This window comes from Macrotis lagotis, chromosome 6 (genome assembly GCF_037893015.1).
Source record: "Macrotis lagotis isolate mMagLag1 chromosome 6, bilby.v1.9.chrom.fasta, whole genome shotgun sequence".
NCBI classification, from domain to species: domain Eukaryota; kingdom Metazoa; phylum Chordata; class Mammalia; order Peramelemorphia; family Peramelidae; genus Macrotis; species Macrotis lagotis.
Genome location: NC_133663.1, coordinates 101,041,556 through 101,113,644, shown reverse-complemented (window position 1 = coordinate 101,113,644; position 72,089 = coordinate 101,041,556).

Sequence of the window (72,089 nt, the reverse complement as noted above, 5' to 3'; positions counted from 1 at the left end):
AGCATATTGCTTTATGAATGGTGCTGACTGGATTTCAGCTTTGGCAGTTTGGCATGGTAGTGTTCGACTTTGAACCTGGCTTTGACTACAGGTTTTTTCTAACATGTGAACTTTTTTATATGTTTCTTTACAAGTTACCTAAATTTATTTGCCCTGCTTCCTTTCTCATTTTAAAAGAAGAGCAAACAACTGTATGAAAAGGGAAAACTTCATATGTCTCTTTTGTAGAGAAGGGAAAGGAAGAGGAGGACTAAAGGGGAGGAGAGATAATTTATTATTTTCAATATAATTGTTTCTTTTCTCTACTCTTACCCTCACCCCCAATTAAGGGGAAAAAAGAAAAAGAAGCTAAACTTTTTGAAAGATATTTTAGCAAGTTTTACTGAGAATAATGTTTCAATATATCCAAATATTTAACCTTATAAAAGTAAGGTTTCTGTGTGTGGAATACCAAATCTTAGTGAAAAATATAAAACTGAGCTACATGATTCAATCTTCATGAACCAAAGCTATTTTAATACAATTCAATGAATAATTCTTTGAAGTGCCTACTTTGGGCCTACTATTGTGAAAGAAGTTAGAAAAAGATATCACAGACAGTTAGTCAGCAAGAAAGGTCTGTTGCACCTGGGTGAGAGTGGAGCACAGTGCAGCAAAAATGTCACTATCAAAGCCCTGATCCCAGTAAACCAAGAGCAGACCTTAGGAGGCACAAATCAGCAGAATTTTCATAGTAACTCCTCACTTGTATGTCATGACATCATCTCCCTGATGTCATGGTCTTCTTAAAGAATGAAGGCCAAGGGGATGAAAGGAAAATGGTGGTGTGCTGGAAACTCATTCCCCAACATACCCCAAAAGTCATAAAATTATGACTAGCCAAATTCTAGAGGGGCAGAACACACAGAAAGACCACGTGATACAATTTCACAGTCCAAGACAAACTTAGAAAATCTCTAACACAGGTCTGTTCCATTGGGACCAGGGCTTGGAAAAAGCTGCAGTGTGACTACAGCTTTAGCACAGCACAGCTGGGCTGGGCACCTGGATCAGTGGAAGAGGGGGAAATTTAACTATTAGGAACAGCTAGAAGGAGTGGTGAGAGAACTCTACTGCACCAGAGTGAGTACAGAGCAAAGCTTCAGCCTCAGTGAGAACCTGCTGTGGGAGTCAGCAGAGTCACCCAGCACATCCAGAGCTCTCAGCCCATACATGGTAAGGGTGTCAAGGAAGACTGCAGAGATCTCTATGCTCTACTTGGGGAAGGATGCAGCTGTTTGCCCACACTCAGGTTCAGGTTGCAATTTGGGCTCCCAATCACCGAAGCTGAACAGAGACCATCCTCACAGGTCCAGGGCAGAGGGGAAGGCCTGAACACAGGCAAGAAAGCCTCCCATAAGACCTTGGAAGAATTAAGATCCCTGTGGGTTGTCCCCCAAAACCCCTAAAGCCTTGTAAGTGTGGGAAATCAGTCATAGGCTGAGGAAATGAGCAAACAACAGGGAAAATAAAAGAATCAGGCCATAGGAAATTACTTTGGTCCCATAGAGGACCAAAATGCATACTCAGATGGTGACATAATTGAAGCTTTTGTATCCAAAATCTCCAAGAGAAATAGGAAATGGGCTCAGTGTGTGGATGAGTTCAAAAAAGACTTTGAAAATCAATTAAGAGAAGTAGAAGAAAAATTGGGAGGAGAAATGAGAGCAATGCAGATAAATCATTAAAACCAAATCAGCAACTTGATAAAATAAATACAAAAAAAAATACTGAAGAAAAGAATATGTTAAAAAGCACTTTAGGCCAAGTGGAAAAAGCAACACCAAAGGCAAATGAGGAGAAGAATGCCTTAAAAAGCAGAATCAGCCTGCTGGAAAAGGAAATAAATAAAGTTTTTAGAATAAAATAACTCCTTCAAATGCAGAATGGAAGTAAAAGGAAACTAATCACTTTGTGAGAACTCAGGAAGAAATAAAACTATACAAAAAAATTAAAAGAAAATGTGAAATATTTCATTGGAGAAACAACTGACCTTGAAAACAGATCCAGAACAGACAACTTAAAAATTAATGAGCTACCTGAAATTCATGACCAGAAAAAGAGCCTGGGCTCCATTTTTCAAGAAATAATACAACAAAATTGCCCTGAAATTCTAGAAGCAGAGAGTAAAATAGAAATATAGGACATTTGCCAAACACTTCCTGAAAGAGATCCCCAAAGAAAAACTTCTAAGAACATTATAACCAAATCCCAAAACTCCTAAATCAAAGAGAAAATATTAAAGCTGCCAGAAACAAGCAATTCAACTATGGTGGCTCTATAGACAGGATTATACAGGATCTGGCAGCATCTACATTAAGGGCTAATAGGACTTGGAATATGATATTCTGGAAGTCAAAAGATCATGGTTTACAACTGAGAATCAAGTACCCAGCAACACTGAACATCCCCTTTCAGGGGAAAAGATGGAATTTCAATGAAGCAGAAGACTTTCAAACTTTCCTATTGAAACAACCAGAGCTGAACAGAAAGTTTGATCTTCAAGTTGAGGATTCAGGTGAACCATAAAGGGGATAGATGAGAAAGATTAATTATGAGAAACTCAGTGATATTGAACTGTTTGTATTCCAGCATGGGGAGAAGATACTGATAACTCATATTAACTTTCTCATTCATAAGAGCAATTAGAAGGAGCATATATAGACAAGGCACAGGAAGGAGCTGAATATAATAGTATAATATGGCAAAAATATGGAGTCAATGGTGGATGAAGGAAAGTCCTGGGAGGAAGAGAAAAGAGAGTAAGAAGGGGATAAGATATTTCACATAAAAGTCAAGAAAAAGCTTTTTTCAATGGAATGGAATAGGGGAAGGTGAGGTAGAATGAGTGAGTCTTCATTCTCCTCAGAATTGGCTCAGAGTATAACATACACACTTAATAAGGTACAGAAATCTATATTACCCTAGAGAAAAAAGATAGGAGAGGGATGGGGGGAAGGGAAGGGGAGTAGGTGATAAAAGAGAGGGAAGATCATGGGAAAGGGGAGTCAGATACAACACACTTCTGAACAGGGATAGGATGAAAGGTGTTAGAAATGGAATAGATGAGAGTGGGGTGGAATAGAGTGGAGGAAAATACAGCTAATGTTAGCAAATGGGGGAAAAATAATGAAACAACTTATCTGATTGCTATGATGGGGAAGGTAACTCATCACAGAGACAGAGCCATTGGAATCTGGAAACAGAGTGAAGTACACTTTTTTTTTCTCTCGCTATTCTTAAGGTTTCTCATTTGGGGAGGGTTATGATTACTCTAGCAACAAGATTACTGTAATAATATAAAATAAATAAACAAAAAAATTGTAAGCATGGAAAAAAAAAGAAACATGGACTAGAGAGGACAAAGAGAGATGGACTGGAGTTAGAAAGCTCTGAATTTTAATTTCCCATCACTTACTTCCAAATAAATTGCTTAACTTCTAAAAAAAGAATGAAGGACAAGAATGAGTTCTGCCAAATTCATTTTGTGACACCAATATGGTTCTGATACCTTAACCAGAAATAACCAAGGCAAAGAAAATTATAGTCTAATTTCCCTAATGAACATTGATGCAACAATCTTAAAAAAATTAGTAAAGAGATTACAGCAATTTAATACTAGGATAAAACACCATAAGCAGGTAGGATTTATACCAGGTAAGAAAGGATGGTTCAATATTAGTAAGACACTCAATATAAGAAGTAATATAATTATCTCAATAGAAAAAGTCTTTGACCAAATACAACATCCATTCCTATTAAAAATTCTAGAAAGTATAAGAATAAATGGAGTTATCCTTAAAATAACAAGTAGTATCTATCAAAAACCATTAACAAATATTATATGTAATTTAAAAAAGCTAGAATAATTTCAAATAAAATCAGAGGTGAAGCAAAGATGCCCATTATCCCTATTGGTATTCATTAGAGTATTAAATATGTTAATATTAGTGATAAGAGAAGAAAAAGAAATTGTAGGAATCAGAACTAGCAATGATGAAGCAAAGTTTTCACTCTTTGCAGATAAAATGATGGTAGACTTAGAGAACCCGAGAAAATAAACTAAAAAACAATTTGAAGCAATTAGCAAATTCATCAAAGTAGTAGGATATAAAATAAACCGACATAAATTATCATCATTTCTTTATATCAACACCAAATCCCAAGAGCAAGTGAAATTCCTTTTAAAGTAACTGTAGACAACATTAAGTACTTGGAATTGTACCTCCAATCATAAACCCAGAAACTGTATGGACATAATCATGACACAGAAATAAATCAGAGAAATAAAATCAGATCTAAACCATAGGAAAAATGTCAATTGCCATGGTAAGTCTGAGCTAAAATAATCAAAAGGACAGCTCTGCCCAAATTAAATTACTTATTCAGTACCATACCAATCAAAATACCAAATAATTATTTTACTGAGTTAGAAAAAATAATCACAAAATTCATCAGGAGCAACAAAAGGTCAAGAAAGGCAAGGAAACTGATGAAAAATAAATTAAAGAACATGGCCTATTTCTAATGGCTCTAAAGCTATACTATAAAGGGACAATTATCAAAACCCTCTAGTAATTGTTTAAGAAATAGAGTAATGGATCAGTAGATTAAGATAAGTTCTAAAGAAACTAGTAAAATGACTATAATAATCTATTGTTTAACAAATTCAAAGACATTAACTTCTGGGATAAGAACTCATTATTTGAGAAAAAAATTGTTTGGAAAACTGGAAAACAGTATGGCAAAAAGTTGGTATAGATCCATATGTCACACCCTATACCCAAATAAGGTCAAAATGGGTAGAGGATTTAGTCATAAATTGAGAAAACATAGATAAATTAATGGACCAAGAAATAATATATCTGTCAGATCTATGGAAAGGATTGAAATTTATGACCAAGCAAAAAATAGAGTACATTATAAATTGCAAAATGGATGGTTTTGATGATATTAAATTAAAAAGATTTTGCACTAATAAAATCAATGCTGCCAAAATTAGAAGGAAAACAGAAAGTTGGGAAACAATTTTACCAGTTAGGGGTTCTGATAAAATTTCATTTCTAAAATATATAGAGAGAATGGAAGCAACTTTATAAGATTACAAGTCATTTATCAACTGATAAATGGTCAAAGGATGTGAACTGACAGTTTTCAAAAGAAGAAATTAAAGCTATGTATAATCATATGAAAATGCTCTAAATCATTATTGATAGGGGTATGCAAAGTAAAACAAGTTTAAGGTATTACCTCATACCTATCAGATTAGCTAAGATTAGAAAAGGGGGAAATGATCAATGTGGGAGAGGTTGTGGGTGGATTGAGACATTAATGAATGGTTTGTGGAGTTGTGAACTGACTCAACCATTCTGAAGAGCAACATGGAACTATGCCCAAAGAGCAATAAAAATGATCATAGCCTTTGATCCAACAATTCCAATACTGGGCCTATATACAGAAGAAATCATTAAAAATTAGGGAAGTCCCACATGTTACAAAACAATCATAGCTACTCTTTTTGTAGTAGCAAAGATTTGCAAATTGAGGAGATACCCATCAAGAGGGGAATGGGTGAACAAGTTAAGGTATATGAATGTTATAAAATACTATCGTTTTATAAGAAACCATGAATGGTAAAATTACAGAAAAACATAGAATGAATTACAGGATCTGAATGTGAGTGAAGGGAGTAGAACCAAGAGAATATTTTGCACTTTAACAACAACATTGTGAGTTGTTCAACCTGAATGCAAGCTCTCAATAATTCAGATAGCTAGGACAACCCTATCTGACAAGCTATGAACAATACTACCCCCATCCAGAATAGGAAAAACAAAACAAAATGAAATGAAAAACCCTTCAGAATAAGATGAACACTCCATTCACTTTTTATAAAAAATATTCTTATACATTTCTTTCCTATCCCATGATTTTCTTTCTTTTCCCTTAATCTGGTTCCTCATATGGAAAATGACTGTGATCTGTAATCATGTTCAAAACAAATTTATATGTATAAGATTTGCCTGATTGTTTACCATTGAGGGGAGGTGGATGGAAAATTATGTAACTGAAAAATACATATTCATATGGATAAATTTTGAAAAAGTTTCATAACATATGTCTGGAAAAATAAAATGTCAATTAAAAAAAAGAATGAAGGACAAGCAGAAGCAACAAAACAGAAACAAGAGCTACAGGAACAACTTCCAGAGATCTCAACCCAGAGTCCATAAGGGGATCAAGAATGTGTCAAAAGGAAGGTCTGGTGGTTTGTTTGCTAGAACTGAGGCAAGATGGTATTACTTTGTCCCTACTCTGATCCTGGTCATAGTCATGGGTGACAGTCAGGAGGAGTACTAGAACACCAAATCTTAGGGCTATGGTGGAGTGTGGACCCTCCTCACAGGTTTATAGCAGAAAGGAGTGTTTGTGATTATTCACAGATGAGTGCACAGGCCAGGAGAGAAGCAAACATACATTTCTTTAGATCATACTTATATCAGAGAATTATCTCTGAAAAAAGTTACATAAAACACCATAAATTCAGCATGGTGAGCTCTACTTTAATAAAGAACTACTTTAATGAAGAATTGAAATCAAGTCATAGGGTAGATAAAAGAGCAAACAAAAGAAAAAATAATCTAACAGAGAATTTCACTATGGTGTTAAGGAAGCTCAAAACACATACCAAGAAGAAGATAAATCCCCTAGGGGACTTCTGGCCAAAAAGACAGGCACTGTACTAAGGTCTCCTGGTTTCCCATAAGAAATAATATGAAAGAAACCTCTTAACAGAATTTTGATTGACAAAAGCAGAAAGAGAAGATAGGAGAATAAAATCTACCAACAAAGTCTTCCTCAGGAGAGCATGGGTGAACCGGGAGCAGATAGCAGAAAGCCAGCCCAAGGGGCAGCAGCTGGGTGAAGCCAGAAGACCAACCTTAGCCACAGAGACTTTAGCAGTGGGAGCAGAGGTCTGGGGAGTCCCATCGTGGCTATAGGGAAAGTTCCAGGACAGAGAGTTGCTCAGTGTGGCGGGACATCAATCAGTTTGGCTCAGGGTTGTGTGCTACATAATTTCAACTGAGCCCTCTTCCCAGAACAAACACAGTAACAACCCTTGCCCCCTCCCCCTGTAGGCTCAGGCATGGGCAGCAGAGCTCCCAAAGCTGAATAGGAAAATTAATGTTCTTGGATCAGGGTGCAGCACACATGTTCAAGGATAATTCAGACCCTGCAGTGCCCCTCAACCCCATCAGGCCTAGGGGAGAGTGCCTCAAATAAAGACCACAGTCACTCCACAGAAAGGAACCTGTAACCCCTACTGGCCATCCAATTGAAAACTCTTTGAAGAAATAGATCTAACCAAGAGAGTTCTAGAACTTCTGAGGAGAATATGAATTGCTCTCTGGTCCAGAAAGATTTCCTAGAAGAAATAAGGAAGGAGTTTAAAAATCAATTGGAAAAATTTGGAAAAGAAACTCAAGGGAAAATTAACGCCTTGCAAGAGAAAATTAGCATCTCACAACAAGAAAAAATATTCTTGGAAAATGCTATTGGACAAATAAAAAAAGAAAATTATTCTCTCAAATCCTCAGTGGAGCAGATGCAAAAAGTAAATAATTCTCTCAAAACTACAATTGAGCAAAGGGAAAACTCCATCAAAATTGGAATTGACCAATGGCCAAGTGAAAAAGGAATTGCAAAAGGTAAAAGAAAAATTTTCTCTAAAAAAGAATGGAATTTGTGGAAATTAATGACTTCATGAGACAAAAAGAATCTGTTAAACAAAACCAAAAAACTTTTTTTTAAATATAAGAAAATGTAAAACACCTCATCAACAAAATCACTAACCTTGAGAATAGATCCAGAAGAGACAACACAAAAATCATTGCTTTTTGAAAACATTGAAGAGAAAAACATCCTGGACTTTATATTGCAGGAGTTAGTGAAGGTAAAGTGCCCTGATATCATGGAACCAGAGGACAAGATAGATTACATTGATCCCCTCTGAAAGGGATCCTAAAATTAAAATGAAAAGGAATATTGTGGCCAAATTCCAGAACTATCAAATAAAAGAGAAAATCCTGCAAGCAGATGGGAAAAAAAACAATTTAGATACCAAGTGACCGCATGAATGATTCTATAGGGCTTGTATGCATCAATATTAAGGGATTGAAGGGCCTGAAATGTGATATTCCAAAGAGTAAGGGAGTTTGGAATGAAACTAAGAATACTCTATCCAGCAAAACTAAGGTTTCTCTTCCAGGAAAAAAGATGGGCATTTAATGAAATAGGAGACTTCCAACTCTTCTTGATAAAAAGACCAGAGCTAAATAGAAAATTCGGACATCAAGCAGGAGAGTCTAAAGACACATGAAAAGGTTGAAAAAAAGGTTAAAGGTAAAAAAGAAATGCTATCCAATAAGATGAAACTGGCTATATCCCCACCTGGGAAAAGGATTCTCATAACTTGAGAATTGTAACTCTATTAGAGAAAATATACTTAGCCAGAAGTGATGGACACTCATGACTTATCCATGACTCTGATATAATGAATTAAAAAACAATATTGCCTGAAAAACAGGCAGTAAAGAGACAAGAAGATGGAGGCATGAATGGCATGAATCACATTGTATTAAGAGGTACAAAGGATCTTTTGCAATGGAGAGGACAAAAGGAAGAACTAAGGACCACTTGAATCTCACATTTATCAGATAAGGGATAAGGCCTCAAGTTAACATCCACACACTCAGATAAATTGAGAAACTTTTCTTACATTATAAGATTAAAAGGGGAAAGGGGGATAGGGAGGAAAGGAGTAACTAACTGAAGCAAGAAGATGAAAAAAGGAAAGTGGAAAAGGGAGAGGATACAAAGGGCCAAACACACTGAAGATGGTGATTTTCAGAAACAAAATCTTGGGGAATATGGATAAAGTGAAAAAAGGGGAAAATATGAAGAGGGGGAAGATGCCAGGGAGGTCAATAAAGAATTAGTAATTACAAATTTGAATGTGAATGGGATGAACATAAGGGGATAGCAAAGTGAAATAAAAACGAGAATCCTACAATAGGCTACTAACAAGAAACTCATTTGAAGCAGAGAGATGCATACAGAGTAAAGGTAAAAGGTTGGGGCAAAATATATTTTGCCTCTGTTGAAGTAAAAAAAAAAGTAAGGGTAGCAATCCTTATCTCAGACAAAGAAACTGCAAAATAGATTTCATTAAAAGAGATAAGGAAGGAAACTATATCCTCCTAAAAGGTGCTAAAGACAATGAAGCAATTTCAATACTAATTATGTATCACCAATGGTATACATTCAAATTCTTAGAAGAGAAGTTGAAATAGTTACAGGAAGACAGAGTCAGCGAAACATTATTGGTGAGAGACCTTGACCTCCGGCTCTCATATTTAAATAACTCTAACCATAAAATTAACAAGAAGGAAGTTAAGGAGGTAAACACAATGTTAGAAAACCTAGATATGATTGACCTTTGGAGAAAGTTGAAAGGAGATAGAAAGGAATATCCTTTTTTTCTGCAGTGCAAGGCACTTACACGCAAATTGACTAGGTACTAGGGCATAAAAAACCTAATAATCAAGTGCATAAAGGAAGAAATGGTGAATACATCCTGCTCTGATCAAAATGTAATAAAAATCACATGCAGTAACAGGCCATGGAGAGATGGGCATAAAACTAATTGGAAACTAAATAAGCTCATTTTAAAGAATGAGTGGATCAAACAACAAATTATAGAAAGAACTGATGATTTCGTCCAAGATAATGACAATAAAGAGACAACATATCATAAGTTATGGGATTCACTCAAAGCAGCTGTCAGGGGATATATGATATCTTTAAATGATTACATGAATAAATTGAAAAAAAGAGGAAATCAATGAACTAAACTTGCAACTAAAACATTAAAGAAAGAACAAATTACAAACTCCAAATTAAATACCAAATTAGAAATTCTAAAAATTAAAGGAGAAATGAATAAAATCACAATAAAGAAAACTATTTAACTAATAAATAAAACCAAGAGTAGGTTTTATAAAAAATCAATAAAATTGATTAATTTCTGGTTAATTTGATTAAAAAAACTAAAGTGGAAAATCTGAATTAACAATATCATAAATGAAAAAGGTGAACTCAAGGAGGAGGTAATTAAAGTAACAATGCAGAATTATTTTGCCCAACTCTATGCTAAGAAATTTGATAATCTAAGTGAGATGGTTGAATATTTACAAAAAATATAAGCTTCCCAGGTTAAATGAAGAAGAAATTAAATATTTAAATAACCCTATCTCAGAGAAAGAAATTGAACAAGCCATTATCGAATTCCCTAAGAAAAAATCTCCAGGGTCAAATGGATTCACAAGTGAATTCTATAAAACATTTAAGGAATAATTGGTTCCAATTCTATATAAACTCTTTAGAAAAATACACAAGGACAGACCTCTGCCTATCTCTTTCTATGATTTCAATATGGCCATAATACCAAAACCAGGAAGAGTCAAAACAGAGAAAAAATATCATGGACTTATCCTTCTAATGAATATAGATGCAAGAATTTTAAATAAAATATTAGTAAAGCTAATACAGCAAGTTATCACTAGAATAATGCATTATACCAAGCAGTATTTATCCCAGGAATGCAGGGTTGATACAATATTAGGAAAACTACTTAGTTTAGTGTACTTAGTTAGTTTAATTAACTATATATCAATAACAAACCTATCAGAAAAAATATGATTATCTCAATAAATGCTGAAAAAGCCTTTGACAAAATACAGCACAAATTCCTACTAAAAACACTAAAGACCATAGGAATAAATGCATTGTTCCTTAAAATGATAAACAGTATCTATCTGAAACCATCAACAAGCATTATATGCAATGGTGATAGGCTTGAAGCATTCCCAACAAGTTCAGTGGTGAAAAAAGTATGTCCATTATCACCACTGCTATTCAATATTGTCTAAGAAATGTTAGCTTCAGCAATAAAGGAATACAAAGAAAGTGACGGAAAACAAAGAAAGTGACGGAATTATGCCTGGAAGTATGAATCAAAATTCTCACTCCTTGCAGATGACAAGATGTTATACCAAGTTAATCCTAAACAATCATCTAAAAACTACTAAAAACAATTAGCAATTTTAGCAAAATTGCAGGATATAAAATAACCATCGTTAGAAAGAGTTAGAAAGAGAAATCCCATTCAAAATAATTTCAGACAATATGAAATATTTGAGAATCTACCTGCCAAGGCAGGCTCATAAACTCTATGAAAACAACTACAAAACACTTCTCTCACAAATAAAATCAGATTTTAAAAACTGGGAAAATATCAACTGCTCATGGATATTCTACCGAAATTAAACTACTAATTTACTGCCCAAGTCAATCAAAATTCCAAAAAGAATTACTTTAATGAGTTAGAAAATATTGTAACTAATTTCATATGGAGAAAAAAAGTCAAAAATTTTCAGGGATTTAATGATAAAAAAGCATTAGTCATCAAAACTATCTGGTATTGGCTAAGAAATAGAGTGGTGACTCAGTGGAGTAGACCAGTTGCAAAAGAGATAGCAGGAAATGATTATAGTAATGTGATGTTTGATAAACCCCAAGTCTGGTTTCTGGGATAAAAATTCTCTCTTCGATAAAAAATGTTGAGAAAATTGAATGGTGGCATGACATAAACTTGGATTATGCCAACATCTTACACTCTATACCAAGATAAGATCAAAATGGGTACAGAATTTATACACAATAGACAACATTATAAGAAAACTCTCAGATCTATGGAAAGGGAAGCAGTTTATGACCATGGAAAAGATGGAGAATATTATTAAAAACAAATTACATGGGGTGGCTAGGTGAAGCAGTGGATAGAGCACCAGCCCTGGATTCAGGAGTACCTGAGTTCAAATCTGGTCTCAGACACTTAATAATTACCTAGCTGTGTGGCCTTGAGCAAGACATCTAACCCCATTGCCTTGCAAAAACTAAAACAACAACAACAAAAAAAAAACTAAACAGTTTTGATTACATCAGATTAAAAAAGCTTTTGCACTGTAACCAAGATCAAAAGAAATGTAATAAATTGGTTAAAAATTTTTCAACTAATATTTCTGACAAAGGACTCAATTCTAAAATAATAATAATAATAATAATAGAGAACTGAGGCAATTTATTTTTTAAAAAAAGACAAGTCATTCCCCAATTGACTAATGGTCAAAGGAACCAATTTACAGATGAGGAAATCAAAGTGATCCATAGCCATATGAAAAATTGCCCTAAATCATTATTGATTAGAGAAATGCAAATTAAAGCATCTCTGAGGTACCACCTCACGTCTCTCAGAATGGCTAATATAACCAGAAAGGAAAATGATCAGTGTTGGAGGGGATGTGGGAAATCTGGGACACTAATGCATTGCTAGTGGAGTTGTGAACTCATCTAGCCTTTCTGGAGAACAATTTGGAGTTATGCGCAAAGGGCAGCAAAAATGTGCAAACCCTGTGACCCAGCAATACCAGTACTGGATCTATACCCTGAAGAGATTATGAAATGAAAATAAGGTAAAAACACCACTTGTACAAAAATATTCATAGCGGTGGTGGCCAAAATATGGAAACTGAGTAAATGTCCATCAATTGGGGAATCGTTGAACAAGTTGTGATGTATGTATATTATGGAATACTCTTGTTCTATTAGAAACCAGGAGGCATGGGAATTCAGAAAAGTCTAGAAGGATAAACATGAACTGATGCCAAGCAAGACAATCAGAACTGGAAGAACATTGTACACCCTAGTAGCTACATGGGGGTGATAATCAACCTTAATGGATTTGCTCATTTAATCAGTGCAACAATCAGGGGCAGTTTAAGGATATCTGCAATGGAGAATGCCATTTATATCCAAAGAAATAATTGTTGAATTTAAGCAAAGATGAAATACTATTACATTTAATTTAATTTTTTTTAAAAGGTATCTTGGGGGCAGCTAAGTGTTGCAGTGGATAGAGCACCAACCTTGGAGTTAGGAGCACCTGAGTTCAAATCCGGCCTCAGACACTTAATAATTACCTAGCTGTGTGGCCTTGGGCAAGCCACTTAACCCCATTGCCTTGCAAAAACCTAAAAAAATAAAAAATAAAAAATATAAAAATATAAAATGTAAAAGGTTTCTTATGGAATTTTGCTATCTTATATATTTTTTCCTTAAGAAGTCAATTTCTCTCTCAAGATATTCATTTATGGTCAATTTATATCATGGAAACAATGAAAGATTATCAGACTGCCTTCTGTAGTGGGTGGAGGGAGGGAAAGGGGATTGGGGGGAAATTTTACAATTGATGAAAACAATAAAAAAAGATAATTCTCCTACATCTATGTAGGCTCCAAGAAAAATATGAACTGTCTCAGGCTATTCAAGAGCTCAAAAAGGAATTAAAAAATCAAGCAAGATAGATAGTGAAAAGTTGAAAAGAGAAATGAGAGTGATACATGGAAATAATGAAAAAACAAGTCAGCAACTTGGTAAAGGAGACATACATAATAATACTGATGAAAATAACATCTGAAAAAGAGACTAGACCAAAGGATAATGGAAATACAAAAGATCAGTGAAGATAAGAATGCCTTAGGTGTGGCTATGTAGCACAGTGGATAAAGCACTAGCCCTGGAGTCAGGAGTACCTAGGTTCAAATCCTGTCTCAGATACCTAATAGTTATCTAGCTGTGTGGCCTTGAGCAAGCCACTTAACCCCATTTGCCTTGCAAAAACCTAAAAAAAAAAAATGCCTTCAAAAAGTATTGAATATATTGAAAAACAGGCACAAAAATTTTCTGAACCAAAAAGCCCATAAAAATTAGAATTGGCCAAATAGAAAGGAAGGTACAAAATCTCACTCAAGAAATATTGCCTTAAATATTAGAATTGAGCAAATGGAAGAAAATCTTTTCTTTTAGTCATCCCTTTAATTTAAATTTTCTTTATTTTATTTTCACATTACTAAAATATTCTTGTTGTAAGAGTACTCCCCCCCCCATAAAAATATAATGCCTCAAGAGAAATAAAGTGAAAGAAAGAGAAAACAAAAGGTACTTCAGTTTGTATTCTGATAACTTCAGCTCTGTCTCTGGTGGATCACATTATTATCATAAGTCCATCAAAGAAGTTACTTCTATATTTTTCTTCAGTTGCTGTTGCTGATTTTAATTCCCTCCATCTATTCCTTCCCACTACCATCTAATATACTTTCCCTCTCCTTTCCCTCTGTCACTCTTCTAAAATGTGCTGTGGGACAGCAGAGTAGCGGAGCCGACAGAGTACCACTCCTGGGGCTAAGAGGCCCAAAACAACCACCCAACCTGGTGGTCCCAGACAGGCCACCCAAACCCACCACCTTACAAAAAGGAAAAAAGCAAATGTGTTACATCTGACTATTTCCATTACCACCCACATCCCCCCTCCCCTCCCCCGGCTCCCCTTCTCTCATTTTTCTTCTAGATTTTGATACCCAATTGAGAGTGTATGCTGTTTCCTCTCTGAGCCACTTCCATGCCATGGCAAAAGATATTTCTTGATTCTGTTACATAAAATATCTTGGCTTATTCTACCTCACCTTCCTCTTACTCCCAGTATATTTCCTTTTCATCCATGGAATCTATTTTATCATATATTATACTTTCAAATTCATTTGTGTCCTGTGCCTTAATCTATAAAGGCTCCTTCTACATGCCCTATTAAATGAGAAGTTTCAAGTGAGTATTTTCAGTATCATTTTTCCCATATAGGAATACAAGTATTTCATCATCATTAAGTCCTTCATAATTTACCCTTCCCCTACACTTTCTATGATTCACCTGAGTCCTGTACTTGAAGATCAAACATTCTGTTCTGCTGTGGTCATTTCAACAGGAATATTTGAAATTCCCATGTTTCATTGAAAGTCCATCTTGAGAGGGAGGAGCCAAGATGGCAACAAGAAAAGAGCGAGTCTTAGGTGCTCTCTGATAAAATTCATAAGCTAAGTACTCTAAACTTTTGAGAGACAGAACCCACAAAGGGACCCAGAGAGGCAGTTCTCCTACTCAAGGTAACCTGGAAAAGAGCAGAAAGGCTCTCCTCCCTGGGGTTGGAGGGGCAGCCAGCCAGAGGGGCACCCTGCTAGAGGGAAAGAACTTCAGCCTCCCGGAGGCAGCCCCAGGGAGCTGGGAACCCCAGTTCACAGCAGCAGGAGAGTCTCCTGAGCTACACCCCAGGGAGCAACCCCAGGCACAAAGTGAGGGAACAGCAGGGGACCTCTGCCAGAATGAGCACTTGGAGCTGGGCACACAGCTAGAAGCTTGGTCTTTCTGCAGCCCAGATCCTGGAACAGAAGCAGGAGGAGCCTGTAAGCAGGAGCCTCCAGGGCATGAGCCCATTGAGCAGAGGGAGTGGAGTGAAGAGAGAGAGACTGCAGAGTTCTGTCCTCTGTCCCTGGAACAGGACTCTGGGGCTCTGAACACATTCAGATCCTGATAGCAGTCTAGGCCCACCCACAGAACAGCAGGGCCCCCCACCCCGACTCAGCCGGTGGCAGAGGGGGGCACTTATGAACATTCACAGACCAAGAGGGAGGACAGAGCCTCACACACTGAGACCCTTTTGGGAGTACTCCAAAAGCTCAGGAAGCACCCCAAAACAGGCTTAGGCTGGGAAAATGAGCAAGCAGAGAAAAAAGAGGAACACCATTGAGAAATATATTATCTATGATCGCAAGAAGGATGGATATACTCAGTCTAAAGATGAGGAAACACAAGCTCCTGCATCTAAAAACTCCCAGAAAAACAGAAACTGGGATCAGGCTATGACAGAGCTCAAAAAAGACTTTGAAAATCTAATAAGGGAGTTAGAAGAAAAACTGGGAAAAGAAATGAGAGAGATGCAGGAAAAAAAGGAAAATGAAGTCAGCAGCTTAGTCAAGGAAATCCAAAAAAATGCTGAAGAAAATAGCATGCTAAAAACCAGCTTAGGTCAAATGGATAAAACAGTTCTAAAAGTTATTGAGGAGAAGAATGCTTTAAAAAGTAAAATTGGCCAGATGGAAACAGAGATAAGAAAACTCTCTGAGGAGAACAAATCCTTCAGACAAAGAATAGAATACAGGGAGATTGATGAATTTACTAGAAATCAGGGATCAATACTTCAAAACAAAAAAAAATGAAAAATTAGAAGAAAATGTGAAATATCTCATTGAAAAAACAACTGATATGGAAAACAGACTTAGAAAAGATAATTTAAAAATTATTGGAATACCTGAAAGTCATGATCAGGAAAAGAGCCTTGACATCATTTTCAAAGAATTACTACAGGAAAATTGCCCTGATATTCTAGAAGCAGAGGGCAAAATAGAAATGGAAAGAATCAACTGATCCCCCAGAGAAAGAGATCCCAAAAAACCAACCCCCCAGGAATATTATAGCCAATTTCCAGAACTCCCCAGTCAAAGAGAAAATATTACAAGCAGCCAGAAGGACACAGTTCAAATATCATGGAGCTACAGTCAGGATCACACAGGACTTAGCAGCAACTACATTGGAAGCTCATAGGGCTTGGAATACAATATACCAGAAGGCAAAAGAGCTTAGAATGCATTCAAGAATGAACTACGCAGCAAGGCTGAATGTCCTCTTCCAGGGAAAAAGATGGACTTTGAATGTTCCAGGGGAATTTCAAATGTTCCTTTTGGAATGGCCAGAGCTGAACAGAAGGTTTGATCTTCAGATACAGGACTCAGGTGAAGCATGGAGATTGGAGGAGAGGGCAAAATATGAGAGACCTAGTGATGATGACTGCATGTATTCCTGCATAAAAAAATGACACTGATAATACTCATATAATCCTTCTCATCTAATAGAACAGGTAGAGTGAGCTTTTATAGTTGAAGCACAGGAGAAAGCTGAATTCAAAGATAAAATATGGTGTAAAAAAGGAGTCAATAGAAAAAAGGGAAATGTAATGGGAGAAAGAAAAAGGAGAGGGGGGAATAGGCCAAAATATTTCATATAATAAGATTTTTCTTTATTACGATGAGCTATTCCAATGATATGGAAGGGGAGAGGCAAGCAGGAATGAAGGAAACGTTGCTCTCATCAGAGGTGGCTAGGAGAGGAAACAGCATATATACTCAATGGAGTATATAGATCTGGAGTAAGAAAGAGGGGGGAGCAGGGGGAAGGGGTGGGGATGTGAATAAAGGAGGAGAGGATGGACCATGGGGGGAAAGTGGTCAAATATAACACATTTTCTTTTTCAATTTTTTCAAGGGGCTGGGATTGGAAGGCCTGTCCAGGACCATGGGGGCCAGGTGGATTCTGGGCCTAAAGGGTGGTATGGGAGCTTGGGGCCTCTTGGCCCCAGGACCAGGGATCTGTCTGCTGTGCCACTCAGCTACCCTACAGCAGAGTCAGAGTGAAAGGAGAGAGAAAATATAGTACATGGTAGTGGAGAAATAAGAAAGGAGGGAGTTGCGATCAGCAATGGCAAAGGTGGAAAAATATGGAAGTAACTTTTGTGATGGACTTACCATAAAGAATGTGATCCACCCATGACAGAGTTGTTGGTGTTGGAACAAAGACTGAAGCACATTTTTTTTATTATTATTTGGGGGCGTGTGCAAGGCAAATGGGGCTGGGTGGCCTGCCAGGGGCCACATAGCAGGGTGGTGTTTGGGTGTCTGAGGCCGGATTTGGATCCTGGTGCTCCTGGCTCAAGGGCCAATGCTCTGTCCACCACTCAGCCACCACTACTATTATTACTATTTTATTTTATTTTGGGTCTTTTTTTTTCTTCTTTTTGGTTTTTGCAGGGCAGTGGGGATCAGGTGACTTGCATGTCACACGGCTGGGTGATTGTTGGGTCTATGGGGATGGATGTAGACTTTGGTACTCGTAGCTCCAGGGCTGGTGCTTGGTCTATTGTGCCACCTGGCCATACCTACAATCATTACTATTTTTTTATTTTAATTTTTTTTCTCTCTCCTTTACTTTATTGCTCAAGCAAGTCTATATTCATGGGAGGAAGGGGGTATTTCAATTACTCTTTAACAAGAATACATTATTAATGTAAAAAAAAATTTGTACAAAATGAGAATTAAAAAAAAAGTCCATCTTTTCCCCCTGGAAGAGGATATTCAGTTTTGCTGGATAGTTGATTCTTGTTTTCATTACAAACTCTTTCCACAATATTATCTATTATCTATTATCTATTATCTATTATCTATTATCTATTATATATAATTATATATCATATATTAATATATTAATATATATTACATATTATATTTCACAATATTATATTCCAAGCCCTAAGGGCCCTTAATATAGTTGCTGCTAAGCCCTGTGTAATCCTGACTGTAGTTCCATGATATTTGAATTATGTCCTGGCTGCTTGTGATATGTTTTCATTGACTTTGAAGTTCTAGAACTTGGCTATAATATTCCTGGGGTTTTTTTTTTTTTGGATCTCTTTCTGAAAAAGATGGGTGGATTCTCTAAATTTCTATTATAACCTCTGTTTCTAGGATATAAGGGCAATTTTCCTGTAGAAATTCTTTAACAATGAGGTCAAAGCTTTTTTCCTGATCAGGACTTTCATGTAGCTCAATAAATTTTTAAATTATCTCTTCTGGATCTGTTTTCCAGATCAGTTGTTTATTTTTTGTCAGTGAGATATTTCACATATCTTCTATTCTTTCATTCTTTTTAGTGTTGAATTATTGTGTCTTGATTTCTCACAAAGTCATCAGCTTCCTTTAGACCCATTCTAAATTTGTAGGATTTGTTTTCCTCAGAAAGCTTTCTTATCTCTTTTTCCATTTGACCAATTCTACTTTTTAAAGCATTCTTCTCCTCATTAACTTTTTGAACTGCTTTATCCATTTGATCTAAACTAGCTTTTAATATGTTATTTTCTTCAGCATTTTTTTGGCTTGCTTTGACTAAATCTGCTAACTTCATTTTCATGTTTTTCCTGCCTCTCTCTAATTTCTCTTCCTAATTTTTTTTCTACTTGATTTTCAAAATCTTTTTTGAGCTCTGTCATAGCCCAAGCCTAACTTCTATATTTTTTGCAGTCCTTAGTTGCAGAAGCTTGGACTTTCTCATCTTCAGTGTGTGTTTGTGTTCTCCATGGGACCAAAGTAATTGTCTATGATTACGTTCCTTTTATGTTTTTGTACATTTTTCCCAGCCTATACCTAGTTTTGGAGTGCTTCCTAAGTATTATTGGGACACCCTCTCAAGGACCTCAGTTCCTTCAAGGTCCTATGGGAGTCTGACTGCTGGTTATGAATAACCACAAGCTCACCCTCTGCCCTGAGTCTGTGAGGAAGGTCCCCAATTTTTGGGGGTCCCAGATTGTGATTAGGGTCTGCATAAGATCAAAGCCCTAGAGTCCTGTCCCAGGGACAGAAGACAGACTTCAACAGTGTCCCTCCATCATTGCATTCTGTGGTCTGAGTACACAGGGAGCAGCTGCTAGGGGACTCCCTGCTGGCTAGCTCCACAGGACTGCTTTTGTTTCCTGGGATCTGGGCTTCTCTGAAGGTGATGGCCATGATGAGGAGGGCCATGCTGTCTTAGGCTTTGCATTCTCTAAGGTAGAGGCTTCCTTTCTGATCTTCCAAGTTGTGCTTGGTGCTCCATAGGGTGACAGGTTGCTTCTGCTGCCAAAAGCCAGGACTCCCAGGGAAACTAAAGCTAATGGTTTTATGAGAAATCAAGACACAAAACCAAAGGAATGGGGATAAAGGGCAATATGAAATAGCTCCTTGGGAAAAAAAAAAACAACCTACCTGGAAAAATAGATCCAGAAGAAATATTTTTAAATTTATTGGACTACCTGAAAGTTACATTTAAAAAAGAGCCTAAACATAATCTTTCAAGAACCTATCAAAAAAAAGTACCCTTATATTCTAGAGTCAGGTAAAAAATGAAATTGAAAGAATATCAATTTTCTCCTGAAAAAATTCCAAAAATTAAAACTCCCAGGAATATTGCTGTCAAATTCTAGCACTCCCAGTTAAAGGAGAAACCATGTATGCAGTCAAAAAAAAATCAAGTATAATGGATTCATAGTCAGGATAGCACACGATTCATCAACTAATACATTAAAGGAGTATAGCAAACAAACTTGGATTTAAACCTTGGATTAAACCTTGGCTGTAATTACCCCCAAAAGAAAAGGAACTTTTTTGTCCAAGGATATCTGTGGAAGCTATTTATCACTGGCAAGAAATTGGAAATTGAGAGTATGTCCATCATTTAGAGAACTGATAAGCAAATTATGGCATATGATTATGATGTAATAATAAACAGGATGCCACCAGAAAAACCTAGAATGACTTATATGAGCTGATGCAAAGTGAAATGTACTATGTATACAATAACAGATACATTGTAGAATCTACCTGGGGAAAAGATGGCCAGTCAGTGAAATACAGAACTTTCAAACATTCCTGATGAAAAGACTAGAGTTGAATAGAAAATCTGATCTTCACATACACAACTCAAGAGTATAATAGAAAGGTGAATAAGAAAGGGAAATAATAATGTTCTTGATGATTTTAAACTTTTTATATTCCTACTTGGGGAGATGATACTGGTAACTCATGAGAACTTTCTCATTACTAGGGCAATTAGGAGTATTTAGGATCTATGTATGAATATATGCATTTATATATATGTATACACACATATATGAAAGAGAGAGAGTCCATACAGGTATGAATTGAATAGGAATATGAAAAAAAAATCTATAAAGAAATCTATAAAGAAAATCAAGAGGTGAGAGAGGAATGTACTGGAAGAAAGGGAAAGAGAGAAGTAGAGTGGGTAACTTATCTCTCATAAAAGAGGCAAGAAAAAAAACTTTAAAAAGGAGGGGTAGAGAGGGAGGTGACAGGGCAGTAAGTGAACATATCTCTCCTCAGAATTGGCTCAAAGGGGAAATTAACATAGGCATTCATTCACATTCATTTGGGTTTAGATATCTATCTTACCCTAGGAAGAGAAGGGTATTGGGTGGGGGTGGGGGGAAATGGAAGGGACCACAGTTTGCTGGAGGCAGTAGTTAGAAACTCTTTTGAGAGAACAGGGTAAATTCTGAGAAAGAATGAAGTAAATAGGGAGGAAAGGATGAATAGATTAATGAATTAACTGTGAAAACAACTTTTTCACAAGTTTCTCTAATAAAGATTTCATTTCTCAAACATAGCAAACTTAAATTTATATAAGTAAGTGCCATTACCCAGTTGATGAAAGATTAAATGATATGAACTGGTTTCTGACAAGATCTTCAAGACTATCAAAAGTCAAATAAAAATTTTCTCTCAACTGATAGAAATTAGATCAAAAACATATTGGAAAGAATGTAGGCAAAATGGTATATTAATGCATTGGAATTGTAAACTGATTTAATCATTCTATAGAGCAAATTGGAACTATGCTAAAAGTTATGCAATTAAAACCATGCAAGTCCTTTGACCCAGTAATGACCTTGGCTGTAATTACCCCCAAAAGAAAAGGAACTTTTTGTCCAAGGATATCTGTGGAAGCTATTTATCACTGGCAAGAAATTGGAAATTGAGAGTATGTCAATCATTTAGAGAACTGATAAGCAAATTATGGCATATGATTATGATGTAATAATAAACAGGATGCCACCAGAAAAACCTAAAATGACTTATATGAGCTGATGCAAAGTGAAATATACTATGTATACAATAACAGATACATTGTAGAATAATTAACTATGAATAACTTAATTTTTCTCCATAATACAATGATCCAATTCTAAAGGACTTTTAAAAACATTATTTATGTATTTATTCTTCTGACATGCAATGGTAGTTTTCAACAATAATTTTTTTTTAATATTTTTCTCTCTCCCTTCCCTCCCCTTTCCCTCCCCCTGATAGAAAAACAATGTAATACAGACTCGGTATCTATAAGCATGCTTAACCTGGATCTATGTTAATCATATAATGAAAGAAGAATCACATCTGAATGGAAGAAAAAGAAATTTAGAGTAAAAAATCAATATAATTCATAAAACATTTTTTTACAATTGATAACAGTGAACTTTATTCTGCATTCAGACTCTGTAATTCTTTTTCTGCATTCAAACTCCACAGTTCTCCACTACAATCCTTTTAGTATTGTTTTTGATTATTGTACTCTTGAAATGATTAAGTCCAGCAGGGTTGATCATGATTCAAAGTTGCTGTTGGTGTGTGTAAAGTTCTTCTGGTTCTGCTCACTTCACTCAACATCAACTCATGTAAATCTGTCTGTTGTCCAAAGTCCTGTCTCTGATGATTTCATATAGAACAAGAGTATTCCATCACATCCACACACCACAATTTGTTCAGTCATTTGCTAATTGATGGGCATCCCCTCATTTTCCAATTCTTTGATACTACAAACAGAGATAATATAAATATTTTTGTACATGGGGATATTTTACTGTTTGTTGTGATCTCTGTGGGATACAGACCTAGTAGTGGTATTACTGGACCTAAGGGTATGCCCTTTGGGCATAATAATTATTAAGGACTTATGATGAACAATGCTCTTCATTTCCAGAGAAGGAGCAGATACATTTCAGGATACAGATTGAAGCATATTATATTACTTACCTCATTTTTCTATAGGCTTCTTTTTTTGAGGGACAGAATTTATGTTTTCTTCAACAACATGACTATTATTAAGGAAATGTTTTGCATGACTACAGAATTGCAAGCCATATCAAATTACTTGCTTTAAAAGAAGGAGGGGGTGTTGAGGAGGGAAGAATAGAGATAACTTGGTATTCAAAGAGTTAAAAATGAATGTTAATGATGATCAACCATGATGGACTTCCTCATTCCATCAGTCTAATAATCAGGGATAATTTCAGGAGATTTGTGATGGAGAATACCTTCTATATCCAGAGAAGGAACTGTGGAGTTTAAATGAAATATGAAGATTATTGTCTTCATTTCTTAAAAGTTGTCATATGTAATATGTATTTTTTTCTATCTCTAATGTCTTCCTTCTTTTTGGCTCTGATTCATCTCTCACTACAAGTTCAATTTTGATCTATGATTATCATGGATGCAAATGTAAAAATCTAATTCAGATTGCCTTCTGTTGAGGGGGAAGGAGGAGGGAAGGGAGGGAGGGAGAAAAATAGTAAAACTCAAAGCCTCACAAAAACCATTGTATGTAATTGGAAAACAAAAAATTTATAAAATTAAAAAATGATAGTTAAAAATATTTTTACATATAAGAGGGATAAAATAACATAATAGATATTGTTCGTAATAAAAAAGAAGTTTAGATAAGATCTGGTGTCTCTCCCCACTGTCAATATCCTAATTGTTAATGAATTCATCATTTTTCAAAATTTCAGAGTATAAATGTATAAATACTTTTTTCGATTTCCATTTAAAAATAGATCTTAGGGGCGGCTAGGTGGTGTAGTGGATAAAGCACCAGTCCTGGAGTCAGGAGTACCTGGGTTCAAATCAGGTCTCAGACACTTAATAATTACCTAGCTGTGTGGCCTTGGGCAAGCCACTTAACCCCATTTTCCTTGCAAAAAAATAAAAGAATAGATCTTAGAGGGGCAACTAGGTGATGCAGTTATACAGCACCAGCTTTGAAGTCAGGGGGTCCTTATTTTAAATCTAACCTAAGATACTTAATAACTAACTAGCTATGTGATTTTGGCCATTAACTTGCAAAAAAAACAAAAAAGAAAAAGAAAAAAATTGATCTTAGAAAAGTACAAAGCAATGGATTATATGTAAAAAGTTTAAAGATGTAGCTCTCTGTTGTTAGCAAAATAATTCTACTATAATTCAAAAGTGTTCCTTGAAAAGAGGTGGCATGCCCACTGAGCATCAAACTTGAAATACCTAAATTGTGATGCTAACTCCAGTCCTTAAGAAATTCTGACAATCATGCTAATAAGAAAGGTGATAATTGTCTATGAATTTTTAATGAATTGATTAGACTTAAAGTAATGTGAAACATTTAGTATTTCAGAAACTAGGAGCAAATCATTTAAGTTCCCTTTGCTTAAGTTTCTTGATCTACAAAATGACTAGATGGCCTTTGAGTTTTTTTTTTAATTCCACATTTATGATTCTATGATACTGTTTCTATCACTGTGGTCTTCTAATAGATCCCACTGCTTTCACTCTTTTTGCTCTTAGTCATCCTTTCTATTACATTATTCCTATTTTCCTTATTAATTTTCACTTAAAAACTCTCAAAGGGGGGGGGAAGACAAAATGGCAGAATAAAGACAATCACTTGTTCCAGCTCTCCCCCAAACCACTCCAAATATCTTTAAATAATGACTCTAATCAAATTCTAAAGTGACAGAACCTACAAAAGGACTGAATGAAACAATATCACAGTCCAAGACAACTTGGAAGGTCTGAGGGAAGGATCTATTGCACTGGGATTAGGGGGCCTGCAGTGCATGGGTCACGCCAGAGTGAAATGTCTTCCGTTATCGAGGAACAGACCTGTGTCCGTGAGGGCATCTTGTACTGTGGCACGGAGTAGTTTCCAGACTTCTCAGTCCAGGGATTCCCTAAGACAATTGGGAAAGTCAACAGGAAAATTCTGTCACACCAGAGTGAGAGCAGAGCCCAGTCCAGTACAGGTCTCAGCTCAGACCCAACTCCGAAAGAGAAGGACCACCAACAGCTGTCTCCAGAGTGCTCAGCCCACTGACCATAATGGAGTCCAGGGAGACTGCAGAGGTATCTCCTATTCCTCACACAGGACTCTGTTCCTTTGCCCATATTCAGATTCAGTTCATAGTCTAGATCCCCAGTCTCAGGAAAAGGAGCAGAAACACAGAAGTTTACTGCCTGCAGCAGTGCAGAGACCATCCTCATAGCTGTAGGGTAGAGTGAAGTGTATGTGGTCACCCACACACCAGAGTACAGGTCAGGAGAGCAGTCAAAGCCTTTCATAAGACCTTGGAGGAATTGAGAACTTTCAGGTCCAGGGAGGTGTCCTTGAAAACAGCTGCAAAAACCTTCAAGTTTGGACTAGTGTATCCTCCATCCTGGAAGCAGAGCCCCACCTTAACAAAGAGATAAAATCAAGTCAAAGACTGGGGAAATGAGCAAACAATAGAAGGAAAAAAACCTCTAAGAAAAGTATGACTTGGTCTCAGGCTTTGGAAAAGTTCAAAAAAAAAAATTGAAAATCAAGTAAAAGAGGTAGAGTTAAAATTGGGAAGAGAAATGAGAACGATATGGGAAAATCATGAAAACCAAGACAGTAGGTCCATTTTGTGACTTCTAGTCTTCATGGTAGAGAGAAGCCAGGCACTATTTTAAACTCTCATGATTCTCCCACAAAACTGACATGAATCAAGCCTCTTAGCAGAATTTGGATCCACAGAACCCACAGAAGAGCAGAGGGGGAACATCTACCAGCAAGATCTGTCACAGGGGTAGTGTGAATATGCCTAGCAGAGTGCAGAGACCCAGTACAGGGGTATCGGAGTGAGGATGGGGACTAACCTGAGAAGCTTTGTGGTGGAAGTCTTTGCCATGGATATGGCAGGCAGACAGGAGAGATACAGGAGAGCCCAGATAGCTATATCCAACTATCTTGGTTGGTTGGGAAGACCTGGAACTGGAACTCTCTGCTTCTTGCAGAGTAGTCATCCTTTCCATCTGAACCCTGCCCCCCCTTCCTTGTTCCTGTGGGAGAACCTGAATTTCTCCATAACAAACAGAAACAGCCCCAGCTGTTTGCATCTTGCCCCAAGGCCCCAGTGTGGACAGCAGATTATACCCAGCACTGATTAGGCTGATTACTCAGAGAAAGATTTTGACTATTTAGACTGAGAGTCCAGTCTAGATTGTGGGAGGAAAGCCAAATTCTGCCCCAGGAGCTCTGACACAGATAATTCACAAAAAGCTTCTAGCATTCCTTATTGCCTGGCCCATTGATTGACTCCTGGAGTTTCTATTCTTAGGGATCAAGACCTCAACACTGAAGGTCTGTAAACTAGTCCCTACCCAAACACAAGACCTTAGGGTCCAAAATGATGAAAGGCTGAGGCATAGAAGGGTCCTTTGGATGTTACCTTTAGGGATAAGGATACCAGGTTAGAAAAGGAGGACAGAAGGGCAAGAGCTATAGAGGAGGATATGAACTGGTCTCCAACCCAGAAAGACTTCTTAGAAGAGATCAAAAAGGAATTTAAAAGTCAAATGGGAAATTGAGAAAAGAAATGCAAAAGAAAATAAATAGTATGCAAGAGAAAATTAACATCTTTAAACAAGAAAACAACTCCTTTGAAAATACAATTGGACAAGTGCAAAAAGAAAGTAATTCTATCAAAAAACACAATTAAGCAAATGGAAAAAGGAAACACCTCCATCAATAATAAAATTGACTAATTGGAAAAGGAGATGCAGAAGATAAATGAAGAGAATCTTCCCTAAAAAAAAGAAAAAGATTGGAAACTGTGGAAACTAATGACTTCATGAAACACCAAAATCTGTTAAACAAAAGCAAAAAAAGCAAGAAATAGAATAAAATGTAGGAGATTTGCATTAGAGAATGCATCTGTATTCAGAAAAGGAAGTGTGGAGTTTAAATGCAGATCAAAATTTAGTATCTTCAATTTTTAAAAGTCTTATGTAATATATTATTTTACTCTCTCTAATGTTTTTTCTTCATTTTGTATATGATTCTTCCCTCATAATAAGTTCAATTTTGATCTATACTTATCATTGATGAAAATTTAAATCCTAATAAGATTGCCTTCTCTTGGGGGAGGGGGATGAGAAGGGAGGGAGGGAGGAAGAAAAATTGTAAAACTCAAAACCTGACACACAAAAAAGATTGTTAGAAACTCCCATTGTAAGTAATTGTAAAACAAATAAAATATTCGTATAATAAAAAAGAAAGAAAATCAAGTTAACATCTTGATGAAGTCCCCAAAAAAATACTGAAGAAAATTCTAAAACTCAGTTTGGGTAACATGGAAAAATGTTCAATGAGGAGAAGAGGATCTTACAAAGCAGAATTGAACAGAAGGAAAAGGTGATACAAAAAGCTCTCTGAAGACAATAATTCTTTCAAATATTGAATAGAGTTAAGGGAAGCTAATGACTGTGAGAAATCAAGAAACAGTAAAACAAAACCAAAAGTATGAAACGCTAGAAGAAAATGTGAAATAGCTCAATGATAAACAACTCACCTGGAAAAGAGATTCAGGAGCAATATTTTAAAATTTTTTAGACTACTTGAAAATCATGACCAAAAAAAGAGCCTAGTCATCATATCAAATTCTCCTGGAAAACTGTCCTGATATAACAGAAGCAGAGGGTAAAATAGAAATTGAAAGAATCCACTGATCACCTCCTGAAAGAGACCCCAAAATGAAAACAGCCAGGAATAGTATAGTCAAATTTCAGAACTCCCAAGTAAAAGAGAAAATATTATAAGCAGCCAGAAAGAAACAATTCAAATATCATGAATCTACAATCAAGATAGCACCAGATTTAGCAGCTTCTACATGAAGGGTTTTTCCAGCTTGGAATATAATAGCCCAGAAGGCAAAAGGGCTTCAATTATAATTGAGAAGCAATTACCCAGCAATACTGAAAATACTCATTTGGGGAAAAGATGGATATTTAATGAAATATGGGACTTTCATCTTCTTCATATGAAACCATCTGAACTTAACAGAACAATTGATCTTCAAGTACAAGACACAGGTGAAGCAAGGAGAGGGTAGACAGGAAGGGAAAATTATTAGGGATTTATTGTTGTTGAACTGTTTCTATTTCTGCATGGGAAGATGATACTAATAACTCATATGAACCTTCTCATTTATTAGGTCAATTAGAAGGTGTATATATAGACAATGCACCGGAGAGAATTGAAATTAAAGGTATAGTATATTAAAAAGATGGATTTAATGGGAGAGAAAGTAAAGACCTTGGGGAAAGGGAAAGGAGAGGTAGAATGGAGTAAGCTATTTTACATAAAAGTAGCAAAGAAAAGCTGTTGCAATGGAGTGGAAGAGAAGTAAGGTGACTGGGAGTGAGTGAATCTTTCTCATAGGTTTTGGCTTAGAGAGAGAATAACATACACACTCAATTGGCTATAGAAATCTATCTTACCCTAGAGGAAAAGAGAAGAGAATTGGAGAAAGGAGATAAGGAGAGGACAGGGATGAAGGTGACAGAAGATCATGGAAGAGGGTAGTGCAGATGCAGCAACTTTTGAGGAGGGACAGGGTGAAATGAAAGAGAGAATAAATGGTGGGGTGGGTAATTGGATGGTGGGAAATGCTGTTGGCAATAGAAACTGAGAAAAAGTATAGAAACAATTTCTCTGATGGACTTATGATAAAGAATGTGATTCATCCAAGAGACAGAGCAGATGGTGTCTGAATACAGACTGAAGCATATTTTTAATTTTTTTCCACTTTATTTTTTCTTGAACTTTCTCTCTCTTTGCGTGTCTGTGTTGGGGGGGGGGGGTTGGTTATGTTTACTTTTACAACATGACTATTACAGAAATGTTTTTCACGACACACATTTTAACTTATGGCAAATACCTTGCTTTCTCACTAGGGGGAATAGGGTGGAAGGAAGGGAGAAACTTTGGAACTCAGGACTTTGGAAATAAATGCTTTTGCATCTTGCTGGGGAGGAATTTTAAATAAAATAAACAAACTAAAAACAAAAACAAGTAAAAAGAAAATGTCTCAGTAAATCAACCAAAAAGCCTGTCTAATATATATTTAAAAATCTTGACACTTTTTTTGGGGGGTAGGCTGGTTGTAGCTCCAAATTCCTTCATGGAATGATGCTCTTATCTGGGGCCATGAGATAAGAGGTCCCAAAATGACAAACAAAAGAATTTTAACTAATCAGAAATAGGGAACAAGGGAAAAAAAATAAACTGTGTATATGATCTGACCAGGAGAATACTGGAATAATATCCTTATCTCACTTTAGCCACAGTATTTCTAGGAAGTAAAGCTAAGAACACAAGTATGTTTTTGTTTTTGTTTCTCATCTCCCTACTGATATTAATCAAACAGTTTGGTAAAATATTCCAGTCTAGTCTCTTCACACACCTTCCTCTTATTTCCAAGAGGATCACGAATGATTTTTTTCAAATGCCTCATTGAAATTCATTTATAATGTGTCTTCCCTATTACATTGCCATGATCTTTAGATATATACACCCATCATTGACAGAGTTCATGGGTGTGTGTATATTCATATAGAGATAGCTAGAAAGACAAATTTATATCTATCTTTATATAATTAATGAAGTAGTCTGACATGATTATTTTTCCTCCTCATTAGTAGTCCCCTCCTACTTCTTCTTAGTTCTCAAAAACTGTTCTTTGGGGGGGGGGCTAGGTGGCACAGTGGATAAAGCACCGGCTCTGGAGTCTGGAGTACCTGGGTTCAAATCCGGTCTCAGACACTTAATAATTACCTAGCTGTGTGGCCTTGGGCAAACCACTTAACCCCCTTTGCCTTGCAAAAACCTAAAAAAAACTGTTCTTTTAATAATTTATTTGACATATTTGCTAAGAAGAGATAGGATATTTACTTGTCTATATCCCATCCACATAGCCCTTATATAAGCTTCTGGGTTTTCTTTATCTGTAATTCAAATAATTATTACAAAATTAGTTTGCAATGACATTATTTCTTCCTCCCATATTATTAATCACTATCTACAAAACTTCTGATGACAATTTGAACACTTTTAAAACTACAGGGAATACACTTGTGTTGAAACAAATACTAGGATTTTGTTATTTCGATCCTAAATTATTTTCTTCAATTTGTTTCCATTTTCACAGTCAAAAATTGCTAGAGATATCCCATAAACAAACAATGGTAAGAGATGGGGGCTGCCAGCACTTTTTCCAGACCAAGATATTCATTGAATGAAATGCAGAAATCTTTCATGTCACTCAATTATTGAACAGCCATTGGAATGGCTTCACTTTTCATCATTCTATTTAAATCATAACTTTCATTCAAAAACCAGATGGTTTATGAAAAGTTTCCAATTGTTCTACCAAAACCAATGATAATTTTTTCCTCAGACGTGAGTCCACAGAACATAATTTAGCACCTTGTCACAATTCTCTCCATCTCCAATTTTCTCTCTCCCTCTCTTCTTTTTTTAATGTTCTTAACATCAAAGCAAATGTGTAATGTATAAATGACTCAAAACACAATGACAAAGAACACATGCAATGAGTTACCTTTGAACCCAAAGTAATAAGAGAGGAGTTACTGTATGAATTGCTACTTTACTTCTTGAACACCACCATAATTTCCTACCTAAAGAGATCCAGTCCATGGTCCTAATAACAGAATAACATCTAGGAAAGAGAATACTTTATACACTCAAGGGAGAAATATTCCATTGTAATCAAATATATCTTTGCCAGCCAACTTTCACGGTCACAAGTATTTTTACATACTGAAATACATTTCAGTCAGTTTTATTCCAACTATTTACAATATATTTTGCTGGTGCTGAGAATTTATCACTTTCCTAGTTAGTCTATTAAAAGGGGAAAAAAGGCTGAGGGATCTATTCTTCCCCAGAGATATATAAGAGGTTATATTAACTGTTGTGAAAAAGGAAACAGAGAAGAATAAGTAAAAATCAAAAGTTAACTTTATTGATTATTAAATGGTAGAAGAATTTGAAGGTGTTTATTTGGTGTAGACTGAATTAAGGATTAATTGGATTGAATGCACAAGATCATACAAATGCAGAAAATTCAAATAATGCTCTTTGATTTTTTGAAATTGCAGTTCAATTTAAATGCTTTGTTGTTTTTTTTTTTTTTATTAGCTGTCTTACCATAGAATTTTGTTGTTGTCTGATAGAAGTCAGGAAGGGACTTGAATATGAAGAAAGTGTTTTTCAAACCTGAAAGTAATAGAAAAATGCCATCTTCATCTTCTTCATCATCATCAGAAGTGATATTTTGTTATATATAAGGTACTGAATTTCAACTAAGGATAACTGAGTTCATTTTCTATCACAGACACTAAGTATGCATCTCTGAGTCATCACCTCTAGGCCCTTTATTATCCTTCACAGGAATCAATCAATGATATAATGGTCATGGTGTCATGACTAAAATTTTTCTCATTTTTTGAAGTTGTTTAGGTATAAATTATATTAAGACAAATTCTATCCTATTGCTATTAGCATTTTGTATTTATTGTCCTATATACCAATCATGTAGTGATAAGGAGTCCAACCTTCAGATATAAAGTTGTGGCAACCCTTCCTCTTTAAGGTAGAGTTATCAGGTTAAACCAAGAAAAAAATATTAGCAAGAACTAAAAATAAGAAGATATACTTCTACTCTAATCACCTTTTAAAGGATAGCAGAATGGTCAGTCTTGTAATCCTGTTTCCTTTTTCCTTATAGCCAAGAATCAGAAATATTTCTTGGTGAAGATAAGAAAGATTCTTGAAGTAGAATTCCTAATAGCCCACATTTAGAAAAAAACTTCTGTGGATATAAGCCTAACCTACTTTGTCATCTTACATAGACTTAGAGTCTAGTATTTTGTACGAACAAATTAACATTTTTAAAATATTAATTAATTAATTAAATATTTGTTTCTCAATAATTTATCCTAATATTTTTATGAACCAGCCAGATTTCTAGGCAATTGCTAGTAACATTTTGATTCATTATGAAGTTTTTTTCCAGCAAAGTTAACTAGTAGAATTCTCTAAGTTCTTTTGAGCTCCATGTTTGTATGGTATATGTTAGCTGCTAGTCCTATAAGATAATGAATATCTGATATTTCATTCTAGTCACCAAATATTGTATTGTTTGGTATTTGGAATTTGTTAATGAAATACCTTTCTTGTTGTTTGATAGCTACCACATTTTTACATTCTTCAATGATGTATTATGGTTTTTCCTGTTTCCTCAACAAAAATCTGAATTGTTCATTAAGTATGGACTTCAGGATAATGATTGTCTCTAATCAACTGTCAATGGCCTGATCCTGAATTGCATAAATAAACCCAACAGAACCCACATATTCATTGTGATGATGATGATGTTGATGATGATGATGATGATGATGATAATTTGAACTTTTTCCTTTTTGTTCAATAAATTGTGTTTAAATGCATTCAACTCCATGTTAATTAGAAAGATTTTACATTGTTGTTGGTAAACTTTTCAAGTACAGTTGACAAGTGTGTTTCTTATTTACAAACCCTAGTAACTTCCCTAACAACTTACAACATCATCCTGTTCACAGTTGACACATAAGAGCAATGATGCTAATGATACTGAGAACTCTGTTGCGCCAAAAAGTTCAAAAATAGCTCAGAGAGAGTACTTCTTTCCATTTCCTCCTATTACATTCTAGATAATTATTCCTAGTGTTTTAAAAATCATGAGAGGAGAGTACTTAAACACTCTCTTGAAAGCATATTTCTTTTCCAAAGGTTTATTTTTGATAATAGACAATTTTATAGCATAATTTGGGAGATTAATATTACAAAGTAATAATCTACAGTATCAGTTCTATAATTTTCATTTGATCAGACAAGTAGAGTTCCTTATTCTGTGAAGTACTCATTCATAATTCACTGTAGATAGTAACAGGGATTTCTATGATCAGAATTATTCTAACATCAATATGATCAAAAGTAAATTTGATTAAAAATAGATTCAATTACCTTCATGATATTACTGGGAGTTCTTTTTTATACTAGATGCTTTAAAACATCACATCAATATAAATTAAGTATAATAAGAACATACTTTTTCAGATTTGTGGTACATAATTTCATTACATTATTTACAAAGAAAAGAAAAAAATCACTTATGTTTCTTCACAACATTGACTTTTTCAAATTCAATCATTTAATCAATGGCAGAATGGCCAAGAGAATAAAGGAAAGCTGGTTCTGGTGGTTTTAAAGTTTTTTTTTCCCACTTCTCTTGCTACTTTCTAGAAAAATGCTGTAATCCTTTTTAAGGCAGATGAAATGGTTTCTCTGTTCAGACTCGATGGAAGGGTTTATTTGTTAAAGATGTCCATATGTTCCAATATCATTATGACTTAAATGTTATTCTTACTCTAGGTGATTGGTCCACTTATAATATCACTTACAAAGTGAGTAATAATATTATTATCCACTCACATGGATAAAGAGAATGGTAGTTAGTTGGAAGGGTAATGGATATAATGGCAATGAATGACTTCTACTAAACCTTTTCAGAGCTGTCATTGACATTATTACTATCATCTCCATCATCCTCATCACTAAAGATATTTCTCATTTTTCTGTCACTTCTGTTGCTGCTGCTGAATAGCTAGAAACATGCACCAACTCACAACTAAGACCCAAACAATGAGGACAGATGGTGGTAAATGGGTGAAATTTGGTTTGATGTCATATATTTCAAAAATATTGCACTTCCCAGGACGAAATAAAATACAGTTCAGGTAACATATGTTGTAAATTTAAGAAGTCATTATAAATTACCAATTGGTGTAATTTAATCCTTCAGAACCTTTGTTTTTATTCTAATATATTTCACTTAACTGTAGAAATCATAATCATTCTGAAAAGAAGAATGAAATAATAATTGACAAACACTTTGGTATGATTAAGAAAATGAATTAAAAGGTTATACTTCTGATTCCTATTTACTGAATTATTCTATGGCATTTAGGAAGATATGCTACCCTTTTGGTAATATGCAAAATCTCTATATTCACTCCAATAACTTAAATAACAAAGATACAATAAAGAACAAAGAAATAAGTATAGTAAATGCAGGCAAAATAAGACACTGGACATATATAAAGTTTCAATCAGAAACATGACTTCTTTACTCAATTCTTTTAGGGTTTTTTTCAGGTTTTTTTTTTTTTTGCAAGGCAAATGGGGTTAAGTAGCTTGCCCAAGGCCACACAGCTAGGTAATTATTAAGTGTCTGAGACCGGATTTGAACCCAGGTACTCCTGACTCCAGGGCCGGTGCTTTATCCACTGTGCCACCTAGCCTCCCCTCAATTCTTTTAAAGTCTAATAAAGCAACATAAAATTTTATAGGCTAAATTTCAATATCTCAGAAAAAAATAAAGATTTTCTTTTCTTTTGAATTTCTCATATTTTATCTTGAGTATCAAAGATTATTTCTATGCATTTAAAAATATTACCCTACATCTATTTGTATAGAATATAGTATTCACACTTTCCAGAACCAGAAAGAAGTTTAGGAATTATACACCCTTGGGCAATTGGACCCAGATTATTTTAATAACCTTCCCATACTCCCAAAGTCTTTCATCATCAGAGTCAGAATTCAGGTTTTTTGGTCCTCCTAGTTCATCATTCTTTCCACTGTAGTACACAGTTTGATGTTTCTTTTAGCTTTCTCTGAAGTTGTGGTATAAACTCAAATCCAGAGAAACTGACTTCATTAAAATCTGCATTGTAGACTATGAAACCTGTATGACTAATGAAATCTGTATGAAGCTCAATTTAGCCCCCACAATATTATCCTTCTTACAAGACAATAGACAGCAAGAAATTAAATCCAACAGTACAAGAACCTCAATATATGATATTCAAATGTTATACACTTATTCAGTTTTAAAACAGTGCAGTAAATCAATCATCTATCTGGGGTGATTTTCATGTAGATCACTGTGGAAACAAAGTATCCTACTAAATACCTTTTTAATAATCCTCCAAAGGTAAAGAATCATATTTTCAAGGCAAAATGTTTTGCTGACATAGATGAATATTGGCAAAATACATAGTAAAAGAATGGAGATACACATAAAGATTTTTCTTTAATTTTATTTAAGGCAATGGGGTTAAGTGACTTGCTTAAGGTCACACAACTAGGTAACTATTAAATGTCTAAGGCCAAATTTGAATTCAGTTCCTATTGACTCCAAGACTGGTGTTCTATCCACTGTTCTATTTAGCTGCTCCAATACATGGATCATTAAATTACTCAGAATTTGGAAAAAAATGATAAGCTTCAGTATATGAAGATTTAATTTAGAATTTCACCGATATTCATTAGTGAAAAGGCAACTAAAGTAAAATTCATGATTTTTTCTTTCAACTTTTAAATATATTAAGCATAATATAAAATGTATATATAAATTAAAATACACATACGTTGTGTACATGCATATCCATGTGCATTTGATTGGTTGGTTCTTATCCATTTCAAAGAAGACCAAAATGACATCACCATTTTTGAGACAAACTACAGTGTATCCCACTATGGCTGGTCAGATCAATATGAGCTCAAAATGATCTACCACATGTTGGGCACAGATAGTCCATGTGACCATCTGGGGTGGGTATTCTAAACTTATGGATGTTATCTTTGCTTTGAGATGTTTCAATTCTGCCTTCGTTATGGAGTGCAGCTTCCTCACTGATGAGGGCATGCTATGCTGTATATAAAATACATATACATATGTAAGTATATTGATATCTACATACATACATGCATAAACCATACATAGATGCCTGTATATACAATTCCTATTTTATTGGTGGTGACAATGAGATCCAAGAAGAATTAGAAATGGTAGCAAGTAAAAGGAACTCAAGAACTCAGGTACATGATTATATTTGGCTATGTGAGGATAAACATACCCACCAAAAACTCTCTGAGTCAGAAAATTTCTAAGCAGAGATTTAAAAATCACATATACTTAAATTAGTAAAACTGAGTCTGCAGTGCAATCCTGAGCGAGTTGCTTCATCATTATAAGCTTCAGCACATTATGTAAATTTTATTTACAAAACTAGGTATTGGTTGTGCTGGTTTGATGAAGATCTAAATGTTATTAGAATAACTACAGTTATTATAGCACTCTTAAAAACTTATCTTAGTCTCAGAGAATTACCATTGGAAAGTACTCTCAGGGCTTACTTGAATCAACTATCGCATTATTATTGTTATTCTTCTTATTGTTAATTATTCCCAATAACAATAAATAAGATTTATACAATACTCTAGGACTGGAACAATGCTTGGTAGTATTATCTCATTTGATTCTGCCAACATACCTAGAATGTAGAAACTATAATCTCCATATTATGAATGAGGAACTGATTGGGAAAAAAGTTATTTGCACAGGTAGCACTATTAAGAGTCTGAGAGAGGATTGAACTTCTTTTTTCTAAGTCCACCTTCTATTGCTTGAACCTGGACCAAGCTGTCATTTGAACAGATGCAAAAACTGAGCTCTTAGGAAAGTAAAATGATATGATTAAGATTACATAGATAGTAACCTATTATCAAATCTTACAGTTTGTTATCATACCTATTCATTTCTGTTCTCCAACATGTATTTTTATGGTAGATTTTTATATAATCATCTAATCATATCCAGATACATTAGGAATTTTAGAAGTCATAGAATCTAATCACATCTTTTTCCAGAAGAAGAAACAGACTCAGAAAAATTATTTGCCCAAGGCAATAACTATCACTTAGAAATAATTAGCATTTACTGTAGAATTTTAAGATTGACAAAACACATTGCAATAAACAGTAGAGCTGACATTTTCACCCATTTTTTCAAACATGGTATGGACTACTTCAAGAGGTGGTGACTTTAAGCAGGAGTTGGATGAGAATCTGGCAGTCATATTATTTTGGGGATTTCTTTTGTGCATGGGTTTTGTGTATGAATGGTGAAATAGATCATTTCCAACTCTCCAATCTGTTTCTTAGATTCTGACTCATTATTCCAAATCCTGAGATGTTCCCATCATCTATAATATTTCCTCCTTTTATTTTGTAGTGGGGGAATCTATACCATATGGAGAGTTCATATATAAGTCACATCTAAGTTATACTGTTGTAATACAAATTTCTATCATTTAACAATGTCTTTGCCTGTTACCTTCATCATCAAGTATTTAATAAAAGGAACATATTCAAGATGGTTTGTGTCAGTTGTTAGTAAAAAAAAAAAAACAACATGATGTCTTTCTTTTTACACACAGTTGTTCACGATGCATTTTACTTAGGTGAAGACATCCATAGTTTTAGGGCTATGTGCTTTGTTGTTTTGCTATAACCAGCACAGTTCTGAAATAGGCTTGAATAACCTTGCCTTTTTTCTTTCCTAAAAAATAAAAAGCCATCTCTGCAGATTTTTTAAAAGCGGAAGAAAAAGATTATTTCCAAAAAGGTAGGAGTAAAAACATTTATTTATTATTGGGCAGTTTTCTGTAGTAATTTAAAACAGTGAAGTAAAATTTCTTCTTTCTTGATCCATTCCCACTATGAAATATAATGCAAAACCACATTTCTAATAGAATATACAATAAATTCTGCCTTGATTTTCCTTTCTTGTCTTTTTCTCTACAGACTCTTTTCCCCCCTTAGGATATATCATTAGATGCCTGTGGAAATTTCAGTATCAAACTACTCTTGACATTAATGGAATCGCACAACTGAATTCTTCAGAGGCCAAATCATCACCTGAAGACTTTAACCTTTGACATAAAGAAAGTTCACCTTTTGTGACTTAGCTAAAACGGTAATTCAGACTTTCTTCATTCTTTTATCACCTTTCACTGGGCTAGTTTGAGCTTAAAATGCACTCAGAAAAGAATTATGTTGAAGGGTGATCCTGATAGAATGATCTCATTCTGAATATTTCTTTATAACTCTCACATTTCTCTTGGATATCACAGATGTAATACTTTGAATTTTCTTTCTATCAACTCAGGAGTTTGATTCCAACTCATTCTACATTGCAAGTTTTGTCTTTAATCTATGCTTTAGAATGATAAGTGAATATTATAGGAGGCATTTTTCTCTATTGAGTTATTATGAATCCTGTCTTTCACTATTTATTTTCATTGATGTTTCTAAAAATTAGTTCTTTCAAAAAGTGAAGGTATTATCAGGGATGCTTAACATTCTGTACAACAAGCATTGTATCTAAATTGTTTCCTTTTTTGAAGTTTAGTATAATCGTGGCAAAGAAAATGCCTTAAAGCAGGTTTCTACAAGAACACCCGTGGTGAATCTCTTGATCAATGTTTATGTATCTCTGTGCTACTTATACTTTATATGGATTTAGTTAAAATGTTTAGGAAACTGGAGACCTCCTGGGAGTTTTGTATTTTATGCACTACAGAGTAACATCTTGATTATTCTAATAGAGGTAGTACAATTTGGGATTTTGTTTTTCATCCCTATGATCTTTTATTCTTGCTCAGTACCTGGTACAATTAGTACTTTTGGTTTATGGGCTTGGTTTGGATTGAATTTGAGGCATATGCCATGCCATAAGACCAAAAATAGATAATCCACAATTATCTACAAATTTTACTTAGATTTGGAATTCTTTGCATTTCAACTAAAATAGTGTTATTTAGACATATTTTCCTTGATCTTTTTTTAATCACAGATGTGTTTTGCCCACCCTATAAATCTCAACATTTTTGAGCTTTTCATCAACTTTCTTATTTTAAGTTCATGCTTAAATTTGTCAAGCCCACGTTTGTATTTTTTAATAGTGCAAATTAGGACTTATTTTTTATAATCAGTAGGAGAAAATTTGGTTGTATTTCTCTGTTATTATGATCATCATGTTTGTGAAATTATATCTTGTGTCCACTGATACTTTGAGGTAAGAAGTGCAACATTTAGGTATACTTGTTTCCAATCTTTCTGTCTCTGTCATGAATTGTCAACTCAATTAAATTCAAATTGAATTAAATACCTATTATGTTTTAAGTGTTGTGTTATCTACTAAAGACACTTTTCACTATGATGGGATCTTAAGGTAAAGCAAATTATAGGATCTTGCTAGTTTATAGGCATAGCATTCCAACTAGTTCAACTAATTCAACAAGTGTTGAGGTTAAATTAAAAAAAAAATACTTGAAGCATAGAAAATGAAGGAAGATTGGGAGTAAAACATCAGATCTTAAGAGGATTCCCATATGAAAGACTGAAAATGCCATTATACAAACATTTAGTAATTGGCAAAAAAAAAGTAGGAGTTAAAGGACCTACTCAACACAAATCTTCAAAGAGTCTCATATGAAGTAGCAAAACAGGCTATATAAAGGGAATGACTTGAAGAAGGAAAAGATTCCCAGAGGAACTAGTTCATCATGGAAAAGATCTTGACACTTTTCCTGGGTTAGGTCTAACTCAGATCAGTTCCTAAATATTTGTATTCAACTATTATAACAAAGTTAGATACTTGTAATAATTATCTTGCTAATTTTGAACAAAAAATAAATTCAGCCATAACAGAAGGATACCCAAAGTTGATTTAGCTGATGGAAGATCTTTTTCTTCAGTTACCAGGATCCATGGGTCCAAACTCAGTTTCCCTGGCACCCCTGATGTAGTTTTTTTATTTCAGTCTTGATGAGAACCAACACTGTATAAGCATTACCTATAGACCTGTAGGCAAAAAAATGGAAATAGTTTATTGAGCAATAAAAGGGGTGAAACAAAATATATTCTTTGACTGTGATACTCTATTAGTTTTCTAAGTCTCACATTGATCTTTGTTTATTCTTGAAATTCTACAAAATTAACTGCTATTTCACAAAGGTATGGTATAGATATTTTAAAAGTTATTTAGTACCTTTTCCAGATAAAGATCAATTCTTTGTATTCATGGGTCATCTCAAGATGCATATTATTAAACTGAATATATATATATAGATAGATAGATAGATAGATATAGAATGTTCTTAAAATAAATTTTAATAAAATACTTAAAATGCTATTATTTAGAATTGTAGATATTATAACTTATGACTAATAAACATTAAAGGGACTTGATTGTTTTAAAAAATGTCACTTATAAAACTACAGAATCTTTGAGCTTGAAGAGAATTATTGGCTATAATAACATCATCAGTCTGATAATATTGCAGATAGGAACATCAAATAGAATTTCTGACACTAGTCAAAAAGATGACTTTATATTTTGCTTCTAACATTTACTAGTAGCAGTGCTTGGTATAAGTAATTTAATACCTTTGAATCTCAATTTCATAAACTCAAAACTTGGGATAAGAATGACTGGAGTATTTACCTTAGCATGGGATTGTGAAGTTCATATGAGAAAATGTGTATAAATTAGTTTGCAAAAATAAAAACGAAAAGCACTAGTAATTATGATTATGAAGAAAATAGAGTCAAGAAAATGACATGTCATGTCCATGGTTAATGAATTAGCCATTTAAAAAATTTGTTCCTGAATGAGGAAGCAGCAAAATATCAGCATTATCTAGGAGAGTCAATGGCACCAGAAAGGTTATAAGTAGAAAGGCTCTGCAAAGTATGCATTTGTTCAGCCACTAATTATGCTAATATTTATGTGACATTTATATATATGTACATATCCATAACATTGCTCCCTAGCAACTTACAAGTTGCTTACTGTTCTATTAGGCAATTGGTGCAATAGATTTGTCTTGTCTTCTGCAGTAGTGCATTGTTAATGGTGCAAAAGATGCCCATGGAAGTAGCTAAAAGTTATAATCAAATTCTCTAGGCTTGAGTTTACTTAAAACACTAAAATGACAGTGCTCACAATAAATAATCCAAAAAATTCAACATACTATGATAGATAAAAAATCTTTGTAATTAAGTATACTAACTGAATCTAGATACTCAAGATTTTTTTAATGCAAGTCATGTTTCTTTTGCCAATTATCATTTAGAGTGAAAGTTTTGTACACAGTACATAGTACACAGTACAATATTTGTTAATTACCCAGTAAAAATACATGTTGAAACAATAAAAAGCAAATAATTTCATTGTATATTTTGAAAGAGAGTAAATAACTGAAACACCAACATGATTCCAACAGGACTAGTGAACCAACTTTACACATTTCCATTATTTCCCCAACTCGTATTCATGATTTTCAACTTTGACAGATATAGACACCTATTTTCCCCCTTAAAAGGATTACTTTCTCCATTAAGAATATTAAAGGTGATGATTTTTAAAGTAATCTGGAAAATTCTATTAATATGAAGATCCTATAGAAAAGTTTATAGATTTAAAGCTAGGAGGAACCTTAGAAGTCAGAAAATTTAGCCCCTCCACTTCACTTGTGAAGGAATTTCTGCTCAAAGACGTTAAAGGATTTTCCCAAGGTCACAGAACTGACAAGTTATTGACACATAATTTGAACTCACTCCTCTAGGCTAAACATTCAGTGACATAATCTGTATAATACAGTGAATCTCAGCCTTGATGGTAAATTCTTATTGTTTTCTTCTGCTACAATCAATTTTTATTGACATTTGACACTATCTAGGTGGAATTTTGTATTAAAAGCTGCTCTTTTCCCATTGTTGGTGTACAATAACAGGAAAGGAAGGAAGGAAACATCACTATCCCTTAAGTCAGGGGCAGGGACCATCTGAAATGCTGGCCATATACGGGCCACAAAATAATTTAGACTGGTGGAAATAAGGCAACTGCAGGCCGTACTCAAAGTTCAATAATTCCAGGAGAAATAGGAGGTTAATTTTTAAGTTAAGAAAATGACCTGTAAATGATGCTATAAATATACAATATACAAATAGTCCTTGGCAGAAAACAAAGGATTCCCTACCCCTACCTTAAGTAATGGGGATTGTGGAAAGAAAATTAATTATTATTGTTAGCTCTTACTTGATGCAAGAGAGAATAGGATTGTACTTTTAGGATAAAGTTCAAGGGAAATGTGTTTCAGGTGCCTTGAATTAGAAGTTGGAAATTTAAGTAAATTTATCTTCATAAACAAGGAGAAATTCTGTATTTCCATTTCTAATATTCTTGAATTGGAATGACTATGATTACAAGACAGATGATATTGACTCAAGTGAACAAACTGATCACCAACTACTCCTCCCTATGAACAAGTGGTCTCTCTTCATCTCATCTTTAGCAGATTGGTCAGTTTTTAATTATTAATTTTTTCAATTAGATGAACAAATAAGTTCTCAATAGTCATCTTTTCATAAATTTTTGAGTTTCACATTTTTCTATCACCTTCTCTTTTCTTACCCCATCCCAATCAATTAGTAATGTAATAAAATTGTACATGTATAATAATATTTAATATATTCCCATATTAGTCATTTTGTGAAAGAAAATTTAGAAGCAAAGGGAGGGAAAATAATCTTGAGAAGGAAAGAAAAAATATAAAAGTTTTAAAAAGTGAACATGTTAGACTTTGTTCAGCATTCAGACTTCAAAGATTTTTCTCTGAATATAGCATTTTCCATCACAAGTCTTGATCTAAACTACTGAGAGGATCTGAATTCATCAAAGTTTATCATCCCACAATGTTGTTGTCAATGGGTACAATATCTTCCTGGTTCTGCTCACTTTACCTAAGATTAGCTAATGCAAGTCTTTCCAGAATTTTCTGAAGTCTGGCTGATCTTGATTTCTTACAGACAGTAGTACTAGATCACATTTACTTACCATAATTTGTTCAGCCATTCCTCTAAGATAGGAATTTTTCAGTTTCCACTTCTTTGCCACTACCAAAAAGAGCTTCTATAAAATTTTTACATAAGGGTCCCCACCCCATTTATATTACATATGGGACACAGCTCTAGTAATCTTACTGCTGGATCAAAGGGAATTTAGAGTTTTACTGTCCTTTGGGAATAGTTCAGAATTGCTCTTCAGAATTACTGAATCAGTTCACATCTTCACCAACTGTGCATTAGCGTCCCATTTTTCCACCTCTTTTCCAACATTGATCATTTTCCTTTTCTGTCATGTTAGTCAATCTGATATGTATGATGTGGTACCTCAGAGTTCTTTTAATTTGCTTAATCAGTAATGATTCAGAGCATTTTTATATGTTCATTTATAGCCTCAATTTCTTCATGGAAAAACAAACATGAAGGGTAGAACCAAACTGGTGGTGTGAAGGCAGAAATTCCTGGAAATTCATTCCCCCAAAAGCTCCAAAAGCCTCAAATTATGACTCCAGCCAAAATTTAGAGATGCCCAGAGAATGACTGAGTGATACAATTTCCCAATTCAAGACAACTTAGAAGTTCCACAGGAAATGTCTTTCTCTGGGACTGGGGTTGGACAGAGCCCCAGTCAAAATGCAGCACAACTAGGCTGGGCACCTGGGTCATCAGCAGAGCAAGTGGTTTCCAGACATCTTTGCCCAGGAATCACTGGGGACACCTGGAAAGGATGGTGAGAAAACTCTGCTGCACCAGAGTGGAGCAGACCTACAGTGAGAACCTGCAGCTGGAATGAATGGAGCCACCCAGGACTTCCATAGATCCCAACCCACAGACAATAAGAGGGATGGGGGAATCTGCAGAGGTCTCTCTGCTTTCCCTGGAACAAGACTCAACTGTATGCCCACCCTCAGATACAGGTTGCAATTTGGGCTCCCATACCACCATAGCTAAGCAGGGCCTCTCCTCATCACTCTAGGGCAGAGGGAAGGCCCTGTAGTCATACAAATCCTAGAGCACAGGAAAGTCAGAGTCTCTCATAAGACCTTTGGAGGAATTAAGGTCCAGTGGATTATCACCAAAACCTCCCAAAGTCTTGGAAGTGCAGTAAATCAGGCATAGGCTGAGGAAATTAGCAAAAACTGAAAAAGAAGAATATGAACTTAGAAGATTACTTTGGTCCCATGAAAGACCAAAACACATACTCAGAAGATAGTAAAGTTGAAGATTCTGCATCCAAAATCTCCAAGAGAAATGGGAAATAGCCTCAGGCTATGAATGAGCTCAAAAAAGACTTTGAAAAAGAATTAAGGAAGGTAGAAGAAAAATTGGGAGGAGAAATGAGAGCAATGCAGATAAATCATGAAAACCAAGTCAACAGCTTGTTGAAAGAAATGACAAATAATGCTGAAGAAAATAATATGTAAAAACCAGTTTAGGCTAAATGGAAAAAGCAACCCTTGAAAAGCAGAATTGTTCAGATAGAAGAGGAGATACACACGGTCTCTGAAGAAAATAACTCCTTCAAATTCAGGAAGCTGATGACTTTATGAGAAATCAGGAAGAAATAAAACTGTACCAAAAACAAAAACCCCAAAATTTGAAAAAAAAATGTGCAATATCTCATTGGAAAAGCTGACTTTGAAAACAGATCCAAGAGAGGTAATTTAAAAATTATTGTGATACCTGAAAGTAACAACCAGAAAAAGTGCCTAGACTTCATTTTTCTAAAAATAATACAGCAAAATTACCCTGAGATCCTAGAAGCAGAGAGTAAAATAGAAATAGAGGGAATTCACCAATCACCTCCTGAAAGAGATACCAAAAGAAAAACTTCCAGGAATATTATGACAAGATTCCAAAACTCCAAAGTCAAATATGAAATACCAAAAGCTGCTAGTAACAAATAATTCAACTACCGTGGCTCTCTAGTCAGGATTACAAAGGATCTGGCAGCATCTACATTAAGGTCTCATAAGGTTTGGAATATGATATTCCAGAAGGCAAAAGATCTTGGTTTACAACTGAGAATCAACTACCCAGCAAAGCTGAACATCCTCTTTCCAGGAAAAAGATGGACTTGCAATGAAACAGGAGACTTTTAAACTTTCCTATTGAAACAACCAGAGCTGAATAGAAAGTTTGATTTCCAAGTACAGGACTCAGGTGAACCATGGTGAGGGTAGATGAGAAGGACTAATTATGAGGAATTTAACAATGTTGAACTGTCTCTATTCCTGCATGGGAAGAAGATATTGATAAGTCATGTGACCTTTCCCATTTATAAGAGCAATTATAAGTAGCATATATAAACAAGGCACAGGGAGGAGCTGAATATAATCATATAATATAGTAAAAAGATGGAGTCAATGGGTAATAAAGGAAAGTGTTGGATGGAAAAGGAGAAGAAGGGGCTAAGATATTTCACAGAAGATTCAAAAAAAAAAGCTTTTACAATGGAGTGGAACAGGGGAAGGTAAGGGAGAATGAGTGAACATGCACACTTAATAAGGTATAGAAATCTATCTTTCCCCAGAGAAAAATGAGAGGAAAGGGATGGGATAAGGGGGAAATAGGGAAAGGGAAGGGGGGAGTAGGTGATAGCTAAGATACAGCATAGTACTCATACACAGCACACTTCTGAAAAGGAACAGGATAAAAGGAGAGAGAGAATGCAATAAATGAGAGTGGTGAGGAATAGAGTGGGTGGAAATACAGCTAGTAATAACAACTGTGGGGAAAACATTGAAGCAACTTCTCTGGTGGACTTATGATAAAGAAAGCAACTCATTCCAGAGATAGAGACATTGGAATCTGAACACAGTACTCTCACTATTCTTGAGGTTTCTCATCTTTCTGAGGGAGGGAGGGTTTATGTTTACTGTCACAACAAGACTATTGTAATAAGATAAAATAAAGGAACAAACAATAAAAAATTAAATGCAAAGTAGTGTTTAAACTGATTTCAGATTCCATCAACTCTTTTGCTTGTCCTAGAACATATTGATTATGAGATATTTAGCATTGTCCTGTATTATTTTATTGCTGAGAAAAGCTCTTTTAATTTATTATCACACATTATTGCTATTAGTGTTGGCAATATTCTCCTTGTTCTTCTTTCACTTTGTGTCAATCACTTTTTGTAAGTCTTTCTGAAATTATTCTGCTCATCATTTCTTATACCTGCTTAACCATTCTTAAATTCATGGGAATCCCTTCAATTTACAATCCTTTGCCAACATAAAAGAGTTGTTATACATATATTTTTTTACAAACATGTACGTTTCCTTCTATTTTATGTCATTGAAATATAGAATTTATAGTTGTTGTTGTTACTTGTTACTTTCAAGGAGTATCAATGACCTCATGAGGGAAGGATGATGTAAAATAGGGCAAACTGTCTCACATAAAGTAGTAAAAAATATCAAAATATCTATCATAGTAGGGGTAAATATGAGATTTGGGTATGTCTAGAACCATTTTCTAATGAGGAATGGCAGAAAGATAGATTAATATGTACTCTCGATTGGATACAGAAATGCTATTGGAAAGTGGCAGGAGAGGAAGATGAGAGGAAGATGGATTACTGATAGAAGTTAAGAGCAGATTAGGGGAGGCAGTGGTCAAAAGCTAAACACAAGTGAGAGGAGGAATACAGTAAATGAGAGAGAAAAGATAAACAGGTACAAAACAGGATGGAGGGAAATATGTGATTAGTTATGTTATATGTTTTGAATGGGATGTGTTCATCCATAAAAAAGTAGACCATTTACATCTTCAATTGACTAATGGGAATCTTGAGATTTCTGTTCCACAGACATTTTAATCTCAATATGTCAGTCAATAAAATTTTTTCAAGTACTTACAATGTGCCAGACACTATGCCAATCATTTTGGGAACAAAATGGCAAAAGACAAATTCTGCCATTACAATCTCATAATATAATAGAGGTGAAAACATCAAATAAAAGTGTAGAAGAGAAGGATGGTAGTAGAATAAATAGTGATCTTAAAATTCTTTTGGAGCATACTATTTTAGGTGTTACTTAAATGAATGTAGGGAAGTCTAAATATAGAAATGAAGAGGGAGAGCCACTTAGTCATGAGAGACAGCCAGTCATAGAAGATGCCGTTTCTTTCTAATATAACATGTCCAAAACAGTAGCCTCCTCCAATCTTCTTTATTTCCTAATTCCCCTATCACTATTCTCCCAGTCAGGCTTTACTCCTTTCTCTCTGTCACCTATATAATACAAATTGTTATCAAGGCCTGTTGAATTTATCCTGCTTAAAAGTGTCCACAGATTCACCAGATAGACAAAAGGCATATAACATAGTTAAGATTATGAACCCATATTTAAAACTTTAACCCTTGTTGTTAATAAAACTTTTGCCTGAGTTACTCAGCTAAACTAAAGCTTCCTTGACTAAAACCTATGAGCTCAAACCAACAATCAATTCTGATAGATTCTTCTCAGTTGACTCTAATTCTGGGAACAAGACCTAGGGAAAGAGTTACACTTATGAAAAAATAACTTAGAAAGATTAAGACCTAGTTGAATATGTGGTTCAATAGAAAACCAATCCTAACCCTAACACTTTAGTTGTTATTTTAAGACTTTTTTGGATATATATATATATATATATATATATGTATATATATATATATATATATATATATATACATATATATGTTAATGCATTATGTCAATAAAACAATTAGTAAACAAACAAATAAATATGTCACTTATGTAATATTGTTCAAAGATTTAGAAGGTTGACTTTATCATCTCCCTGCAACAGAAATACATAGAATCATGAACAAGTCTCATAACAAGATGATCAGGTATGGTTGGTATTTGATCTGAATTCTTAATGGGATTAATCACCTTCATAAGAGCATTGATCCAAGATCCTACTGCAATATATTCATGCTTCTGGGAGAGACAATAGGTACTGATTATTAGAAATTAATAAACCAATATCAGTGAGGCATTTGAGAGGCAACTTCCATATAATATTTGTTGAGTAAAATTTTCAATAAATTGTGTACTAGGTTAATACACACTTAGGAAAAATAATATAAGCAAATATGTATATATATATATAAATTATTTATATATTATAGCTTAATCTTTAGTCCTCCTTTCTTTCCCATATTTTTTCTATTTTTACTATACAAAGACTCATTGAAGTCAGACCTCTAATGAATGCCTGATTTATTCAAGCCTATTCACGTACATCCTTTTTCAATGTAACAATAAAGGTATTTATCTCTTCTTTAGTTAACACACACACAAATACACACACAGAGAGCATCTTTACTACCAACATGAACTTTTTCAAACACTGGATGCTGCCAAGAGTACAGCAGTTTAAGTCTCCCCCATGAGTTGATCTGAACATTAGTTAAGGCTTCCAGGATGCCAGTGAGGTATTAACTCCTTTCCCCTTCCTATGCTGGTTAATATACACTTCTTAGGCAATATTTCCTTTTAACTTTAAGTTTTTGCCACAGCAAGATGTTAAAGAGGCGGAAACAGAACTGCCTGTGTTCCCTCATGTAGTTAGAAACACATTTATAGAACTTCTGAAATCTCACAGTTCAGTTGTGGAACTCATTTAAAAAAACTAAATGCTTTATTTTGCTCCTTCAGATAAAATTCACACTTTCAGTTTACTCCCATGGCTAGCTGCTTTTCTTTTGTTATCTACTTGGAATCCCAAGCATTTATTATTATTATTATTATTATTATTATTATTATTATTATTATTATTATTATTTCTTTTTTGGAGGTCTGAGAATTTTACTTTTTTAGAATTTCAAACATTTCCCTGCCTCTTCAGAAATGATGACTACTGTCTTTAAAATATAACCCTAGTAACTCTAGTATTCTATGATTTGCATATATTTGAACTAAAATCCATTAATGTTTAGTTTTCAAGAAAAAAAGAATATGAATTATTTATTTGTGAATTAGCATATCCATGCAGAAATATGCAAGTATATTTATTAAATTACATATATGTATGTATGTATGTATGTATATATATATATATATATATATATATATATATGTGTGTGTGTGTGTGTGTGTAATATACAATACCATGTTGCCAGATAGATAGATAGATAGACAGATAGATAGATATGGGAGAAAGTGTTTTTAAGGAAAATAGGCTCTTATGTTACTTTTAGGGTGGCACTTTTTGCCAACTTAGTACATATATTGATGAATGATGTTAATCCTTTGTTCCTGAGGAAGACCATGACATCAGGGAGGCGATGTCATGACATGTAAGCAATCAGGATTTAAGTGAGGGGGGAATTATGCAAGGTTGCCAGTCTAACTTTTTCTTCCAAACCAGTGATCATATACATATCAGAATGAATAGAGATGGCTTTGAATGCCGTGGAAAATCTTGGCCTTTTTAAGCTAGGTCTTTCCCAGTTCATAGTTTGACTGAGACAATGCACATCCAGGATTAAGGTTAGGTAAAAGAAAGATGAGGAAAAGCAGCCAAGAATGACCACTTTATGATCAATACTTTGATGACAGGAAGGCATAAGTTCAAGTGTACTCTATGATATATCTAAATATATTATTCTAGGTAAGTCACTGAATCATATAATCAATCAATTGCATGTTTTTTTTTTCCTTTCTACTAATACCTTTCTTACAAAGTGAGGGCATAATAGAGGGAGAATCTGCTGTAGTAAAAGGATTGACTTTAGTGAGAAAAAGGTCTCTTCCTCATCAACAAATGGAGCAAAAGAGGAAATGGAGTATAATGATATAAAGTAATTTGCAGATGATAAGTACAAAAGAAGAGGGAGTTGAGTTCCAGGTGAATGACATAATTGTATATTTATGTGTTTTCACTAAATAAATAAAATCTGGTGGCTCTTTGTTACTTTTCAATAAAGTATAAAATACTCAAACTGGTACAATTCTTCATATGCTACATCTTTCTTATATTTTTAAACAGCAGCTACAAGAGCTACATTATATATATATATATATATATATATATATATATATATATATATATATATATATGTTTAGGTGGTGGAATTTTATCATTTCTTCCAATTGCCATACTGTGATGAGACTCTTTTGAAGCCAAGAAAATGGTTTGAAGATAAAAAAATGATGAACAATATTATACTTCATAGTCATTCACAGGGAGAGTATTTTCTTTAATATCCCCTCATTAATGTCTGAGGTCAAAACATACTGCTAAACGTGCTGCTGCTTTTATCATAAAAAATACTTAGGTTCAAATCTGTGGAGCTTTCTGTTCTGTTTTAACTTCTCACCAATCTTGAAACAATTACTTAGGGTTTATCATTGGAAAGAAGAAAGAGTTTCCAGAATCTGAGTTCCCTATAGTAGTTCAAAATTAGATTCTCTGTGTATTCACTAATTTGTGGGATAGTGCATGTAGAAATACCTCAAGCAATAATTTTAACAAAGTGACTAGAAATCTATTTTCCCTCAAATATTGTAGATTTGTCTATCATTAAATAAAAAAAATTAATAAAAACAAACAAAAATTGGCCTAAAAGAGGTTTAGAATAAATTTTAAGGGTTGAGAATTAGGAAACACATGAAGGAAGTGGGAAGTTGGAACACAATGATCATTTCTCTTTTTAATTAATAATAAATTAATTAATTAATTAATTTAATTAATTAATTTATTTAATTTAATTAATTTAATTAATAATAAAAAATCATCCTCTGATGAGAATAGAATCAATTTTGCTTTTCTACCTTTACAGAAAGACTTCAAAATTTATTGTTCTAACCATTTGTTCCCAACAGTCAAAGCCAGTTACATCAATTCATCTGTTTCTGCCATATGTACCCCAAGATAAAGAAATCTGGAACCATTTTAATATCTTCACACAGCATAAATCCCATCCAAATTAAGTTGCTTTGTTTCTTTTCTTTTTCTCTTTTCTTTTCCCCCCTCTCTTCTTTCTCCTTCTTTCTTTTTTATATTTTTCCTTTTTTCCTTCCTTTTCTTCTTTCCTTTAAATTTTATAATCTTTATCTAATTTAATCCTCACAGCTACCTTAAGAATAATTTGCTATTATTACTGCTACTTAATAAATGAGAAAAATGAGATAAAGTGAGGTTATGAACCATCTATGGACATACAGTTTTTAGTGGTGATAGCCAAATTGCTCTCAGGGCAACAAATAATGGTAGCTAGTAGCTAGTATCTAAAGTTGATCCCAAATCATTTATGCTTCATTATTGTTTTGCTTGCTTTTCAAAAAATCAAATCTGAAAATTTTATTGACCAACAATTTTACTTTGTTTTTTTTCTTTTTTTTTTAGTTTTTTGCAAGGCAAACGGGATTAAGTGGCTTGCCCAAGGCCACACAGCTAGGTAATTATTAAGTGTCTGAGCCAGGATTTGAAGCCATGTACTCCTGACTCCAGGGCCAGTGCTTTATCCACTATGCCACCTAGCTGCCCCTAACAATTCTACTTTCTAAATGTAGAAGGGCATCAACATATGATGAGGTGATATCATTTTCTCTGAAATTTGTCCTTTGTCCTGTATCCTATCAGGAAAATTATTGTCCCTTTAGTTACACTTGTTTCTAATCTCAGAATTTTCCTGAACTCCTCATTTTTTTCATTATATAAGTCATCAATTAGTTCTCTAAACTTGTCCATTTATGTATATGATAATCAAACTAGATAATGTCATTATCATATCTTCCTTGGTTTTAATTGTTTTCTATATCTGGAAAACAATCCATCCTTATCTATGTTTCATAGAACCCCTAACATGCTTCCAAGTTTAGTTCAAGGGTCACCTCCTATATCAAGAATTTTTTGATTTCTGATTAAAATTCTAAATGTATTATAGGCAATTTGTAGAGACAAGTACACATATAAGGGAATAAATATAGATAATTTTATGAAGATATTATTTCCCCAATACAATATTATTTTTTGAGGAAAATGTTGCCTAATTTTGTCAAATTTATATCCATGGAACAAGATATACTTTATACTTAACAAGTATTTAAGTAAATCCTGATGATTGATATCAAGTATGCAAGGAATTCACTTTTATAAATTAACAAAAGTCATATATTAAAACAAGGTCTTTAAATTTCATCATTTCACACACAGGTAGTATTAAATACATAAATATTACAGAATCAAAGGTTTTTGTCTTCTTTCCACTTCCAGTTTTCCTAAAAATGACATCTTAGTGTGACTGATAATAAGGAATCTATCAGGCATTTCAAAACAAATGCAAAACTAGGATAAGAAAAAAATGGTCTAGGCTACATGGCACAATAGCATATTTTCACATAGGTGAAATCTGAAAATAATTCAAAAATGCTACCCTGACCACCAATAAAGGAACTCAACTTTATTTGAAGTTGTAGAACTCATAATATTTATGGAATTCCGGTCAAGATGGCACAGAAAAGACAGACACTTTGCTAAGTTCTCCTGGTTTCCCCTCAAAAATAACATGAAAGAAAACTCTTAACAGAAATTCAATCAACAAAACCCAGAAAGAGAAGCTAGGAGAAGTATAACTACCAAAAGATCTGTCTCAGGGAACTGTGGGTGAGGCAGGAGTCAAGAGCAGAGGGCCAATGGGGGCAGGGTGAAATCAGAGGATTGGTTTTGACCCTGGAGGCTTTGTAAAGTGGTACCTCAGAGGATCAACTTTAGTCATGGAATCTTTGGTGGGGGAGTAGTGGTCTAGTGAGTCCCAGCCTAGATGGAGGGAAAGTTCTAGCACAAAGTTGCAGAGCATAACTGGAGATCAATGGGCTGGGCTCAGCAGCCATGAGCTCCATACTTATAATGAAGCTCTCTTCCAAGAGCAAATAGTGCCAGTCCCTCAGCCTCCTCAGGCTCAGGTGTGAGCAGCAGAGTTTCCTCAGCAGAAAGCAAGATTAACTACCTCCCCTCAGGGTGCAGTCCACATTGTTCAAGGACAATTCAGACTCTCCTGGTGCCCTCCACTCACTCCAGGCCTAGGGAGAAGGCCTCAAATGATCCAGAGAAAGTAAACAGAACCCCCCCCCCCCACTGGTATGCCCAATTGGATTTAGTAAACCCAGTGAACAAAGCCTCTAGGGTTTTCAAAAGCAAACGACTGGGAGGCAGCCCCTCCCCCAACACAAGATCCTAGGAAAATGAAGAAAGGTCAGTGATAAGGGGGCCCCAATGATAATTATTTTGCATGCACAAATCCTAACACAGAGAGATCTACAACTTAAGAGGAGAATGTGAATTGTTCTCCAGCCTAGAAAGACTTCCATGAAGAAATCAGGAAGTAGTTTAAAAATCATTTGGAAACATTGCGAAAAGAAACTCAAGAGAAAATTAACAGCTTGCAAAAGAAAATTAATATCTAACAACAAGAAAACAAATCCTTGGAAAATACAATTAAGTGGACAAATACAAAAAGAAAATAATTTTCTCAAATCTTCAATTGGGCAAATGCAAAAATAAAATAGTTCTCTTAAACCTACACTTGGGCAAATGGAAAACTCCTTCAAAAATAGAATTGAACAATTGGAAAAGGAATTACAAAAGCTAAATGAAGAAAATTCTTCTAATAGGAAGAATGGAATCTGTGGAAACTAATGACTTCATGAGACAACAAGATTCTGTTAAACAAAACCAAAATATTGAAAAAAATAGAAGAAAATATAAAATACCTCATCAGCAAAACCACTGATTTTGAGAATTCATCAAGAAGAGACAACCTAAGAATTATTGGTCTTCCTGAAAACATTGAGGAGAAAGAAATCCTGGACTTAATATTACAGGATTTAGTGATGGAAAACTGCCCTGATATCATGGAACCAGAGGTCATCATAGTCATTAAAAGAATACACCGATCCCCTCTGGAAAGGGATACTAAAAATTAAAACATTGAGTAATATTGTGGCCAAATTCCAGAACTATCAAACAAAACAGAAAATCCTGCAAGCAGCCAGAAAGAAACAATTTAAATACCAAAGAGCCACAGTAAGGATTACACAGGAACTGGCTGCATCAACATCAACACATCAAGGGCCTGGAATAAGATATTCCAAAAAGCAAGGAAACTTGGAATGCAAAAATCCACTTTCTGGTAAAACTGAACATTCTCTTCCAGGGGAAAAGATGGGCATTTAATGAAAATGGAGACTTCCAACATTTCCTGATGAAAAGACCAGAGCTAAACAGAAAATGTGAACATCAAACAGGAGACTTAAAAGACACATGGAAAGGTTAAAAAAAAGAAGGGGGTATAAAAGAAAAAAAAAACCCTTGCATCCAATAACATGAAACTGTCTACTTCTCATCTGGGAGAAAGGTTCTCATAACTCTAGAGAACTGTAACTCTATTAGACAGAATTTACTTAGCCAGAACTGATGGACATTCATGACTTATCCATGAAACTGCTATCCACTAAGATGAAACTAGAAAAATTCTTGCCTGGGAGAAAGACTCTAATAACTCTCAAGAATTATAACTCTAGGGGGCAGCTAGGTGGTGAAGTAAATAGAGCACCGGCCCTGGAGTCAGGAGTACCTGAGTTCAAATCCAACCTCAGATACTTAATAATTACTAGCTGTGAGGCCTTGGGCAAGCCACTTAACACCACTGCCATGCAAAAATTAAAAAAAAAAGAATTATAACTCTATAAGAATGTACTTAGAAGTGATGGACACTAATGATGGACAATCATGGCTTTTCTGTGACTCAGATAGAATGATATAAAAACAATATCTCTTTAAGAATGGGGACAGTAAGGAGATGGAAGGCTGGAGGAGACTGAATGGGGTAACTCTCATTACATTAAGAGGAACAAAGGACCTATTGCAATAGAGGGGAAGAAGGGAAGAGGCAAGAACCACTTGAATCTTACTCTTATCATATTTGGCTTCAAGTTAAAAATGCATAGTTAAGTAAAAAATCCTATCTTACTTTTCAAGTAATAAAAGAAGGAAAGGGGAGGGGGAGGAAAAGGGGAATTAAGAGAAGGAAGGAAAGGAAGAAGGGGCTAAGGAAAAGGGGATGGAAAGGGGAGGGGCATTGGATATAGGAAGGCAAACACATTGAAGGTGGCGGCATTCAGAAACTAAATACTGGGGAATATGGATAAAGTGAAGAAAGGGGAAAATAAAAATAAAGGGAAGATAGCATGGAGGGCAATAAAAAATTAGCAATTATAACTTTGAATGGGAATGGGATGAACTCTCCCTTAAAATGTAAGCAGATAGCAGAGTGGATTAAAAATGAGAATCCTACAATATGATGCTTACAAGAAACTCATTTGAAGCAGAGAGATAAATACAGAATAAAGGTATATGGTTGATGCAAAATATATTTTGCTTCAGCTGAAGTGGAAAAAGCAGGGGTAGTAATCCTTATCTCAGACAAAGCAGCTGCAAAAATAGTGTTAAAGGAGATAAGGAAGGAAAATATATCCTCCTAAAAGGTACCATAGACAATAAAGTGATTTCGATACTAAATATGTATGCATCCAATGGCTTAACATGCAAATTATTAGAGGAGAAGTTGAAAGAGCTATAGGAAGGCTCACAAAAGAAAACTCTACTGGTGGGAGACCTCAACCTCCCACTCTCAGATTTAGATAAATCTAATCATAAAATAAACAAGAAAGAAGTTAAGGAGGCAAATAGATTGTTTGAAAGCCTAGATATGATAGACCTATGGAAGAAACTGAATGGGTATAGAAATGAATATATTTCTCTCTGCAGTAGATGGCACTTATACAAAATTTAACCATGTACTAGGGCATAAAAACCTCATGATCATTTAGAGAAAGGCAGAGGTAGAGAATATATCTTTCTCAGATCACAGTGAAATAAAAATCATATGCAATATTGGGCATGGTAGATATAGACCCCAAAATAATTGCAAACAAGATAACCTCAATTTATAGAATGAGTAGATAAAACTATAAATAATAGAAATAATTCAAGATTTTATCCTAGATAATGACAATAATGAAGCAACATACCAAAACCTAGGGCACACACTCAAGGTGGCTGTCAGGGGATATTTTATATCTTTAAATGTTTACATGAATAAACTAAATAAGCAACTGAAAAATACAGAAAAAACAAATTAAAAACCCCCAATTAAATAACAAAATATAAATTCTAAAAATGAAAGAAAAATTACTAAATTGGAAAGCATGAAATTTATTGAACTAATAAATAAGACCAAGAGGTGGTTTTATGAAAAAAAAAATAATGAAATTGATAAACCACTGGTCAATTCGATTTAAAAAAAGAAAGAAGAAAACCAAATTGTTAGTATCAAAAAAGAAAAAAGTTGAACTACCCACCAATGAGGAGAAAATTAAAGTAATAATTCGGGATTATTTTGACCAACTATATGCCAATAAATTTGATAATCTAAGTGAAATAGGTGAATATTTACAAAATATAAATTGCCCAGGTTAAATGAAGAGGAAATTGAATACCTAAATAGCCCTACCTCAGAAAAAGAAATTCAATAAACCATTATTAAACTCACTAAGAATAAATCTCCAGGGCCAGATGGATTCACAAGTGAATTTTGTAAAACACTTAAGGAACAATTAGTTCCAATTCTATATAAACTCTTGGGAAAAATATATAAGGATGGAACTCTGCCTAACTCTTACTATGAAACCATGTGGTACTGATAACCAAACCAGGAAGAGTTAAAACAGAGAAAGAAAATTATAGACCTATATCTTTTATGAATACAGATGCAAAAATCTTAAATAAAATCTTATCAAAATGATTACAACAAGCTATTGCTTGGATAATTCATTATGACCAAGTAGGATTTATCCGTGTAATGCAGGGTTGGTTCAATACTAGGAAAACTGTTAGTATAATTAATTGTATCAATAACAAACCTGTCAGAAATCATATGATTATGTAATAAATGCTGAAAAAAACTTTTGACAAAATACAGCCTCTTTTCCTACTAAAAACACTAGAGAGCATAGGAATAATTAGATTGTTTCTTAGAATAATAAGCAGTATCTATTTGAAAGCTTCAACAAGCATCATATGCAATGGAGATAGACTAGAGGCATTCCCAATAAGATCAGGGGTGAAACAAGGATGCCCATTATCACCACTACTATTCAATACTGTATTAGAAATACTAGCTTCAGCAATAAGAAAATAAAAAGAAATTGAAGGAATTAGAATTGTGAAGGAAGAGATAAAACTCTCACTCTTTGCAGATGACATGATGGTATATATCTAGAGAATCCCAACAAACCATTTAAAAACAACTAGAAATAATTGTCCACTTTAGCAAAGTTGCAGGGTATAAAACAAGTCCTCATAAATCCTGAACTTTTCTATATATGAGTAGCAAGTTACAGAGTTAGAAAGGGAAATCCCATGCAAAGTAATTTCAGACAATATAAATACTTGAGAGTCTATACACCAAGGCAGATTCAGAAATATTTTTAAAGCAATTATAGAATACTTCTCACACAAATTAAATCAGATTTAAATAACTGGGCAAATATCAACTGCTCATGGATAGGTAGAGGTAATATAATAAAAATGACAATTCTACCAAAACTAAACAAACTGTTTAGTGCCCTACCAATCAAAATTCCAAAAAATTTACTTTAATGAGTTAGAAAAAGTTATAAGTAAATTCATATGGAGAAATTAAAAAGTCAAGAATTTCCAGGGACTTAATGGGAAAAAAAGTGCAAAAGAAGGGGGCTTAGACCTACCCGTTCAAAAATTACATTATAAAATATCAGTTATAAAAACTGTCTGGTATTGGCTAAGAAACAGGGTGGTGGACCAGTGGAACAGACTAGGTGCAATAGGAGAAAATGATTATAGTAATCTACTATTGATAAACCCAAAGAGTCCAGCTACTGAGATAAAAAACTCTCTCTTTAATAAAAACTACTGGGAAAATTGGAAGTTAGTATGGAAGAAACTTAGATTAGATGAACATCTTACATCCTATACCAAGATAATATCCAAATGGATACAGGATTTCTATATAAAAAAACAATAAAAAGCAAATTAGAAGATCAAGGACTAATTTACCTGTCATATCTATGGAAAGGGAAGCAGTTTATGACTAAGGAAGAGATGGAGAACATCACTAAAAACAAACTAGATGATTTCAATTGCATTAAATTAAAAAGCTTTTGCAAAGACAAAACCACTAAAACCAAGATCAAAAGAAAGGTAGTAAACTGAGAAATAATCTTTACAACTAATATTTCTGACAAAGGACTCAATTACAAAATATAGAAAGAACTGAGTCATATTTTTTTAAAAAGCCATTCCCCAGTTCACAAATGGTCAAAGGGTATGCAAAGACAATTTACAGATGAGGAGATCAAGGCAATCCACAGTCATGAAAAATTGCTCTAAATCATTACTTATTAGAGAAATGCAAATTAAAGCATCTCTGAAATGCCACCTCACACCTCTCAGACTAGCCAATATGACTAAAAAGAATAACGATCATTGTTGGGAGGCTTGTGAGAAATCTGGGACACTATTACATTGTTGTTGGAGCTGCGGACTCATCCAATCTTTCTGGAGAGAAATTTGGAACTATGCCCAAGGAGCAACAAAAATGTGCATACCCTTTGATCCAGCAATACCTGTACTGGTTCTATACCCTGAAGAGATGATGAAAAATGGTAAAAACATCACTTTTTTGTGGTGGCAAAGAATTGGAAATTAAGTAAATGTCCTTCATTTGGAGAATGGCTTAGCAAACTGTGGTATATGCATGTCATGGAACACTATTGTTCTATTAGAAACCAGGAAGGACAGGAATTCAGGGAAGCCTGCAGGGATTTGCATGAACTGATGCTGAATGAGATGAGCAGAACAAGAAAAACACTGTATACCCTAACAGCAACATGGGGGATCCTTGATGGACATGCTCATTTCATCAATACAACAATCAAGGACAATCTGAGGCTGTCTGCAATGGAGAATGCCATCTGTATCCACATAAAGAACCATGGAGTTTGAACAAAGTTCAAAGACTATTTCCTTTGATTTAGAAAAAAATGGTATCTTATTATCTGATCTTGTTATCTCTTATGCTTTATGTTTCTTCCTTAAGGATATAATTTCTCTCTCTTCCCAATCAATTAGGAACAATGTACAACATGGAAACAATGTAAAGACTGGCAGATTGCTTTCTGGGGGGTGAAGGCAAATAAGATTGGAGGAAAAATTGTAAAAACTCAAATAAAATCTTTAATAAAAACAATTATAAAACACTTCTCATTCAAATAAAATTAGATTTAAATAACTGGGCAAATAACAACTGCTCATGTATAGGCTGAATGAATATAATAAAAATGACAATTCTACCAAAATTCAACTACTAGTTTAATGCCCTATCAATCAAAATTCCAAAGAAATTATTCTAAAGAATTATAAAAAAATTGTAATTCATATGAGAAATAAAAAGTTGAGAATTTCTAGGTTTTAATTTTTAAAAAGTGCAAAAGAAGGTGGATTAGCCCTATCAGATCTAAAAATTATATTATAAAGCATCAGTCATCAAAACTGTATGGTATTGGTTAAGAAATAGAGTGGTGTATCAATGGAATAGACTATGTTCAATAACAGGAAATGATTAAAGTAAACTGTTGTTTAATAAACCTAAAGAGTCCAGCTATTAGGATAAAAACTATCTCTTCTTTAAAAACTAGTGGCAAAATTGGAAGTTAGTATGGAAGAAACTTGGATTAGACAAACACGTCACACCCTATACCAAGATAAAATCAAAATGGATATAGGATTTAGATATAAAAACAATATTATAATTGAACTAGGAGATTATGAAATAACTTAGCTGTCATATCTATAGAAAGGGAAGCAGTTAATCACCAAGGAAGACATGGAGAACATCTGATTGTATTAAATTGAAAAGCTTTGCACAGACAAAAACACTGTAAACAAGATGAAAAGAAATGTAATAAATTGGGAAACAATTTTTACAACAATTATTTCTGACAAAGGACTCATTTCTAAAATAGAGAACTGAGTCAAATTAAAAAAAAAACAAGCCATTCCCCAAATGACAACTGGTCAAAGGATATGCAAAGTCAATTTACAAACAAGGAAATCAAAGTGATCCATAGTCATGTGAAAAATTTCTCTAAATCACTACTTATTATAGAAATGCAAATTAAAGCATCTCCAATGTACCACCTCACACCTCTCAGACTGGCCAGTATTATCAGAAAGAATAATGATCAATGTTGGAAGGGATATGGGAAATCTAGGACACTAATACGTTGTTGGTGGACCTGTGAACTCATCCAACCTTTCTGAAGAGCAATTTAGAAATATGCCCAAAGAGCAACAAAAAAGGTTCATTCCCTTTGATGCAACAATGCCACTACTGGTCTATACCCTGAAGAGATTATGAAAATGGGTAAAAATATCACTTGTACAAAAATATTCATAGCAGCCCTATTTGTGGTAGCAAAGAATTGGAAATTGAGTGAATGTCCTTCAATAGGGGAATGACTGAACAAACTGTGTATATGTACGTAATGGAACACTATTGTATTAGAAACCAGGAGGGATGGGAATTCAGGGAAGCCTGAAAAAATTTGCATAAACTGATTCTGAGCCAGGTGAGCCGATCCAGAAGAACATTGTATTCCCTAACAGCAACATGCAGGTGATAATCAACTTTAATGCACTTCCTCATTCCATCAGCGCAACAATCAGGCACAACTTTGCAGTATCTGTGATGGAGAATACCACCTGTATCCAGAGAAAGAATTGTGGAGTTTGACCAAAAACCAAAGACTATTACCTTAATTTAAAAAAAAAAAATCTTGTCATGTAATTTTGTTATCTCTTATAATTCATTTTTCTTCCTTAAGGATATGATTTCTCTCTCTCTCCTCACATTCAACCTAGTCATGTATACCATGGAAACAATGTAAAGACTAACAGACTGCCTTCTGTGGGGGACTGGGGAAAGAGAAACAAGATTCGGGGGAAAATTGTAAAATTCAAAATAAATGAAATCGTTCATTTAAAAAAAGAACTCATATTATTTACTATTCAGACTTAGCTTAATTTATTTTTATGTGTATATATATATATATATATATATATATATATATATATATATATCAGATTTCTTAAAGGGCCTGTTTTGCCTCCAATTTATTGTTTATATTGTTTTTGGCTGGATGCCAAAATTTTTATCCCTTTTAATTTTAAAAGTCTGATTACAAGGTACAGTGGACATAAATGTCTTAGTAGTCTAGTACTCTCTTCCAAAAACCTCATACCAAGGATCAGGTGAAAAGATTAATACCTACAGTTGAGACTTCATCATTCACCTATTGACAAAGTTTTATTTTCCATAAGATTCTGACACTGGGTTATTCTGAAAGATCTTTACTTTTCTACACAAAAATAAATAGTAACATAGTTTTAAATAGCTCTAATTTTTTTTCAAATTACATTACTTTCTTCCCAACCCCATTATTTCACCAAATAACTTACCTTCTTCAATTCTCTCTTGAGGGAATGTCTCCCAATGCTTTGCACATAGTAGATTCTTAGTTATTGAATGAGTATTGCTCAGTCAAACTGAGACCTGGGAAAGAATTTATTTTAGAAAGGTTAAAGCCATCTATTGCACCCTAGACCCTCACCAGTTGTCATAACTTTTGTATTACCATTAGACTTTGTTGCCTAGAACAGAGAATGAGACTGGGAACTTTGAACAGTTCTATCTCAATCAAATATAATTCATATGCAAGTTAAGACATTGCCCTCAGAATGTCATTAATTTTGGAGAAAAAAAAATAATGAAAACAAACAAAGAGTAAAAATTATCAGTTATTTATTCTTTTGGTTTTTATTTATTGGCATGTGTTGATTTTATTTTATTTTGAAGTCACTGGTCAAAGAAAGATGATTCTTAATTTTTTATTGTTTAATGAGTTCCTTTAGGAGTTTAGTTAATCCTAAGAATTTATTCTCAGAATTATGTTTTCAAATACCTAAAACACACATAAATTTACAAGTAAATGAAATATATTTAAATAAAGATTTATTTTCTCATACTAGTGCATGAATAACTTGATATCTGTCTATGAATCTATGAACTATGGAACCAGTTTTAGATCCCTGCCATGCTGTAAAGCAATTCAGATCATTTGACCTAACAATGCAACTACTTAATCTGTATCCCAAAAGAGATGAAAAACAAAAAAGAAAATGAATCATATGCACAAGAGTATTTGTGTTTGTGTGATTATGATATAATACTACTGTGCTACAGAGTAAAAGATGAATAGGATAGTCCCCAGAAAAACATAAAAAGACTTACATGAGGGGGTGGGTCCAATATGGCAGTGTGAAGGCAGAAATTTCCAGAAACTCTCTTCCAATATACTCCAAAAAATCTTAAAATTATGACTCAAATCAAGTTTTATAAAGGCAGAACTTATAGAAAAACCCAGTGAAAAATTCTTCACCCCAAGTTAGTTTGAAAGACCCATGGGAAATCTCTGTTCCACCTTGGCTGGAGACATCCAGTGTCATGTTCCATCTGATCAAATGAGATTGAGCCTTCCAGGAACATCCATCCAGGTGCCTGGATCCTTGGGGGGCATGTGATTTTAGGGCAGTGGAAGCAGGTCCCAAACCTCCCAATCCTGGGATCACCAAGCACAACTTGGAAGATCAGCGAGAAAACTGACAGAGTGAGCACAGAGTCCAGACCAGTGTAGTAGCCCCGGCTCCAGGAATGCAAGTAAGCCTGTAGAGCTTTCCAATAGGGAGACACCCAGCAACTGCTTCCTGAGTGCTCAGCCCACCAGTGGTAAGGGGGTGGGGGGAGACTGTTGAAGTCTCTCCTCTATCTCTGGGACAGGACTTTTGTGCTTTGTCCATATTCAGACTCTAGTTGCAGTCTGGGAACCCCTATAGGCACAGCAGAACAGGGACTGTCTTCAGAGCTCCAGGACAGAGGGGAGTACTTGTGGTCATTCACAGAGCAGAGCACAGACCAGGAGAGCAATAAGAACTTCTTATAAGATATTGAAGAAACTGAGGTCCTTGCAGGGATGTCCCAATAACACTTAAAGCTTGGGAAATCCCTCAAAAACAAGGGCATAGACTGGGGAAATGAGTAAACAACAACAAAACAAACCTGACCACAGGTAATTACTTTGGTCCCTTGGAGAATCAAAACATTCTCAGAAGATGACAAAGTCAAAGCTTCTGTATCTAAAACCTCCAAGAAAAATAGTAATTGATTTCAGCTTAAGGAAGAGCTCAGTAAAGATTTTGAAAATCAACTAAGCAAGGAAGAGGAAAAATAAGGAAGAGTTATGAGAGGGTTGTAGGAAAATCATGAAATCCAAATCAGCAGCTTGGTCAAGGAAATACAAAAATACAGAAGAAAATAACAAGCTAAAATTAAGTTTAAATCAAATAAAAAAAACAGTCCAAAAGGTGATTGAGGAGATGAATCCCTTAAAAAAAGTAGAATTGTCCAGATGAGAAAGAAGATAAGAAAGCTCTCTGAAGAAAACAATTTCTTCAATTATAGAATAGAGTTAAAGGAATCTAATGACTGTGAGAAATCAAGAAACAATAAAACAAAATAAAAAGATTTAAAACTAGAAGAAAATACCAAATATCCCAAAATATCTCAAATTTAAAAATTATTGGGTTACCTAAAAGTAATGACCAGGAAAAGAAATAATTTTTAAGGAATTTCTACAGGAAAATTATACTGATATCCTAAAAGCATAGGGTAAAATAGAGAATCCACTGATCACCTCCTGAAAGAGATCCCCAAAAGAAAACTCGCAGGAATATTATATCCAAATTCCAGAACTCCTAAGTCAAAGTGAAAATATTGCAAACAACCAGAAAGAAGCAATGCAAATGTCATGGCACTGCCATCAGGATTACACAGGACTTAACAGTGCCTGCAATAAAGGTATATAGGGCTTAAAATATAATATTCTAGAAAGCAAAATATCTTGGATTGCAACCAAAATTCAACTACTCAATAAAAATGGACATCTTGTGGCATCTAGGTAGCACAGTGAATAGAGCAGTGGCCCTGGAGTCACGAGGTCCTGAGTTCAAATCCAGTCTCAGACACATAATAATTAACTAGCTATGTGACCTTGGGTAAGTCACTTACCCCACTGCCTTATTTAAAAAAAAAAAAAACAAACATCTTTCAGGGGAATAACATGGACATTCAATAAAATAGAGAAATTTCAAACTTTCCTGTTGAAATGACCAGAACTGAACAGTAAGTTTGATTTCCAAGTACAGAACTCAAAGCATAAAGAGGGTGGACAGGAAGAACAGATTACGAGGGATTTAATAATGTTGAATTATGTGGAACTGCTTGTATTGCTTCATGGGAAGATGATTCTGATAACTCAAAGGAACCATATCAATTACTAGAGAAGTTAGAAGGAGCATATATATAGACAATGCACAGGAGAGAGTTGAATATGAAAGCATAATATATTATAAAGATGGAGTCAATGGGTGAAAAGGGAATGTATTGTAAGAAAAGGAAATGAGGAGCAGAATGGGAGAAGATATTTCATGTAAAAGTTAAGAAAAATTTTTGCAATGGAGTGGAAGAGGGGAAAGATGAGGGTGAATGAGTGAGCCTTCATTCTCATCAGAATTGACTCAGAAAGAAAGCAACATAAACATTTAATAGGGTATAGAACTCTATCTTGCCATAAAGGGAAAAAGGAGAGGAAGTGGATGAGAGAAAGGGGACAAGGGGAGGGAAGAGGCAGTATAGGTGGAAGAGGAGAGAGAAGTTTGTAGGAGAGGGCAGTCAGATACAACACATTTTTTGGTTTATTTTGCAGGGTGGTAAGGTTGAATGATCTGCCTTTGACTACATGGATGGGTATTTGTTGGGTGCTTGGAGTGGGAATTGGGCTCGGTTCCTCCTGGCTCTAGGGTCAGAGCTCTGTTCACTGTGCCACTGGGCCACTTCACAACACACTTTCAAGGAGGGATAAAGTAAAAGGAAAAAGAAAATGAAATAAATGGGACTGGGGAGGAATGGATGGAGGGAACTACAATTAGCAATAGCAATTGTAGGGAGAAAATAATGAAGCAACTTCTCTGAATGTGATCCAACTCAGAGAAAGAGCTCAAAGTATCCGAACACAGACTGAAGTACAAGTTCTTTCTTTTTCTTTCACTTTATTATTCATGTAGTTTTTCTACATAAAGGGGGATTATGTTACTCTTACAACAAGACTATTTTAGCAATGTATAAATAAATAAATATTTTTAATAAAAGAAAGACTCACATGAGCTGATGCTAAGTGAAATACACTGGCAAACTAAGAGAAATATTGTAAGATGATCAACTGCGAATGACTTAGTTACTCTCAGCAATAAAGTAATTCAAGACAGCTCTGCTATCCATTTCCAGAGAAAGAACTAATGATGTCTGAATACAGACAACATTCTTTTTTTTCTTTTTCTTGAACTTTTTTTTTATCTCTTATCTTTTTTTCACAAAATAACTATTTTGGAAATGTTTTATGTGACAATGCAAGTATATCCTTTGTCAAATTGCTTGCCTTCCATATGGGAACGGGATGGGGAAGGAGGAGTAAAATAATTTGGAGCTCAAAAATTTTAAAAATGCATATGAAGAATTGTTTTACATAAAACTGGGTAAAAATAAAAAATGCTAAAAAAGAATCTCTGTTCTAGACTATCAAGATTATATCAGCCCCACTCTACCCTCTGTCTAATATATGTGAGATTGAAATAAATGATAGATACACAGGCAGCTTTGCCATGATTGTGTTGATGTGCTTAAAGGGAAACTATTTGTATGTTTTGTATAATTCCCCGTCATTTCCTTTAATTTCTATTTCTTTTTAAATTTAATAGGTCTTATCCTCCATGATTTACAGAATAATTAAGTTGACAGTTGCTCTTATGCATCAAAATTGTGGAAGAAGAGATCCATAGCAATCAGCCTAAGATACCTCTTAAAATGTACATTTTAAGGATCCTAAACTGATAAAGCTTTGAATGACTAGTTAAACTTTTAGAGAGTTTCAGTAGAGTGAAATATAGTTGATAGATTTTGTCATTCAAATGGTGTGAGTCATATGTGAAATTTTGCCCAATTTCAGATATGAAAAATCTCTCAAATGAATCAGTATATGTATGCCTTTTTGTGTGTGTGTGTGTGTGTGTGTGTGTGTGTGTGTGTGTGTGTTAATGTGTATATTTTCCTTGGATCTCAGTAGCCAGAGAAAAAGCATACAGAGGGCTGAAACCCAGAAGCATTAATCCAGGTTTCAGATTAAGCATTTTCTGATAGTGCTAGAATAGAGAAACCCTGAACTTCTGGTGCCAGAAGGTTCCAAATTTCCAAGGCCAGACTACAGAATCAATAAGAGAGTGGATTAGTACACTTTTCATCTGGGTAGCAAAGAACCAGTATCCAAATGGGTCCAATTCTGATTATTCAAAAAAACAGTTGGGAAAGACACCTAAGTAAGGGAAACATTAATTGTCCTGGAGGCTGAGATGCTTTGAAAGAAAACAACAATGGGGGGATGAGGTGGGGGCAAGGATTAGGGAGAAAGTCAGAAGTGAACAAGAAGGAAAACAAGCTTAAAAAACCCAAGAATGAAAGTACCAAAATTACCAGGAAAAAATGAATTTCAAAGACTTTGAATATGAGTCAATAAATAAGAAGGAAAATAGATTGAAATATGGCTTCAGGTCTAATGAACAACTTCAGATATCTATAAATAAATGGGGCAAAATGAGGGAATGTGATTCAACATTTGATGAAAGAAAGAACCCTGTGGAATTTCAGTAAAAAGTTGAACTTCAAAATGCTATTCATGCATGGTTAAAAGGAGAAAGAGAATTATGTGTGCAAAATTTATATTCTACAGAGAAAAAAATGAGTGAAATAGAAAAAAAACTTGAACTTGCAATGGAAAGCCTCAATAAATAAATAAAAAGAGAGAGCAATAATTTGAGAATGAAAATACATGGAAATGAAAGTCAACCTAGAATAAGAGATGAAAAATCAGAACATTAAAGAAAACATGCTCTCTCTGCAAACAAAAAATACAGATTCAAAGACAGGATTTGTAAAGAAACCATAAGGATTGTCTCACAGACAAAAAAATACCACAATGCAATAAATAATAGAAGAAATTTCTCAGTTTTTCCTGACCATAGAGAATGAAATTCCAATTGAAAGAATTCAGATCACCTTCAGGAAAAAATATGAAACAAACCAAAATTAATTCCATTCAATTTGGATATGACAAGGTCTGCAATCATTCAAAGAAAGGGACATTTTAATAACTCAAGACTATTCTACACTCACTAGAAAAAAATGAGTAAGGAATAGAAAACTGTGTTCTAAAGAACCATTGAGTTGAAGATGCAGTTCAAAAAAGAAAAAAAAAACATACATTCATCAAAAAGTAGTTGGAAACTTTTTTTTAGAAAGAAAACTACAACTGATGACATGTTTGCTTTTAAAACACTCACTAAAAACATAAATTTAGGAGTGAATATATGCAGAAAACAAGAGCATCAGAGAGACAACAGAAAGAACAGCAAGAGACTGTTTGTTTCTAAAAGTGCACAAAGAGACAAGGATCAGAGAAATCTGGTAGAGATTATAGTGAAGAGGAGGACAATGTATGGCATTATGGCATTATGAACACAACACGCCATCATCTTGTCTAGAAGGGAAAGCTTCCTTTTGGGGTCTATATTAAAACATGCAAGGTTATGTGTAGGGGTGGTTGTGGGAAAAGAAAAATAAATAAGAGTGTGAACTATGCAAAAAGTCAAATAAAGACTGGTAATGAGTGAGAAGTGACCACTGTAGTATCAGAAAGAGAAAAACTTTCAGAGAAATAGTTTCAGGAAAGGGGGGGGGAAATATTTCAATGAGGGGAAGAATACTATATTTTTTGGAGGAGGGAGAGGTTTCTGCTGATTAATACTTCTTTTTATAAAGATAGATGTAAACTTCACACTCAATGAGACCTCCCAGTTTCATGCCTAAAAATGTCTGCTGATCCTGTGGGAGGGAAATTTGGAAGCTCTTAGGGCAAAGAAAAGTGTGAAATAATACAATCAAGGAAGACATTTTCACACAAATCTAGGGGGGGAAGTCAACAAGAGAAGTTTTATATGTGTTCCCTTCTTTGTGGTAGTGCCCTCTTTCATAACTGCCTTAATAAACATTCTGAGAAGGGAATTCTTGGTGTAAGCCTTACAAGGCAGTGACAAAAGGGCCTAGATGTTGGAAACTTTGATTGAAGAATAATGAGAAAAGCAATATTTTAGATGATAATAGCATTACTGAATCAGAGAATGAGGGTCTAGAGAAAAGACAGAGGGTAGATAATGAAAAGAATGATAGATATTCTTTTTTGGAAAGGGGCACAGAAATGAAATTAAAAAAAAAATGAGGAAGACGAGCAAAAGAAGAGAGTGGGAAAAAGGAATCAACCGCAACAGAAGATGATAATGATGATGATGTAGAAAAATAAGATAAATTCAAATCAAAACAACTTTAAGGTTACACCTCTCACCCTGAAAAATGTCAAAAATTATTTTAAAAAATAGTGGCAGTTGGAGGTGCTCTAGGAAAATGACTATACTAATCCATTGTTGATAGAACTTTGAAATGATACACTCATTTTGAAAAAGCAATTTGAAATTAAACAAATAAAATGACTAAAATGTTCATATCATTTGAGCTAGAGTTCCCATTACTGGGTTTATACTCTCAAAGGAATAAACATAAAAATAAAGTGTCCATATAATTCAAAAAATTTATGGCAGCAGTTTTTGTTATATTTAAGAATTGGGAACAAAGTAACTGTGCATCAGTTGGGGAATGGCTAAACAAATTGTGCTATATAAATATAATTAAATACTACTGTGCTGTTAGAAATGATGTTTAATAATGAGAAATATGGAAAGAGCTATATAAACTCAAGTAAAGTGAAGTAAGTAGAGCCAAGAAAACGATATACACAGCAACTATAATTTAAATGAGAAAAATGATATATCAAAGTATTAAGATTAAATGTAACAAAATTATGAAAATTGACTAGGATTCAAATAAAAGCCATATCCAACTTGTTCTTTAATAGAGATGTGAAGTACATAGATGCTCTTATTTAATTATGCTGCCTTTTTTTTCCTATCTAAAAATATATTCTTTGTTACATAGAATGAAATTTAGAGAAATGGAGGGAGAGTGATTCATGGGATACTATGGGTGATGTCAGAAACACAAAAAAATAAAAATTTATGAATTAGATATATATTTCACACATATGGTCCTTTACAGGCTTATTTTTTCTCCCAATAGTTTTAAAGCTTGTAATAGATTAGTATTCATAAATATACCTTTTTCTCCTCCATATTTTGCAAGTAACATCATGTTGAGCAACTGTTTCCCTTAGATAAAGTGTCTATTTTCTTTGAATAAACAAAATAGACAAAAATTTTTGCTTACTGATAAATTTTTGATATCTTTATTTTTTACTGTGACAAATATTGTTTTTAAAAGCTTAATTTCATTTTCCTTTTGGAGTAAAAACTTCTTTAGAACCCCATACTGCAACTATTATAAGCACATGAAGAGTCTCCTGGTCATTATAGCTATAATTTTGAATATACTTTTTCTTTTGCTCTCATCTGTAGATGAATATATTTATATATGTATACAATATATGTATATATATGTACTTATGTTTGTAGGTATGCATGTATATGTATTATTCAGCTGATCCTGAAATTAATATCAAATATCTAAATCAGTTATTTCTTATACCTTAAGGTGATTAATTTCTTACATGATTTTATTTGGTATTCATTGAATACAGATCATTTTTTCCTATTTTCATGTGTTGTAGGCATGGTGGTTATAGTAATCAACTGACTTATAACTACAACTAGAAAACAAGATAATAGGTATAAAGATATAGAGATATATAGATTATAGATTATAGATAGATATAGATATAGATATAGATATAGATATAGATATAGATGATATAGACAGAAACAAAAAAGACAGAGATGGGGGAAAGAGTAGAGAGACAGAAAGGGATAGAGACACAGAAACAAAGAAAGAAAGAGAGAGACACAGACACAGAGAGAGATGGAGGGAAACAAAGAACCTTTAGCACTTAGATTTAGATTTGTTAGAACTTAAAATTAACTGAGAGGCCATTTTGTCTAATCTATAAATCTACAACAAATTAAGTAATAGATAGGGAGGTTTAAGTGATTTAAAGGTCACAATCCTAAAGTCCTAATTAAAAAAAATCAGGAACTCTCCCCCAACAAATCTTATGCTCTTTCTCTGTACCACACATTAGTTTTCAATACCATTGAGCAATTTTCCTACTTCTTTTTGTTTGTCAAAGATTTTTAGTATTGAAATTATATCCATATTACTAGAATCCTATTCAGTTACTTCATGTGATAGATGTGATGCTGAGTTCTGAGTGCAGTCCAAGTTCTACTAGTTCCATAACAGTGTTATACATTGTAATTTTTTATCAAAATGAATTTATTTGACTAACTCTAGGATAGTGATAGTTTCTTTAAACTCGCAAAACTCTAGAGCACTTTATTAAAAAAACTTTATTTTTCATATCATCTTATTTGATATTCAAATTAGAGTGTTGGAAATTTTATTAGTTCTTTACATACAACAAACAAAAGTCTTCAAGAGATTAAATGACTTACCCAACATCAAAGAGTTAATAGGCTGTAATAGGCTAACCTCAAAAACAAAATCTGTAATTCCAAGTCCAGTGTTCTACTCATTCCCTCAATTCATAAATTAGAAGAATAATCAAAAAGTAATTCAATCTTAGTAGGTAAGTGAAAAGGCAAATTTTCAACCACATAAGAGAACAATATTATATTTTTATTCTAGTTAGAATATTGTTATTTTAAACATGGTATTAGTTGTATTATAAATTTAGAAAATAAAAATCAAAGTCATCTAACAATCAATATAAAACACCATAGAATACACATTCCTAAAGCATGAGTTATAGTCTCAAGAAACTTACATTATTTGGGAAATAAGACTAGTACATTAAAAACTAACAATATAAGAAAATATATATATCATCCAAATGATTTAATAATTTTCTTACTAGATGAAAAAGGTGAATCTGAAAACCAGAATTCTTTCCAAATATGCTTCCTCTCTCCACATTAAATTACTTCCTCTTTTTCCCAAAGCAAGCAACCAAAACCTTAGGAGGACTATTAGATTTTTCTTTTTATTCTCTTACAGCATTGTGAAAAAATTAGGCCATGTCTGACCAAAGGCAGGAGGGCAAATGTACCTTTTATAAGTATTAAATACAACTTCCATCTAAAAATGATCAAATTTAACTCAAAACGTAGAGGGCACAAAGTTTGAGTAGACCTTAAATTAAATATATGTCTTCATCCAAAAACCAAGACTTTTACAAAAGCAAGAATCTCAGTGAGAGTCCCAGTCTTGTCAGGCAAAGATTTTTAAGACAGTATATTGAACCAGAAAAGGAAAAAAAGATTTGCTAGCCTCAAGGGGCCCCACAGGATTTTCTAGGTGAATTTTACAGCTCCTTTTAGAATATGAACTGTACAATAATAAGGCAAAAAAATCAGGAATTTTACATGCTTCATCTATAATATTAGTTATTTTCCCAATTAACACATACGTTGAAAACACACAAATACTCTTGATTTCTTAAAACTGAGTTTTTCAAGTTGCTAGAGAGGTGGGAGTTAAATGGTTCTCTTGCATTTTATCCTTTATGCTACTGAAAAAACCTTTAAGGCATATAGAGATCCTAATAGGACCCTGGGAATTCTTCTACTCCTGGATATCCTTAGCATATATTTTCTGTGCAAATTTTCTTAGGAACAGATCAAATGGGTTTAGCTGTTGGTCAATATGGATGTACATTCAAGGTCCAATTCAGAGAATTAAAACTAGAAGGGACTTTGAAGACCATTTATTTCATTTTTAAGGCAACCCAGAGAATTCAACAGAAGTAGAATTTAAATCTAGATGCTCTATTTCCAGAGGTGATAGTTTTTTCAGTGTACTAAGGAAAAGAAATCATGGTTGGAGCAGAATTTTAGGGTGATGGTAAATGGTAAACAATCTCACCATTAACCTTCTGGTAGCTTTATTGTGCTCTATAGAATCCACCAGGAGGAATCAGGAAATGCAAATAATGTTTGACTCTTAGTGATTTTGTGTGTGTGTGTGTGTGTGTGTGTGTGTGTGTGTGTGTGTGTGTGTGTGTAACAATTTACTTGAGGACATGGAAACATTTCTGGGGTAAGTTGGAAGT